The following is a 54,055-nucleotide window of genomic DNA, read 5'->3' as shown; positions in this document are numbered from 1 at the left end:
AATAGTCAGAAAGCTCGTACAATGCCTACATCCCAGACGAGGTCTTACATGTATTTACAGATCGATGCCACTGTCCCAGACAGGGTCTTATACGTAAACACAAGTCGATGCCAACGTCCAGACGTGGTCTTACACGAAAACACATATCGAAAATTCTATGTATTCCTAAAGTTCATACGGGCTTTCAAACATTAATTATCAATCGAATCGAACTCGAAATAAACTCCTTATCCCATCATACACATTCAACCAAGACCATTAACAATCTCATAATTCAATTTATCACCTATATATTATATATTCATGAATTTAACAACATTTAAATGTTCATCGACTTACCCCGGATATCGATGGACGAAATTGACTAATCGATTACTTTCGACTTCCCTCGATCTAATTCTGTTTTCTTTTGTTCTCGAGCTAAACATATTCAAATTTAACCCTTTGATTCATCAAGTCATTCAATTCAATCCAAAAACACATAAATGAGCAAATTACCATTTTGTCCCTAATATTTTACACTTTTTACAATTTAGTCCCTATTGCATAAAACACAAAATACACAAAATCTCAGAACAACATAGTTAGGCCGAATATTTCTTGTATTCATACAAGTCAATGAATTTTATTTATTTCGCATTTTAGTCCCTCAAAAATTTATTTTCTCAATTTAGCCCTAATTACTCAAATTCACCAAAAATTCAAAGACAAAAGATGTTAATCTAACACATATATTTCATATTTCATCAACTAACATCATAAAACTCAAACATTCATCAATGACACATTTCAAAATCATCAACAATTCACAAAATTAAGACATTGGTTTTGAAGTATTCAAAGCAACGATCTCAAAAACATAAAAATTGTCAAAAACCGAGCTAGAACTCACCTTGAATCAAGCTTAACAATGGCCGAACCCTAGTTTTGTTTCTTTATTTTCTTTTGTTTTGTTTCGTGAAGAAGATGAAGTAAAAAAAAATGATAATGGCTTTCTTTTAATGTTTATTATAACATATTAATATATTATACTTATTATAACATTTATATATTATATTAATAATATAAGAAAACTATATATTATACCTAATGCCGTCCACTACCTTGGAAAATGGCTTAATTGCCACATAAAACCTCCAATTTATAAAGACAATAACAATTGAGCACTTTCATATTTAACCCTCAAATTTTCATTTTACGGGATTAAGCCATTTTCTCAAATTAAGCACACAAATAATAAAATTAATTCACGAAACTTTCACACATGCAAATTCACACATAATTAACACAGAAAATGATATTAAAATATTTTTCTGACTCGAATTTGTGGTCCCGAAACCACTATGTCCGATTAGGTCAAAATCGAGCTGTTACACATTCCACCAATGGCCTTGACTTTGTAAGTTATCAATTATACTCCTCATAAATTCTATACATACTGATGGTCACTAAACTAACTATAATTACGACAAAGGCAAGCGCACCTATCGAACAATAGTATAGCTATGGTAAGTAGGGAATATCGTATCCACGAGGACTAAAAGTGCTAGTAATTACCATTTTTCTATTATTTAACCGATAAATTGGGATGATTGATTTTAATTTAAATTTACTAAACTAATTTACTGAGAACACGGCAAAGAATGAAATAGGAAAATAATTGAAGATAACCAAAGAGAAAGACAATACCCAGGAAAAAATTCACCTAGACTTCACCTATTATTCTGAATCTGAATTAAACGATTTATTCACCTATATCTTGATCCGTAGAAATCCCTAAATTATGTTAATATCTCTTTCGAGAATAAGAATAACTAACTCTAGGTTGATTAATTGAAATCTCTTTCTAATTAAAACCCCTATTGTCGCATTAACTAGATCTATGGACTCCCCTGTTAGATTTTACTCTAATCCGGTAGATTTATGTCGTCCTATTTCTAGGATTGCATGAAACTCCACTCAATTATGCTAGATCTACTCTTAAACAGAAACTTTTGCTCCATTGAAATAAGCACATTAAACATGAATTAATATCCTGATAATATTAAAACAGGAATTAAGCATACATAATTGAGAACAAGAATCAAGTATTTATCATGTAATTTATAAATTAAATAATAAGATCATTATAGGTTTCATCTTCCTTAGGTATCTAAGGAATTTAGTTCATAATCTGAAATAAAAATATCTCAAAATCAGAAAAACTACAAGACATAAAGAAATTCAATAAAACTTTGAAAGAAGTTAAAAGGAGATTTTCAATCTTGAAGGAGATCCGCTTCTGAGTTGGCACCGATGGTGTTCTTCGAGTAATTTCTTTAATCTTCTTTGAGTGCTCCCTTAGATCTTTTTCTAATTGATATTTATATACTTTAGAATGCTCAGAAAGCCTAAAAGTTGCGTTTTTCAGCGTGTTTGGGAAATAGGGAGCGATACTGACACGGGTTGAGCCCGTGTGGAAATACCCAGGCCGTGTGGATCCTGGAAACAACTCTATTCATCCGATTTTTGCTTTTTTTGCTCTTTTTGCTCTCAAATGCTCTCCTAAGTATAGAAACATGAATTTAAAGGATTGGGAGTATTAAATTCACTAATTTTCATCATTAATCATCCAAAATGCATTAAGAATGAGATTAAAATATATTACTTTTACACTTATCACATACATACATATATAATTGAAATACACTTATCTTTTCTTTCCCAATAAAAAGTATATAAGGTCAATTGTAGTATAAAATATTGTATGAATTAAGTCATTATTTTATCTATTTGTTAACTTGAACATTAAATATCAACTCAAATATGTAAATAAGGATGCATCTATTGCATAGACAGATTGTATGTGCCATGTTGGAAAAAATAATAATTTTCCTAAATTTTATTAACTCTATATGTTTTTTAACATGTTAAGCCCAAGCGTAATGTCCATGTGTTTTAGATATACTCTATATCAAAAAAAGGGCGACTTAAAATTAAAGGTGCCTCAACATCCTTATCCATGTCAAGCACAAAAAAAAAATCAACAGAGAATATGAATTTATCTAATTTTATAAGGACATCTTCAATAATACCCCTAGAAAATTTAACAGATCTATCAGCTAGTTGAATACTCATCCTAGTGGATTTTGGTTCCCTAAGACCAAATTTCTTGAACATTTTATAAGGCATCAAATTAATGCTAACACCAAAATCAGCTAATGCTTTCTTAATATTCAAACTACCAATAAAACAATGAATAGTAAAACTTCCTGGATCTTTCAACTTAGTTGGTAGTTTATTTTGGAGAATAGTTGAACATTCCTCGTTGAGTTCTACAGTGGATAGCTCTTCAAACTTTCTTTTATTTGTTAATAGCTCCTTCAAAAATTTTGCATATGTGGGCATCTACGAAATAACTTCAACAATGGGTAAGTTAATATGTAACTGTTTGAAAAGTTCAAGAAATTTACCAACTTCTGCATCCATGCGGTCTTTCTTCAACTTTGCCAGATATGGGATCGGTGATTTATATTCTTTAAGCATCGGTGTTTCAATCACTTCAGGATTTACCCCCTCGTCAGTTTCCTTATCAGATTCCTATTGCAACTTCTTTTCAGGTTCAACCAACACTTTCCCATTCCTTAGTGTAACTACTTTCACATGCTCTTTTGGGTTGGGTTCGGTGTTACTAGGTAAACTACATTGTTGTCTTTCTAAAACCAATTTAGAAAATTGTCCAATTTGATTTTTGAGCCCATGAATTTACGCTCACTGGTTTTTCAAAGTTGTCTCGATGTTTTAAAAATGGGTATATGACATCGAAATAAATTTTTCCAACATCTCTTCAAGGTTCGATTTTTTCTCTTACTGGTAAAGTTGTTGTTGAAAGCCTAGAGGGGGTTGTGGTCTTTGGTTTCCTTGACCACCCCATGAGAAATTTGGGTGGTTCCTCCATCCTGCATTATAGTTATTACTATAAGGATTATTTTGAGGTTTAAAATTATTACCCATATAATTTATTTGCTCATTTTCCATGCTAGGACCGAAGGGTAAATATTCTGAATTATTTATTTCACCTCCATTTGCATCGCATTGCATCACCGGATGTACCTGCGTAGAAACACATAAACCATCAATTTTTTATTTAAAAGTTCTACCTGATTCGATAACATGGTGACTGCATCTAAGTTAAAACACCGGCTGCTTTTGTCAACATTGTCCTCATGACTTGCCACTGATAATTATTCAATGACATCTCCTCTATAAACTCATAAGCTGCTTCAGGTGTTTTATTGTTCAGAGTACCACCGGCTGCTGCATCGGTTAACTACCTAGTTGAGGGATTCAAATCGTTGTAGAAGGTTTGAACTTGTAACCATAGAGGTAACCCATGGTGAGGGCACATTCTCAAAAAATCCTTATACCTCTTACATGCATCATATAGCATTTCTAAGTCAATCTGCACGAAGGAAGAGATATCATTCCTCAGCTTAGCTGTCTTAGTCGATGGAAAGTACTTTAGTAGGAATTTCTCGGTCATTTGATCTCATGTAGTGATAGAACCTCGTAGTAAGGAGTTCAACCACTGTTTAAATTTGTTTCTCAATGAGAAAGGGAATAATCGTAGGCGAATAGCATCGTAAGAAACGTCATTTATCTTGAAAGTATCACAAACTTTCAAAAAATTAGCCAAATAAGTATTTGGATCTTCGTCCTACAAACCATCGAACTGAACAAACTGTTGAATCATCTAAATAGTGTTCGGCTTCAGTTTGAAATTATTCGCAGTAATGGTGGGTCTTACAATACTCGGCTCAGCCTCAATTAGAGTGGGCTTGGCATAATCATACATAGTACGAGGAGCAGGATCTAGATTTGTTGGATTTGCAGCAACCACAAGATGTAGCAGATTATTCTGATTATCAGTCATCTCATCAGTAATAATAATAACGTCCTCTTACTCTTCCACTATACCCTGTCGACTCTGCCTTGCTTCTCTACAGTTTCTGCGAGCTGTACTTTCAATTTCACTATCAAATACTAATGGTCCTGACGGATTTCTTCTAGTCATAAAATAAAGGAACCTACCAGAAGTAAATAAAAGAAAAATTAGAAAACAAAAATTAAACTTAAAATAAAAATAAAATGCAGTGAAAATAAATGGCTAAATTAATAAAAATCAAGTGTTCCTAATGTTTTAGTCCCCGACAACGGCGCCAGAAACTTGATGGTCACTAAACTAACTATAATTACAATAAAAGCAAGCGCACCTATCGAACAATGGTATAGCTATAGTGAGTAGGGAATATCGTATCCACGAGGACTAAAAGTGCTAGTAATTACCATTTTTCTATTATTTAACCGATAAATTGGGATGATTGATTTTAATCTAAATTTACTAAACTAATTTACTAAGAACGTAGCAGAGAATGAAATAGGAAAATAATTGAAGATAACCAAAGAGAAAGACAATACCCCAGGAAAAAATTCACTTAGACTTCACCTATTATTCTGAATCTGAATTAAACGATTTATTCACTTGTATCTTGATCCGTAGAAATCCCTAAATTATGTTAATATCTCTTTCGAGAATAAGAACAACTGACTCTAGGTTGATTAATTGAAATCTCTTTCTAATTAAAACAACTATTGTCGCATTATCTAGATTTATGGATTCCCCTATTAGATTTGACTCTAATCCGGTAGATTTATGCCGTCCTGTTTCTAAGATTGCATGCAACTCCACTCAATTATGCTAGATCTACTCTTAAACAGGAACTTTTACTCCATTGAAATAAGCACATTAAATATGAATTAATATCTGATAATATTAAAACATGAATTAAGCATACATAATTGAAAACAAGAATCAAGTATTTATCATGTAATTCAGAAATCAAATAATAAGATTCATCATAGGTTTCATCTTCCTTAGGTATCTAAGGAATTTAGTTCATAATCTGAAATGAAAACATCTCAAAATTAGAAAAACTACAAGATATAAAGAAATTCAATAAAATTTCGAAAGAAGCTAAAAGGAGATTTTCAATCTTGAAGGAGATCCGCTTTTGAGTTGGCTCCGATGTTATTCTTCGAGTAATTTCTTCAATCTACTCTGAGTGCACCCTTAGATTTTCTTCTAATTGATATTTATAGACTTTAGAATGCTTAGAAATCGTAAAAATTAGGTTTTTTCGCCTGGGAAACAGGGAGCGATATGGACAGGGGCTAGCACATGGGCGTGTGGCCAGCCTGTATGGCTCACATGGGTGTGTGGCTAGCCCGTGTGGAAATGCCTAGGCCGTGTGGATCCTGAAAATAGCTCTATTCGTCCAATTTTGGCTCGTTTTTCGCTCCTTTTGCTCCCAAATGCTCTCCTAAGTACAGAAACATTAATTTAAAGGATTAGAAACATTAAGTTCACTAATTTACATCATTAATCATCTAAAAATGCATTAAGAATGAGATTAAAATATGTTACTTTTACAATTTATTACATACATACATATACAATTGAAATACACTTATCTTTTCTTGCCCAATAAAAAGTATATAAGGTTAATTGCAGTATAAAATATTGTATGAATTAAGTCATTATTTTATCTATTTGTTAACTTGGACTTTAAATATCAACTCAAATCTGTAAATAAGGATGCATCTATTGCATAGACAGATTATATGTGCCATGTTGGAAAAAATAATAATAATTTTCCTAAATTGTATTAACTCTATGTTTTTAACATGTTAAGTCCAAGCGTAATGTCCGTGTGTTTTAGATATACTCTATATCAAATTTGAATGGACAGTTAAATTTTGAATTATGATACATTAAAGACTCAGTTAAAATATTTTGAAATTTAATGAACAAAGTAGAATCTAAGCATTGATTTGGAGAAATCCCATGGTCTTTAATTTGTTTTACGTGTTGGGAGGAGGTCTTTAGAATCTAGAAGAAACACACTTTTAAAATACAACACTTTGAGATATCTATAAGTGCTGGGAGAGATATCCAAATCTTGACCCATAAGTCGATCTAACGGAGTATATATATATATATATGCAGACACAAGTGAGTATATTAGCTCTAGTGTTTAACTTTATGAGAAATTGTAGGTGTTTCCGAAGGGTTCAACTATGGCTCATGACATATCAAGGGAAATTGCAAAACGAACAGAAGATGGAAGGCTTCAAATGCTTGAAAATTCATGGATCACAATTCCAACCACTAATTTCGATTCAGGGGATACATCGAACACTATGAACCCACTTATAGGAGGTGACTTTCAAGGCTTGCTCGTTATTAACGGACCATTTCAGCTCTAGCCTTTCTCTTTTTTTTTTCGCTTCTTCGCTTTACAAAAACTTCCGTATTATGAAAAAATAGGGACAACCTGGGTTTGTGAAAGAATACATTTGCATGAACATTTTTAGAAACAGAAGAGAGGCAAACATAATACACCCAGAGTTCGGCAATCTACAAAGTTCATAAAACTATATTGTAAAGTATTTGCTAATTGGTTTTACAAATTATTAATTTGCAACTTGCTGTACCAACAATATAGATTCTTTTTATGATGTTTCCTTATTCCCAGAAATGATTCTTCTAATAATTTAGGTCTAATTATGCTTTCGGCTCCTGTACTTTTGAGGCCTTCAACATTTAGCCTGCTACTTTTAATTCCATAAATTTAGTCCACCTGCTTGTTTAATTTAATAATTAAAGCTTAACTGATAACATTGTTAACTAACTTCTTTTATATATGAATATGTGTTATTAATTTGATTTTAATTTTAAATAACACCTTTGAATTTCTTTTGTAAATAGAAAGGAAGTAAAAGTTTCGATTTAATAAAAGCTTGGATACCAATTTATGATCCAAGTGACATTAGCCATAGGATTTGAATATTAAAATGTCATGCACTCAAATTTAATAACATTGTAAATTGGATTTTAATTTTAAATTCTTACAAAATAAAAGTAAAATAATTAAATTTTAAAAGTATTAGACTGAGAGCAAATTAAACTTAATAATTTATAACTTCGTCAATTCTTATTAATATAATATTGAGAAACAGGAAAGGAGAGAGGATGAATGAATTTGAACTCGTGTCATTTAAGTGACTAACAGAAACTCTAATTACTGCTTCAAACAAGTGTTGGCATGCATATTATATAATTAACAACATGAATCCGTAATTTGTAGAGCTAATTATTTAAATTCTCCACTTTCTAGCATTTATGTATGGTTCAAATCCTACAAATCAAGGGATTTCTAGGGTGACCCCTTTCGAGGTAAGCTTTTGTTTTGAAATGGTAGCAAAAGACTTACATTGAAATCAGATAAAATTTGAATAGAGTTGGTGTTTTTTTAAAGAAAATATTATACATAGTTTAACATATTTTACAATTTTTATGATTTTTTAAATGAAATCTTTTGTTTGGAATTAAACTGCAATTGAAAAAAATAATATTTTTCAAGATATTTGTATATAGTAAATGTTAACTTTATTATAATTTGGACTTATTTAATTGTTTTAATGATATAGAGACTAAATTGATCTATTTAATAATAAAAGAACTATTTTATATCAATCCCTATAATACAAAGACCTTCCAAATACTTTAACACAAAAATACACATTTCTATTAATAATCTTTAGAATCCATATTCAAAAATAAAAAGAATATAATATTTAGATAAGGGTAAACTACACTCAAGGTTACTAAATTATTAGTAATTTCATATTTTGGTCACTCAACTTCAAAAAGTTATAAAATGATTATTGGACTATTCAAAAGTTTTCATTTAAGTCACTAAGTTATTAAAATAGTTGTTGTATAACCTTCTCTGTTTGTACAACATGTACCAACTAAAAGCTCTCTTTTCTATTCTCTTCTACAGTTTAGTTTTTTCATAAAATAGCTTTGAACGTCACGAATCTACGAACCAAAATCCAAACTACTTTCGTTTATGATCTTCGACATTGATCATTAGATCAATTTAGATCTAAAGTATCTTCTTCTACTCGTCAATGTGTATTGATTCACCGTATAGTTGTCAAACCATCTATTGGAGCTTGCTAGCTGAACTTTTTTTAAAAATATAATAGTCCAGTGACGTAAATAAAAACTTTTAAATACTTTAGTGGTCACTTTGTAGTTTTTTAAAGTTGACTGATCAAAACGAAACTTACTAAATAGTTTAGTGACCTTAAGTGTAGTTTATCCTTTAGATAAAAATATCGATGTGATCCGACCAACTTGGGGGCAGTTTAGTAAATCCAGCCAGAGACGAAAAAATGGAATTCAACCTTAAGAGGACAACTTACTTTCAGCCCCCACCGCACTCACCATCACGTGCCCTCACATCCACATTTGACTTCTCACCAATCTCATAAAATGACCCTTTTAACCTCCTTTTCTACCATACGTTTACATCACGCGCTATAAACTCGCGGTAACACAATTCAGTACATTTTATACAACAGCGAAAAGATCTAATTTGGTCTTGTACTTTTTTGTGGTTTTGATCTGCATTAAATCTTATCATTATCATCACAAGTAAATCATGAATCGTACATTTGCACCGATGAGCTACGTGTCAATATCTGGACTGTTGATCAAACACGTTTATCTTGATCCCAGACAAAGATGCGGATTTCCAGAACTGTACCTTCAAAATCATCTAATTATGCAAAAAAAAGAAAAAAATTTATTCGTGCAAGTGCAAGTGGCCAAGTGGGGTGCTTTATGTTTAATCTTCTTTTTTTCTCCATTTTTTCTGGGTTGTATTTGTGCTTTAATATGAAACCTTTTTTTAGGGTTTTTTAATGGTTGATAAATTTGGTTTGGATCTGGGAATTAGGCTTCAAGGTTGTTCTTTTATAAATGTTTTTTTTCTGAACTTTAATGCCCTATTTTTCTATTGAATTTTAATGTTAGGGTTGTTTATTGCTAGTTTTTCTAGCAGATTTAAACTCTTTGTGCTTTCGATTTCAATATACTTGTCTTTTTTGGCTTTGAGTAAGGATAAGCTGAGCTTTATTCTCTTCTAGAAATTTTAGTTCTGTTTGTTTACTGAGAAATATTGAGAAAAAAAATTACAAATCCTGGAAAAATTTTAGTTTATTGAAGCTTGAAACAAACCCTTGATTTCTTCTCTTCTCTAAGCTTTTATTTAGTAAATTCAGCTCTTGAACTAGTGTTAAAATCCAATAAAATTTTCTTATTGACTTTTGAAGTTTTTAGTTAAAAAATATGGAAGATCATAAGGTGTTTGACATTTTGTCTTTAATTCTTAAGGCTTTATAATATGCATGATCATCACATATATATAAGTGCCCCTCTTTCTTCTTACTTGTCCAGCCAGCTAGGAAGATTCCAGAATCTTCGGCGAGTTTTTGGTGAACAATTTGCTTCATTTACAGTGAAATATATATACATATATATTATATTGCCAGGATTGTCTAGGATTGGTGACTTAAATCGAAGTTATCATCTTTCATTACATGTGATATTACTTCACTGTTTAATGCTCACAAAGTTATGTTTTTTTTATCTTTTTGAATGGACATATATATATATGTATGTATATACATGTATATGCTGTCCATAGTACTAATGTTGCTGTTAAGATCATAGTATATTGAATGTTACATACGGTTGCGCTGTTGTGGTTATGAACAGTGTTGTCAAGGGCGCAAGGTGCACTTTGGGCGCCAGCATCCTTATATTGCCTCAGGCGCAAGGCGCTACAAAAAACGTTAGCCTGAGTGAAGTGAAGGGCAATATGCATATGTGTGAGTTTTTGTAAGTGTTTGTGTGTATATATAATATATAAAGCTTAAGATATAAACTCCAAAGTGTGGTCTGCAATTTATTGGTCAATATGCATGATTTCCTTATGGTCAATGTTGTTGAATGCTCAAATATTGAGAAATGTAGAGTTTGATATTATCTTTTTCTTACTAGTAAAGCTATATCTAATGAAAATAAGTGAAAATTAAAAGAAATTAAAGAGAAATTCAATCAGGCAGGGTTTTTTTATGCTTATTGCCTTATAAAAAGTGCGCCTAGGTGCACTGATCAAATGGGCCTCGCCTGGAAGGGTCTGAGGCATTTTTGTTGAATAATGCTAAGGCGCAAGGCGCACACCTTGACAACACTGGTTATGAATTTCTTAGGTTGTGTTTGGGAACTTAATTTTCAAAAGATGATTTTGGATTAAAAAATAGTGCAATTGGAATGTTACATTTGTGATTATGCGAGTGTTTTGCATCATAAACACATGTAGGTGAAACAATATTATATCATGCATAAAACTATTCCTTTTTTAATTTTTATAAAGAAATTGAAACTCATATAAAACCATTACATATTTTAGAATAACACAATGGTTCTAAAATGAATAAATAAATTGTTTTCAAAGAAAATGTGATTTTTGAACAAAAAAGTTCACGACCACGACAGTAGCGACACGTTACCTCCACGAAATCTGCAATTAAATTCTCTACTGCAGTTTAGAGATGTGCATAGAGGATAATGTTCTTTTGAACAGTTTTTTCATGTTATTACATGATTTGTTTTTTTGACATTTATCTTTAATTTTTTCAGGATGGTTGGAATCGCGAGTTATGGATGTATTTCTATTGCATTGGGGTAATGGTAACAGAATTTATCATATTCTATGGTAAGCAATCCATTATGATTAGAGTATTTGTCTACTAAGTATAGCTTCTAGGCAGTATATTCTTATTATTTACTTTTTTCCTGTTTGCAGATCTTAGTTTAGTTAAAGATATGATACATTATCAATTGACAACGAGAGAGAGCACGTTTGTAGCCATTCATACATGGTCATGGATGCATACAAGCGTGCTCTCTATCGGTGTCATGTGATTTGTACATGTCTCTCCTCGGTGTCTATTTGCTGCAATAGCTAGCAGGCGATTCTTTCTTATTCAGCTCCAATTCCTTTAATGAAACATTAAAAAATAGATTGATCGTCATTATCGTGAATACAAGGAGTGGCTACAAGCATGTTACAAGCATGTAACCTCAGAGTCTCAATAGATTTCCATTATTAATGTTTGATCATGAATTTGTGGGGTTGAAGATATTTCCTTCACTAGAAAATAGAAATAGAAAAATTAACACGAATTTTAAACCCAAGTATCTATTCTGTTTATTAACTAAAGTTCTGTTCATAATATCTACTAGAATAAGTAGTATGCATATTGGTCCTTTCCTCATTGCACCGATATTCGCAAACTGCTTGCATCTTAAGATAAATAGGATCAAATTTAGGTATGGTGTCTTGCTTTTGTTCGTGGCGATGAAGTTAAACCGTTTTGCTAGCTTTGAACCATTATGATCATTTGAAGCTCAATGAATGATGTTAAAGGAAGTAAGGAACTTCTATCGTCAGAATCTAAAATCAATGTCCTTATAAGATCCTTAGTGTTTGCTTTTCAGTTTCTTTTCATATTCCAACCTTATAAGATCCATTGTCCGTTTGATTCAATTTTTCTTTGTAAGATGTACATGTATCAGGTTTATATACTGTTGTGTTGTGCAGGAATTTCTTCATTGACATTAAAGAGAAGTTTCATGTAGGTAAATTCTTTGCCCGTGCTTGGTGAATGTGGCTGATATTGCACTGTAACTTTTACTTGGTTTTATTTTGCTTGAAAGAACTAAAATATGAATCTGGACCGTATTTTTTATATGTAATATCATTGGTAGGCAATTATATACTGATACTATAGGGAGAATGAAGAGTCAATGTAACATAGGGTAAATAGATATGGCAACTTATAACAATTCAATATGATATCCATGACCAGTTGGGCAACCCAACTGACCTGCACCATTGTTGTTCGCCGCCCCCCCCCCCCCCTTCCCCTTGTTTGTAGGCATGCATGCTTAGAAGTACCTTTTGCGATTTTTGTTGTTAGGACATTTGGCATATTGTTTTTAGCGCAAAATAGATACAATTTTTTTCCTACATAAAGGCTTATAAGATATTAATTGCATGCATCAATAAATAGCTCATATTTGAGTGAAAGATTTGATATGTTATATAAATTGTGATAATGAAATGCATGCTCTTTGCATAAAAAGATGAATTTCAATTTCTCAAAACATATAGGTATTTCGGTTTACCGTTAAATACCTATCCGATGAATCGAAGGTATAAAAAGAAGCTGTTGAATGTATCAGCTATCAAGGAAGAAATACCTGGATCGGAACCGGGAGCTTGTTCAATTGGTTCATGTACCCATCTTCTAAGAGGTGGTAACTATCACGCTTCAGTCTATTCTGACTCGGAAATGGCTTGAACTCTTTATCACTCCTCTCTCTGAATTTTTGAATGAGGGAAACGAAACCACTGCCCTTATCACTCATAATTATATGCTTTTAGGCTTTTTTTTATATGGCCAAGGTATCATTCATGTCCATTTTACCATCCGTGAAGACTAATTTTTTTGGAGCATCTCATTCTCAAGTCTCATAATGATAAACATAGCGGTAAGTGCCTTCGTTTCAACACTTTAACACTGTTTTCTCTCGGGAAATTTAACTCGGTTTGAAGATATAGGATTCATGGATTTCATACCCGATGAATGTAATCATCTTGAGTTGGTGTTATGCTTGTGACTGATTATAGCTGAAACCTTGTTTTAAAGCATGTATGATTGCTTGAGCATTGGTCTATTGATGTTGAACTTTTTAGGTTTACCAGGCAATGTGTAGAACTGAAGTGAAGATCAATCAGTGAAATGGTGAATAGGTTGATTCTACATTGAATAACATGACCTCCAATCTTGTATCTTCTTGTTTTGAAAGTGTTGACAAGAGATGTTTGGCACCTCGTTTAGTATCGGTCAACCTAAAACCTAAAAATGTGACTGTTTTCCAAGAATGCGCTCGTATCTGATTGGTATTGGAGCTCTATTAGAAAGTTTTTTTCTCATTTCACTTGCAGGGGTTGGCCTGCATGCCGTATCTCTCTTGCATTCGATGTGCATGTTTGTTTTCCCTTCCTAGGGTGATAGCAATATGTATATATTAACCTCTTTTTTATAGCAATATGTATATGTTATCCTTTTTGAGCTCTAAATGTACTATATGCCATGCTTGAACTGTCGATGAGTTGTTTATTTATAGGCCTTCCATATGTTAGAGTTTCTGCATTCGATCGATTTGGTTATTGGTTTTGGCAGTTTTCTTTGTTCTTTTTAAGTTCTTGTATAGCAATGTGCATGCTTGTAACAGAGATGAATGATAATCTAGGACCCCTTCCAAGGTGTCGGGACCACCACTAAATCCCCCATCCAACCCTTTCGGGAATGCATTTTACAGTGTTGGTTCTGGACTGATTCGAGGAGGATTAGGTTGGTAGCTAACCATTCCATCAAATATCTTTCTTGTGCATCATTTTAGTAAATGCATTACAATTCTAGTACTTTACTTTTTTCAGATAGGCAAACACGAGTTTAGCGATTTACAATTTCTTTCTCCTTTTAATCCTAACAATACCATTTTAGCGATTCAGATAGCTCAACAAAATTCTGAGGTAAAACCATTGAAGTAATCTCCCGAGTAGTTGGTCTGCTTCAATTAACAGATAAGCAAGTACTTCTCCGATCCTCAGTATTACATCCAAGTGAACGATCATGCATGCATGCATGTATGTGGATCTTTTTATTGTTTTGTTGCATGTTCAGGGTCTTTGGACAATTACTGAGCCAGTTGGAGGGCAGCACTCCTATAAACCTCCCATTGATGGCATTTGCTACGAACTTGGTCCTTACCGGCATCTCATTAGGTCCATCAGGAAAGTAAGTTCGGATAGTTGTAATGCTTTAAGAGCTTCAAATTTGATCTTTGCATAAACATCAACTCTCTAATTCGCGCCAGGGTCAGTCCAGAGGGGCCGGTTTCTCCAAGTACTGCTGCTGTAAGGTATTATTGGTTTCAGTAGGGGGAGGAGATGCCCCATTGCTTGAGTAATTGCATATGCCGGATCGCATTACTTCATAGTTCTGTGGATTTGTTTGTGCATAGGCACCTTCTAATAGCAGGATTTAACCCCAAATTTAGTTTTTCCTTGTTTCAATCCAATCTGTTATGCTTGGAAATTCTGATTAATTATCTTATTTTAATTGTGTTTTACACTTTGTTTCTTTGTTGTGAAATAAACAATGAACCCTAATTTGCTGCATAATTATTTGTTACTTAAATTAGTGAAAAAGAATGAAGATAACAAGTTTATGCAAATTGCATTTGTTTGAGTAGCTTAGCAAATATTGAGAAAGGAAATGCTTTGATTGCAATTAATAGTATGCAGATATGTGTATCTTTCTAGTGTTTGATTAAAATGTATTTTATTAAACACATTTAACTCAATTGTATGATTTTTATTTTGGTTATGGCTATTTTTAAGGAAAATATTCTATCAGGAATATTTAATGAAGTTAATTATTTGTACTATTATAAAATAGAAAGATTAAATTAAATCCTCTCTTAGGATTAAATTTTAAATTTGAGTAATTATATCTTAAAAAATTTAAATTTAAAGATTAAATTAGAAAAATTGTTAAAAATTAATATAGATAAAAGAAATAGGGCAATTTACCAAAAAAAGTCGGTTCTTTTTTAAATTTATTGAAATGGGCTAATTTTTTGATTATTTACCGGAATAGTCTATTTTTTGGGAAATCGCGTTCACGTCAGCGCGTTGACATGGACGCGATGTCCTGACACATAGCGCATTTTGGGGGACGTGATTTTGATTTTTTTCACGTTTGGTTTTTGGCTTTTAGGATTTAGGGTTTAGGCTTTTTAGGGTTTTTAGGTCCCGGAATAAATTATTTTGAGTTAACGTTTCTGAGCAAATAGTATAAAATCGCTTCTACCAGGATGCTATTTGAGAAGAAAATGTGAAATCGCGCCCTCGTGGACGCGATTTTGCTACAGTAGGTCATGTAAGAAATAATTTTTTTTTGACGTTTCTGAGCAAATAGTATAAAATCGCTCCTACCAGGATGCTATTTTAGAAGAAATTGTGAAATCGTGCCCTCGTGGACGCGATTTTGCTACAGTTGGTCATGTAAGAAATAATTTTTTTTTGACGTTTCTGAGCAAATAGTATAAAATCGCTTCTACCAGGATGCTATTTGAGAAGAAATTGTGAAATCGCACCATCGTGGACGTGATTTTGCTACAGTAGCAAGTTTGGGCTGAGTTTATAAATTAGGCAGAAAATGTTCTTAGAATGCATAAGTCATAGCAGAAACAATTTAGAGATGCTAAGAAAGTTAGAGTTTCAAAATGAGTGAACGTATTAGTGCTGTTATTTACTACGATGGTGAGGTTTGCCACATCGAGAATGGTGTTTTTTTTGTCGGAGAATACGGTGCGACTGTCATTTAACCAGAATATAGATTTGACAGAACTTCGTAAAAAAATTAGGCGTAAAATCTTCGGAACAACGCCAATGAAAGTTTTGTCAATCACATATCGATTTTGTTCTTCTGTTGATCCGGTGACATATGACTCGTTCGACATAAAAGGTGCTCGTAGTTTGGAGGCAATGGTGCAGACTCATCTTGCTAGTGGAGCGTCTTATATTGAGTTATATGTACAATTTACGTAGCCAACTGATGTACTTCCGTTCGGTGTTCGAGATGTATACACGACCCCTGGCTGACACTCGGTTAGCGGGTTACAAAATACGGAACAGCCCATGTTCGGTAGCACATCCCCTGCAAGACACTCTGTCGGTGGATGGGACATGTACGTCTGTGTATCGACGTTTGATGCTGGAAATACGTACTGGAGAACTGCATCAAGTTCTAGTGGATGGCAATCTACATCTAATTGGGGACGTTATCAAATGCCCAGAAGAAGGGATGACGTACTACCTACGACATCAACCAGTGAGGGGACGTCGTACGCTGCAGATGATTGTGGGTTAGAAGATGACTCCGATGTGGATAATTGGAGTGGATCCACCTCGAGAGCCCGGGCCGGATGGTGCAGAAGTGAGATTATTTTCTGAAACGGAGTCTATTCCAACAGAAGGTGAAGATGCTGAAAGGAGTTCAGATGATGAAGAAAATCCACAATTCAGAGCATACTCATCTCTAGCCCACATGCATAATGTCGATCTGTCAGCAAATGATGCGTTAGAGTTTTTAGATCTACCACACCGGTTGCGCGATCGTACAAGTTCGGGGGTAGATTTCGGTGAACTTGAAGTTGGTAATCAGTTTACCAACAAGGATAGTTTTATTGATGCTTTGAAACAGCATAGCATCAAAAACAGTGTTAATTACCATGTCGTTAAATCAAAATTTGATAAGTTTGAGGCGAAGTGTACGGTGTAAGACGGCACATGTTCATGGAAAATTGTCGCCTCATTAAGGAAAAGGACAGGGTTGTGGGAGATAAAAAAAAGTACAAAGGTCCACATACATGTGCTGCAGGTACAGTATTTAATGTATCTGAATAATAATTTTATTTTTCAATGCTGAGTTATTTAATGTACTCCCTCTGTAGGTGTTTCACAAGATCATCCCAAAATGGATTCAGCTATGTTAGCTAGCTTGATACTGCCCACGATAAAAGCAGATCTTAGGACTTCAATGCCGGTGATAATTGCCAATATCCGTAGCCAAATGGGGTACATGCCCTTTTACCGCAAGGCTTGGATAGCTAAGCAAAAGGCGTTGGAGAAGATGCATAGTGGGTGGGACGCCTCATATAATGAAATATGGCAGTGGTGTCAGGTGCTAGAGAGATACGTCTCAGGTGCCATCACAGACCTTGAAACGGAACATGCGTACTACAACGGCCGATTGCTACGTGGATGCCAAGTGTTCAAACGCCTATTTTGGACCTTTAAGCAATGTCGAGACGCATTTCCATATTGCAAGCCGTTGGTACAAATTGACGGTACATTCATGTTCGGTAGGTATACTCATCGGCTATTGGTTGCAGTGGCACAGGACGGCGGTGGGAGAATTCTTCCAATTGTATTTGCAATAACACCGGGGGAGTCGTCTAATGACTGGGATTTCTTTCTCTCTAGGTTAAGGAGGCATGTGTGCCCCCTAACCTGATATCTGTGTTATTTCAGATCGGGGCGCCGGTATACTAGCTGCATTTGATCGAGAGGGAAGCTTGTGGCAGCGCACACACCATAAATATTGCCTAAGACGTTGCTTCGAACTACTATAGGCAATATCCATCTAAGAGCGAACGACGACAAGTGACCAACATGGGTATTTAATCTATAACTGAATTATTTCGTTTATAAATTTGAATTAGTTTTATTGGTAGAAGTGGTATAAAAGATTCTCTATGATCTTATATTGGCAAGGTATGAAATAAATAAAGATCGTTTTTACGAGATGTTTGCAATTTTACGATCCCAAAACGGAGAAGGGGTGGACTACCTTTGTAACATACGTTTCAAACAGTGGGCACAAGCATACGACGAAGGCCTACGATATGGCCATATGACGTCGAACCTGGCAGAATGCATAAATTCTGTTCTTAAAAGAACCCGCCATCTACTACTAACATCGGTTGTGCGAGAGACATTTCCTTTTGGCGGCGCTATTTCCAAAGCGAGCAGCAACTTATGCAGGCCAGATGCAGGGTGGCCATATATGGTGCAGTAAGGTGGTTCAAGAAATTAACAAGGCGAAGGCGAGGGCAAACATCATGCACACAGTGTGTCACGATCGAGACAATTTATGGTTTCGCGTGACTAAGTTTGACAGACCGCACCAAGGTGTTGTTGGCGGGCAATATCGTGTACACTTGCGAAACAGGACTTGTGACTGTGGGAAGTTTGATGCACTTCGTTATCCATGCGCTCATGTTATTGCAGCTTGTCAGAAACTCCGTCTGGATCCGATGAGTTATGTGGACGAAGTGTACAAATTAAAAACATGTACAACGTATGGAGACACATTTTCCCACCGGTCCCAGATGAACGTAAGTGGCCGCCCGTATCTCTTGCTCCTTTAAGCTGTTACCGGATAGAGAATTGCGTCGCAAACCAAAGGGTCGACCTTGCTCCACTAGAATATGGAACAATATGGATATCCGAGAAATAGCCATTCAACAGAAGTTGTGCGGATGGTGTAGGAACCCAGGCCATACAAGTCGATCATGCCCTAATCGCAATAGTTGAATGTAATTTTAGAAAAAAAATTATATTTTATTCAATTATTAATTGATAATTGTATTAATTTTTAGTAAAATTATCAAATTAGTTTAATTTCTTAATTGTTAGTACCAGTCAAAACATTTTACCAAATCTAATATTATGTAAAATTATTAAGTCCAAAAATTGTGTTAATGGTTAGTAAAATTATCAAATTATGTAAAATTAGGTTAGGGTTAGGGTTTTAATTAAATTAGGTTAGGGTTTAGGTTTTTAATTAAATTAGGTTAGGGTTAGGGTTTTAATTAAATTAGGTTAGGGTTAGGGTTTTAATTAAATTAGGATTTTATTACATCAAATAGAACTTCTATTTTATTATATCAAATAATATCAAAATAACTCGAAAAATTTCTATACCTATTATATCAAATAAACTTCTATTTTATTACATCAAATAATATCAAAATAACTCGAAAAAATTTTTATGCGTATTACATCAAATAAACTTCTATTTTATTACATCAAATAATAAATTTAAATACGGCAATCAATGTCTATGCCCGGGGGATTTGGTTTCACATGGCGGCCATCGACGGTTACACGCTGGATTCCTCATTCCTCTAGCTTTCGGTAGCGGTTGTTCTTCCTCCGGTGGTGATTGTGGTTCTTCCAGTTCGACATCTGGTTGTCGGACTTGGGACGATGATCCACCTTCAAAGAATAGTGTATGTGGAGGTGTTTGCATCATGAACGTCGATGGTGTTTGAAAACCATACGTTGGTGGAGATTGGTAAAAAGGAGAGCTCCCCGACGGCCCCCCTTGCGATCCCTCCTGCGCCGCTAGCCTAGATACCGGCGGTCCGCTCGGGATAACAGGAAATGGAGCTGAACCGGGCATTTGGCTCCAACCTGCTATAGGATTCGGAAAAGGATACATGTAAGGGTTAGAGTACATATAAGGGCTAGGAAACACACCTGGCATCATAGGGAAAGGCGGTTGCGTGGGTATCATCTGTTGAATTGTTGCGTCAGGTGACTGTGTCGGTGCTCTCATTGGGGATGGTGATTGCATGGCCGCTGATGATGAGCCGGGTGACTGTCTGGGCCTCGTTGAGGGGCTGCCTTCGTAGTCTTGTCGCCTTGGATTTAAAGGCCCGCTACTTTCCCTTCCGATACGTATTTGCCGCTGCCTCTCCTCTGGCGTAAGTAAATACAGCTTGCCATGGATCCTAAACCATGGCATATATTCTGGAACGCACGCTAACTCCGGAACGATGATTTGTTCCCGAGTAGGTAGATATTCATGCCGATTTTCCCACATTTTCGTGTATTCAGACCAGTATCTAGGCCAATCCGTACCTAATAGCCAAAGGTCGATTTTATGGTAATCGTCAAACACCTCATCGTCAAACACCTCAAGGTCCGCAGGAATCGGTTGTCTACATCCAAACTGTCGTAACACTCTGTCTGTCTGGTGGGGCTCCACGGTTGCATAGTTGATCAACACCACTTTCGCGTGCTAAGCGTTCGGATTTTGTAAAAACTCTTCCGGGATTACTGCCCGAATTGCCGGATCCTCGTATGGTGTCCATTGAAACTATATGAACATGATAGAAATATTAGTTATATACATATTACTAAATACTAAATACTAAATATCAATCGACTAGCAAATGTATGGAAATATCTATTTGCAATAATACTTACTTCTGCTTCCGACCGTTGCTCCAATAGAAGCCGTATATCTTCAAGTTCAAACGGTAATCCACGATAACTTGCCATTAAATAAATTTTTAGCATACTTTTATTTTTTAAAAATCTACATAATAATTCCAAAATGTAATATAAAATTTACCTCGTTACGAGTGGGAATGTATATGGGTGGTTCACTCGAGGACGTAGAAATGGAAAGAGAAACCGTGCCCATGATTGCAGTAGTGATAGGTAACCTCTGATGTTTGCTCTCCTCGGTCGCGTCGCCCCGCACATCTCCCGATATAATGTTACCAAGACAGCAGACCCCCAACTAAATTCACTGGCTCCTCTAAAATCAACGAGTTTTAGCAGCCACCTTAGATGTACACGGCTCCGTGACGTGTCGGGCATCAGATAACCTCCAATTATTTGAAGAATGTATGATTGAGCATATCAGATTCTTTCAATTTCGGTTGAATTTTCATTCGGATCGAGGAAGGTGGCACGTAACTAGCCCATCTCGACCTTACCTCCATCCATTTTATCCGGAATAGCACCCAAAAGCTCGTAGCACACCGCCTTCCAATTGCTAGATTTGGCAGACCCGGTGACTGGGTGCCCGTCCACCGGCAATCCCAATTGCAGATGGACATCTTCTAGAGTGATAGTGCACTCTCCACATGAAAGATGAAATGTGTGCGTCTCGGGTCTCCACCTCTCGATCAACACACTGATCAGTTTCGGGTCCAACTTGCATCCCCGGCCTACCGTCGCCACGTGCCAAAAACTCGCTTCCCGCAGGTAGTTCTCTACTAACGGTGATGAAGCATGCATATTCCGGATATTGCATTCCAATAACCGATCTTCAGACTTTTATAACAAATAATAAATTAATAATTATCTAAAAGTACATAAATAAAAAATCTTAAATAATATTTAAAAATTAAATTTAATACTTACCATTTTCATTTACTCCCCCGATATATGATTCCTATCAAGACGAATCAATGATCCGCCATTGATGAAAATATAAAAATTTAAAATTATTTTAAAAATATAAAAAATTTTAAATTATTTTAAAAATGAAATTGAGGGAAATTGAAATTAAATATGGATTTGAGAGAATTCTGGAAGGAAATTGAGAGGAAATTGAAATTAAATATGGGTTTGAGAGAATTTTAGAAGGAAATTTGGAAGGAAATTGAGAGGATTAGAGAGGAAATATTAGATAGGATTTGGTTGTGAAAAAAAAAAGGGTGGGGGTATTTATAATTTTTTTTTCGACCGTTGGGGGGGCAATGGTCAAATTTTTGACCATTGGGGTACTGTTCACGCGCGGAGGACATCGCGTCCACATCAGCAGGTCGCGCTAACGTGGACGCGATGTCCTGACACGTACCCTGACATCGCGCTGACGTGGATGCAATTTCCCAGAAAATAGACCATTCTGATAAATAATCAAAAAATTAGCCCATTTCGGTAAATTTTGAAAAAAAAGGCTTTTATTGGTAATTTCCCCAAAGAAATATTGTGAAGTTATCGAGTGTTAGTGTTGCTTTATATTTCTTTATAAATTATAACAATAAAATTAAATATATGATTTTTTTAATAATTTTTATAATTTATTCAGAGTTTACAACTTTCTTCCAACAATTTCCCTTAGTCCAAAAGGAATATCCAAAAGCAAATGTAAAGCAAAGCATCTGTCTTTTTCTCACCCAATTTTCTTCCTAAACAAACAGAAAATATATTACATAATCCTGGGGTCTACCTTGGGGCCATCTCTATACCAGCAACCACAAACCCTTCAAACAACACAACCCAAAATCTTCCACGATTGATCAATAATGAACGAGGAGTAAACTTTCCTTTTCATCACCTTTCCTTTTCATTATTTCATCGTAAACTTCCATTTTTTTTAATCCTTTTTAGGAACTTCAACACTGAAAATTCATTTGTTTTCCAGGTCCAACCAGCAGCACCACCAAAGGGTTCACCGAAACGACGGCAACCCCGCGGTCCAGTCCAGAAGGCTAACGTCCACAGCCTCTTCTTCTTCGTCATCATCAAAAACAAGCGTCCACGTTACAGCCTTAGACGGTCTAGTCAACGTCAATTCCCTCTTCACCGTAGCTGTCTTCGTCGGCCTTTCTTTGACAACCCCAGGTCAACACAGTCTCGAGAACCGAGCACCATGCGACGCCGGCGTCGATGTCGCAAAAAAGCTCTTGGTCTTCGAAGTTGTCTCTTTCAGCTTCTTCCTTTTCTCGTCGTTGGTGGCGCAAGGACTGAAACTGGCCATCAATTTGTTGAACAGTAAAGACGTCGACGAAGCGTTCAGGGCGCACATTAACCTTAAAGTTTTGAGGTTCGGGATGATGGGCTCCGCTGTCGGGTCCGTCATGGGGTGTTTGTTTTTGATGCTGTCGATGGTGAATGTGATTGAGATACGGTTGGGGCTGTTGTCTTGTGGGAGCAAATCTTCGGTTCATGCGGCGGCGGCGCTGGTTGTGCTGGTTTCTTTGGCTCTGTTGGTTTATATTTCCACGGCGGTTTACGCTTTCTTGCATTGAAATAATCGAAAAAAGGTGGCCAATATTAAAGGATTAATTTCACAATAAGTCCTTAAACTATGATTGGGATTTTAAATTGAGATTAAACTTTAAAATGTTTTAACTCATTTCTTAAAATAACATAATCATATGAACGATGTCATTTTATATTAAGTATTTGATGGAATAATATTTAAAATATATAAATCTATTTTTCTACCAGAAAAAATTATAGGCTTTAGTCAAGAGAAAACTCTCAACTTTTTCAAAAAAATAATTAAATATTTTTTCACTCAATTGTGTATTTAAACTTTTAAAATACATCAAAAGGCTCTTAAATTTTTAAAAAATAATTAAGCCCTTGCTTTTATTTCACTTAATTGAGTACTTGAACGGTTAAAATGCATCAAAAGGTCATTTTTGCAATTCTCCTTTTATCATTGTAAGCAAATGTTTAAACTTTAAAATAATTTACAAATTTCTCAAAATTCATAATCATATAAACTAAATTTAAACTGCGTAAAAAATCATGCTTTCAAATTTGTTCTGCTAATACAATTGAATTAGGACCCTAAGTTAAAACTTTAGTATTGTTATTAAGAGATTATAATTAATTTTAATTACATCTATATAAAATTTTAAGTATTTATTAGAAAGTCCTTCCAACTTTTTAATATTTTGCTCATTAATAAGATTTATTCACTGGTAGTGCATCAAATATTATCCAAATTAATGTATCATTGGTAATACTTTTAAATTAAAATTAAAAAATCAATTTAGAATAAGTATGCAATTAATCCTATTATATAAATGGAAGGTTACTTTTTATTTTACATTTTTAATATTAATGGGTCTAATAATGAATTTAGTATTATTTATTATTTTAAAATTTAACCTCTCTAGCTTTTTATATTATTATTAGTAAAGTGATAGCTTGAAGTTTAAAACAAATTAAGACACGGCACAAAAACAATATAAAAACTTGATAATTGATTTTTGTAAATATATTTTGTATTAAAAGTGTATAAATATAAATATAACACATTTTGACATGATAAAATAAGCAATTTTTTCATTCTAAATTTCAAAATGTTGATGTGACATTAAATTATTGAAAAAGCTATATAATTCGAATTTTCATTTTGACATACTTTTAAGTGTACAATTTCCTTTACAGTCAAATTACTCTTAAAAAATTACTTTTACAATGGTACAAGATTTTCAGGGCAACAACATTGTATCTTACTTTCCTGCCCATAAAATTTTCTTGCCAACCAAACAAAATCTCTGATCTACCATTTGCCATTGATGGTTGATTCACCAAATTTTATGGAGTTTGCTGGTTACCTAAATGAATGTCCAATTAAAGCAATGATTAACATAATGAATACCATTTTACTCGAACCGGAAATCGATGTTGCACCGGAAAAATTAACTCTCTGTGCCTGATCCCTGCAGAACATAGAAAAGTAGAGAGATTAACAGCAATCAAGGAAATATATATATATAGCTGCATTGCTTTGATATCTTACTTCTGTAATGACGACAGGATACCGCAGTATATAGAATTTTCCGGCAACAGAACCTCAGATTGGTCAACCTCGGGATTTACGACGCTTACATAGGTTTCTTGTCCTAGATACCATGAATCGAGATTTTGCGCTCGGAGATTCCAAATGCCTGCATTGTCAAGAGAAACTAGAATTGCCGCCCAGGCTCCGGGAAAGACCTGCAACCGGGTATCATGTTAGAAGCCATTGTTCATACATGAGATTTTGAAGTAACAGTACCACAGTGGCCCTTGTACTAGGGGTCAGATTATATTTTGTGCCCTCTACTTAAAAAATAAATAAATTAGTCCTTGTATGTCAAATTAAAAAGCACACTATTCCTACTGTAAAAAAATTCATCCATTTCTACTATCAAAACCTAGTCATTGTACATCAGGATAAAATCGTGTAACTGTCTGGTTATTCCGTCAATCACGCCAATTTTTAGCCATAAAAATGAATAAAATTTTTAACAAGAAAAAATCGATTTGCTCTCAATCTGATATACAGAGATTAGTTTGCCTTTTTCTTAGTAAAAAGGACAAAATACAATCTGACTTCTAGTACAGGAGACTTCATAGTACTTTTACCGAGATTTTAAACATATGAGTTCCATCAAGTTTGGAACAGCTTCGTACGAAAGCATTTGCGAATGAGATCACGAGGCAGGGATATATACCTGTGTGGTAGAACGTGCAACGCCATCCCATTTGTTGTACGTGCTTCGGCTGTTCTCCGTCCACACTCCAAAATCCATACTAAAATGAGGGAAAATTGTCAAGTTCGTGTATCCTGGCATCCATTGATAAAGAAAGTAAGATATCGAAAGCTAAAAGCTTACCCGACAACAAAGAATGCGTAGCCATCCAGATGGTAGCTTTGAACTGTGGTGTCATTATTCTGAAAGATTATTTCCATAAAACCTTTAAAAGTGCCATTAATCACAGATGTATCAAGTTTCGGCGGTCTGTTCATCAGTTTATTTGGAAAATCAAGTTTGTAGACCCCGGGAATCTTGAACTGCTGAGCAAGCTTTAAAGGTGTTGAAGGTGGTAAATACGAAATACCATTAAGGGTCGTACGCTGTTTTCCATCTACAAGCTCCACAGGCCTGTTGAGGATCACGTACACATCTGTCACGGTAATATCACCGTACTTGAAAGATCCTTGTGGGTTCGGACGAGCAGCACCAGCCGAGACGTTCCACCTATAAATGCACTGAACGGTTTAAATGAAAACCGTTCAATCCTTATAGCAGCTAAAATAAAAAGATACAGAAACGAACTATAACCTTATTGATCGTGCTTGATTCATTGAGAAATATGCATCATAATCATTAAGACTAGGAAGAGGACCCGAAGCAGGTCCCTGAGAGTTAGAGTAGTGCAAGATAGCGACTCCATTAACTTTGGACCAGTCGGATGAATTAACAAACCGAGGACTGGCTACGATGTAATAATCAGTGCTAGCGTTCTGATCCATGGTAACCAAGAACGAGTACGACTGGCCCACATGAATATCCATATTTGAGTAGTTTTGCTGAACTGTGTACGATCCTTCAGTCTCGACGAGAAGTAGGTTATGGTTTTGAATTCTGAAATTTAAGCTAGTTGAAATTCCGACGTTGTGAACCCTAAAGCGATACGTTTTTCCTGTTTCAGATTAAATATAAAAGATCTAGCTATTACAGTAGGCACCAGGAAAAGAAAACCGATGGTCTAACGGCAAAAAACTGAGCATTTATGTACCTGGTTCGACATTTATGATCTGGTAAACAATCCCGTTTTTAACAAGCGTCGGATCATAGCGATATGGACCATATCCATTAATAAGAATACCATCCGGAACACCAAGGTCAACTCCATTCTCGACATCTTTCCTTAATCCCTGTTTTTTCACACAAGAAACAATTTAGTACCCGATTAGCTGACAGACACTACAAGCATTGAGAAAAGAATAAATAAATTATTTGCCGACCTTATGACTCTTAGTATACCAGTCACTAATAAAGATAGTAATATCACCATCGGGCATCCCAAAGGGTAACGGAATGACTGCTCGGTTGTTTATGATGATTCCTCCATAGCCGCCTGCAGCTCTTTGGAAGTTTAAAGAGGGGAAGTAAAAGAAACTCCCTATCTGATCTTTGACTTGAAACTCATACGTCCAGTTCCAACCAGCAGGAATCGGACAATTAGTCCCAGAAACACCATCTTGCCAAGAATTTTTCCTATGTTGTATACCATTCCTGCATTACAATAAGCAATTTACAAATATTAAGACAGATATTACCCTTTTCGATATTGATCTCTTTTATTCAATCCTTCATACCATGTAAACAGAAGTGGCTCGTCAAGATCGTTCTTCACATTGACAACTACGTTCCAATTTGTAGTGACGTTGAGGATCGGTCCAGGAAACTGTCCATTGATCCCAATCACCTGGAATAATGGCATTATATATATATAGGTCATAACTCGTGACATGATTCGAGGTCCTGAACAGGCAAGACTCAGAAGACTAACATGCCGGTTCTGACAATAACTATCGAAAACTGAGATTTCTTTCACCATATAGGACCGGTTATATCAAAGATTAGAAGCAGAAAAGTGTTAACAAGTTCAAATGTATAACTATCGAAAAATGCCATGCATTTTTTTTTTTTGATGAAAGCAAAATGCCATGCATTTGAAAACCAAAGTATTAGAAACAAAAAGGTGAAATACACAATATCAACCTCCATATTTACTTGGTAAAGTATCATAGAGCCCCTTGTATTAAGAGCTAGAGTGCATTTTGCCCCCTCAACTAAAAAAATGAGCAATTTAATCCATGTACATTAAATTAAAGAGCAAACTGATCCCTCTGTTAAAATTTTCATCCATTTCTATTGTTAAAAATTGGTCCATGTATGTCAGAATGAGGCATACGTGTAACTGTTTGGTTATTTTGTCCAATTTTTAAAAGTGAAAATAGATGAAATTTTTAACAAAAATGACCAGTTAGCTTTTTAATCTAATGCACAGGGACTAATTTATCCATTTTTTAAGTAAATGGGGCAAAATGCAACCTGACTCTTGGTACATGGGCCTCGATGGTACTTTTACCTATTTACTACTATCAATTTGGGAGATAAAAATTAGAATCAACATACTAAACATTCTTAAAAAATGATTTTTTTTCTTTAGAATTGCATATAAAGTCCAGCAACTCTTACCAAAATTAAATAACTGGATAGCAATAAGTTGTAAGAACTCCACTAAGGGGTAAATTTACCATGGAGGCCCTTGTACTAGGAGTTAGATTACATTTTGCCCCCTCTAATACAAAAATGGACAAATTAATCCCTATATATTATATCAAAGAGCAAACTAATCCTTTCAAATAAAATTTTTATCCATTTCTAATGTTAAAAACTAGGGTGACTAATGAAATAACCAGAAAGTTACACATGTCATGCTCTGTGTACCCCATGTTGATGTACAAGGACTAGTTATTAATAGTGAAAATAGATGAAAATTTTCATAGAATGGTGAGTTTGTTTTTTTGATCTATCGTATAGAAATTAATTTACTATTTTTTTAGTACAAAGAGCAAAATATAATCCGACTTCTAGTACAAGGCATCCATGTTACTTTTACCTATGCTAAAGCCACTAATGATATTTATTTATCTAATGTCAGTAAATTGGCATAATTGGTGTAGACAAAAGCTACAATTAATGGAATCCGATTGCCTTTTAAAAGACTTCCAAAACAATTATTTGGCATTATCTAAAATATGATTCTAGAGATGATTTTCTTGCTATAATTTAACCATATACCCAATAATTTCACTCCTAAAAATTAACACTAAATCAAAAACTAATTAAAGAAAAAAAATCACACTGTAACTTATTCATTAAGCAGAGAAAAACTGGAATCTGCAGACAATTCAACATACATTTTTTTCATCCAAAATCTTAAACGCCCATTAAGCTAAACATAATTCCCACAAAGGCCAATTGTTTTAAACAAGTACCCAAATTCAATTCAAAAAGCAAAATCAAAGCTGCAAAAGAAGAGAAAAAGAACCTGTTGTTTATCACCAAGAGGAGAAGCTGTGATATAAGAAACAGTCCAATCATAGAACACATAAGGGTCACCTGCAAAAGAACTCACCACAAACAAGAAGAAGAAGAAGAAGAAAGAAACCTGTAAATCTGGTGACCCAGATACCATTAGATCTCTCTATTTGCACCCCCGAAAAAAGAGCTTTTTAGGGTATATCTTATCTTCTTTGCTATAAAGACAAAGAAAAAACAATGGGTTTTTTTTTCTAGGAAACGGTGAGCTGTAGTAAGGGTTAACCGAGTTATTCAGTGAGTTCGAGGGTGCTGATTTTGAGCACATGGGAAAGTGGCACTGGCAAAGAGGCCATCTTTAAGGCGCCAATTTGTTTTATTTTTCTGGCTTTGGGTCCCATTGTTTTTTCTTCTTTTTGCCTTTACAAACTGACCCACCATGAATTTAAGCAATGCAGTGTATAATGTTTCAATTATGGAGTAATAAAGTGACAAAAATAAAAGGGGTTTTAATGCTAAATTCTTTTTACCGACAATTTTGGAGCTTTCTTTTCAATGGCAACTTAAATTTTGCATGGGTAAAATTTTATTACTAGTCACATAAATTTTTATAAAAATTATAAAATATCACTCAATTATTTAATTTTATTTTTTATCATCAGCTAGCTAATTGTGATAATATTCAAAATTAACATAATAACAATTTTAATGCTCGACATTTATAAATTTAGTCTTGACTTTAAAAATTTAACCTTCAGATTTACACATTGTGTAATTTAAAATTTTTTATTTTTACAATTTTTCTTTTAGGTGATAAATTTAAATTTTAATTTTTTAGGTGTTAGGGTGAAATAGAACTACAAAAGATTGAATTACACAATGTGTAAATATTAAGGGTTAAAATTGTTATTATATTAATTTTAGAAACGATAAAAAACAAAATTAAATAATTAAATTATAATTTTATAATTTTTTAGAGTAATCAAGAAGTAAATTGAATCACTATTAGCGTAATCTATCTTTTTGTGTTCACATGAAAGAGATAGGCGAATCTGGATTTCACTTGCCAACAGTAATTCAAAGTATCTTGTCATCTTCTCTATAGTTTTGAATCTATTGGTATTAAGTTATTCACCAAGTAGCGTTGTTTGTACAATTGAGTGCTTTTTTTCAGAGTTTCTACTTTTTTCTAACACCATGGTTGATTGATCCCAATGGGATTCTTCCTTCTTCTTTTTTTTCTTTTGATTCTGGTGGTAAAAAGCTTCTCTTTTTTAGTCCAAAATTCATTGAATTTTTTGGGTAAATTATTAGTAAGTTAACGTTTTGATTACTGAATAATTCGAAAGTTTTCATTTAAATTACTGAACTATCCAAAAACTTTTATTTAAGTTACTAAATTATTAAGGCTTTTTCAAAAAAAAAAATTGGCTAGCAAGCTCTAAATGACAATTCGACAATTAATACAGTGAATCAATACCTGTCGACAAGTAGAAGAAAATGTCTTAGATCCAAGTCGATCTGATAACTAGCGTTGGAGACCGAAGAAGAAAGTTATTTGAATTTTGGTTCACAGATTTGTGATGTTTAAAGTTGTTTCATGAAAAAATTGAATTGTATAAGAAAAAGGGAAGAAGAGTTTTTGATTGGTGCAGACAGTGCAAACAGAATAGTAGCGATTTTAACATCCCAATGACTTAAACCAAAACTTTTGAATAGTTCAGTGATCATTTTGTAACTTTTTGAAATTGAGTGGCCAAAACGTAAACTTACTAATAAATTAATGACTTGAGTATAATTTACCCATTTTTGGGTTAATTTCATCAAATGTCTTTACAAATAATTTTCAAATTTTAAAGTAATCTCTAACCTTAAATGCACATATTATTAAATTAAGTTTCAATATGATTATACATAAATTATTAAAATAAATTCCTAGGAATAACTTATATTAGGATCATCCTAAAAGTATAAGTTTTAGGCACTAATAAAAGTTCACCACATCATTCAATGTAAAGACATGAAATTATTATTATACTTCCATCCATAATCAATCTACTCTACAGCTCTATTTTAAAAATAAAAAAAACATAAGTAATTAAAATTAAAAAATCAAATAACATAGAAACTTTAAAATTTACACAATTGTTGTTACTGAAGATTCAATGCAATATTTTTTTTTACTTTAAAAAAATGTATAATATGAAATAGAAAAAATTGAAATGAAAAAGGAAAAATCTAGTGTCTAGAAACTACTTTTTTTTAATTTAGTTGCACAAAAATAAAAAATATTAAAAAACAAAATGATTAAAAACTATAAAAGAAGAAAAGATATTTGTTTATAGTTTAAAAATTAATTACTTCAAGTAATTTAATTAAAGTTAAATTAAGTTGAAGAAGATAATAAATATAGATAGGCGTATAATAATAATTTCAAATGATACGGTGAAATTTCATTAACGTCTAAAATCTGTACTTTTAGGGTAACCTTTCGATTGAAATGCATGTATTCTATTAAAATTCATTGAAATTTCAATTCTAAATTTATTGTACATAAAATCTGGTAATTTGGGCAGGGTCTAAAACTATTCCTAATTTAATAATATATATATTAAGTCAAGGCTTGTTTTTAATTAACTCAACTTGGGCATCAATCTGTTTCACTGTTTAAAATTTAATTTATTAGAAATATATTTTATAAATAAATTTAAATTTTAAAAATATTTTTCTATTAAATTGGATTTCAATCGAATTTATTTGAAACATAAATTTCTTTTAATTCAAATTCCGCAGGAATCGAATTGACCCCATCTGTAGGCATATCTAGTAAGATCTTTAGTGAGGCCTACTCAAATGGCATTTTCAACTAAGCCAATGGACCATCATTATTTCGCCCCTACATTACCCCCCCGCTTTCTATCAGTATTATGTAGATTCTATCTTTGCTAATTGACCCACACTTTGAAATGGACACCACCAAAATGTTTGGCTTGCTTTTCATTTCTTGTAAAAAATAATTATTCTGCAGATTTAATAAATCAATTTTCTTAACACGGGTTATAACGGTAGTTAGAATGAAAATAAACAGCGTAAAAAATAAAATAAAAAAATAATTGATACAACCAATCTTTATTAATGCAGTTTAGACACAACAGTCTTATGTCTATAGAGTCTCGCCCAATGAATGATATTGTTCAACAATCATCTAGATCACTTATTAGTTTAAGCCCAATCTACTCTTACACAAAGAAGTAATTGCAGCCCCAATACCGATCCCAATTATTACAAATCACTCACCTAAATACCTTACAATACAACAATAAACTCTCCAAAAAATATCTAAAAAAGTATCACAAAATAACCACAATAAAACACAAAAAAACTGTAGACAAAGACACTCTAAAACTTCTCTTGATGTGTGGCACAAAACATAGGCCTCTTCAAGTGGTCAAGCAATAGTGTTTTGATAGGCTTTAAACTCTTATTTAAAATATGAAATTATCATGAATATTTATCACATAAAAGTCTTCATAAATCAGTCTTCCAACTACTCCAAAATTCTGTTGAATAAATATGATATTTATCTCTAAAAATTAGCATTTTAATAATAAAACTTTCATGTTTATCCAATCAACTCAAGCAATTCGGTTGGGAGTCTTAGTGCCCTAGTCAACCCATGCTTCTAGTTTTGTCAAATATGTCACATTCAAGTGGATTGAACTCAACACAAACGAAACCTATTCAAGGCCCAAGTCGCTGACCCAAGTAGAGAGACATTTTTATTATAACATGACATAAAACAAGCAACAACAACTTTTCCAACAATCTCCCATTGGCATTTTTGACAAAACCATACGGCAAATGATTAGCCCACAATCCAAACAAGTCACATAGCAAGGGAATTAAAATATGTCTCTCCTTAAGAGGTAGAACCACGCTTGATCACACACTCCCCTTATCATTATGCTTGTTCATCTCATCATCAATTAAGCATGCACCAAGGTCATAAATATTCAGTAAAATCTTCATATTTTTTTAAAAAAAATCAACATCATCTCTCCCATTGACAAAGTGAAATGTAGCAACCATAACCAAGAACAAAGCATTTCATTTATTGTTACTACATTCTCTCCCTTTTTGGAAAATATGCCAAAAGTGTAACGAAAAGTGAAATCAAAATAGACAAAATCCCCAAATCAGCATCATTACTCCCCATTTACTTTATTCATCCCCTATCAACTTTCATCATGTTGTTTAGAGGGGATGAGATCGAATGCTACCTTATCAACAAGAGAAATGGTGGCTTATAGAACAACAATAGTTTTTTCCACGAAACTTAGATGGCGTTTCTTCAATCCTTGATAAATATTTAACATCGTCATCATGAGTTGGAACCTCATGTTTCATACGAGCATCAATCAAATATTGATCTTCATTACTCAAATGTGCTCTTAAGGGTGATACGGGGGTTGCGCGCGGACCAAGATCGAGTTGCCAAGTCACGGGAAACTCCTACGAAAATTCTAAACAATCAGATCTGAAACGAAACAGAAAATTAAAAAGATTAGAATTTTGAATTTCCAGATCTGAAATAAAATCCCCAAAACAGCAAAGAATCAAATTGAGAATATAAATAAGTGTTAATAAGGGCTCTTGAAACCCTAAAGGAGATTGCGATTCTGCCCAATTGAACACCAAGATAGTTTTCCCCAAATTTCGACAATCTAATTTCACCCAAAAAGAGTATGGAAGAACCCTAGAAATTGGGGATTTTGGGTTGATTCATTAAGATAGAAAAAGTGAAAACACAATAAGAACAGAAAATAAATTAGATAAAGATTCAAAGACAAGCGAAATAAAGAAAGAATTGACAAGAAGAAATTAAAAGATAAGTCCTAAGAAGCCTTGAAATCCCGAAAGATCTCACAACTCCTTCAAACGGCTTTAATCTCCCTCCAAAGAATATCAATGGCAAGAAGAAGGTGAAGATGGCTCCCACAATCAAAAGATTGTTAAAACAACTTCTAAAGAAAACTCAAGAGAGAATTCTTGGAGAAAACTCAAAGAGAATTCTACACTTAAACAAATCGATATTTTGATATAATTGAGAAGTTCTTTACAAGGTGGCCACCATGCCTTTAAATAGGCCTTATAACTAGTCCTAATCTAATTAGAAAACTAAAATAAAAAAAACTCCTAATTATTTTAATATGGAAATTCGGTCAAAGGTCTTTATTTGGGACTCTTGGACTGAATATTTACATAAAAATTTAAACTAAGTAAATAAATAAATAAATAAAAATAAAACTTTACAACTTGGGCCACTTTGACAATTTGGCCTGATTTTCAACTAAGTATGTATGGATTTCTTGATTGGGCTGGGAATTTGCTTATTGGGCCTCGCCTTCAAGAATTTGGGCTTTTGTGACTCGTATCAGAGGGTTTCGATGTCGTGAGACCCATCCTTGGTGTCGCGATATCACTAGAGTTGACCTCAATTTTCTTCACTTAAACACCTTTAGGGATATCATGACTTCTATGGCCCCGTGTCACAATACCCACTTTGAATGATGATTTCCTTGAGCTCAAGCCATTATTGACTTCCTACACCAACTCAATCATATCATTAGGTCCCCATTACGCCATTTGGCCAATTTGGGTTTCAAAATGGCATAAAACTAATAAAAACCATTTATTAATAGCAAAAGATAAAAATAAAAAAAAGTAAAGAAAAGAAACTTAAATTGCTCAAGAATAAGCTCTTTTAGTTTTATGAGGAGCCTAGTTTGATGTATCAAATTACGGGAAATCACAGAGCAACTACAATTAAATTATATTCAATTTAAATTTATTAAACATTCAAATATAAGTAAAACATGTATATAATACAATACATAATCATTTTCGGGTTTTATACGAGCTTACGAAAGCTCTATTGTTAACCCAAGGTTGAATTAGGACCAAATTGTAAATATTACAAAACTTGAGTTGACATCGCGACTTCGAGATTTCCTTGTCGCAACATGACACTCTAACTAGAGTTCGTCGTGATGTCGAGGTTGTATTGTCACCGCGAGAGCCTTAAGCTTATTCTCGTTACAACGTTGGGGATACGTCATCGCGACATATGGCCTTTGTTATCCACAACCTTCAACTTTGTACCTGAATGAACCTTACCAAAAGCTTTATCAACCTTATAACCATTAATCCTAGGTCCCAATTTAGCCATTCACCATAAAAGCAAAGCTAATATATAACGTTTAACCATTAACACATATTATAAGCATGAACATTAATAGATTCATTTGATCACAAAATATATATATACAACCTTGACTACTTGAGACATTTAACAAATGTTTCTAGGTACATGCCACAAACTAAAATGAAAACAAACTATACACATTTTGCTAAGTCGAAATTGGCGGTATGGATGTTGACTTCAATTCTCGAGGCTTTAAGGGATACCTGAACCTGTACAAAAATAAATAAATCATATGCTAACTATAACGCCTCTCGCCTGACCCTATCACTGCATCCGAGCTACAGGATACTACATTCATTACTAGAGCAACTACAGTCAAATCACAACAAAATAATCATTTGCACATGCAATTAAATGTCAAACACATTCATTTCAAGTTAAATAATCAATTTCAAGTCTTAATCGGGCTTACAAAAGCCCTTTTGTCAACCCGAGCACGGAATAGGACCAATTTGAAAAGTTACTAAAGTTTAGGACCGATGTCGTGACATCATCTATTCCACGTCATGAGGTCACTTGTAACACCCCGTTAACTAACTCGATCGTCGAGTCAAACTTACAAGGTGCCACATTCGTTGCTGAAGTAATTACGGTCAAATTTCATTCGTTTATAATCATTTTAGGTGGTGTTTGGATGGGCGGTTGGGTGCGGTGCGGTGTGTTTAATTTACTTTTTGTCTCACGCTAAAGTATCTAATCTCACCGCCAACGCTATTTTTACACTAACCGCAAGTAAATGCACTGTCCATCCAAACTATGCCTTAAACAATCAAATGTACTACTGCAAGTGTATAAAATGATTCATAATCATTTTCAGGTCTTGTATGAATTTACGTAAGCTCTTTTACTAACTCGAAATTTAAATAAAACCAAATTTGAAAATTTTGGGTTGACGTCACAATGCCAGGTATTCCTTATCATAAAGCAACTCACTATCTTGTCACGTTCCAACAACGAAGTCCATCATTGCAACGTGACTCTCTGTTTAGTGCTCGTCATGACCTTGAGCAATGGCATCACCTCCTAGAATTTTGTTTAATGTTCGTTGTAACGACAGTTACAATGAAAATGAGCAGCGTGAAAAATAAGAGCAAAAAAGAATTGACACAACCAATCTTTGTTAGCACAGTTCAGACACAACAATCCTACGTCTGTAAAACCTCACCAAATGAATGACTTTATTCAACAATCGTCTGGATCACCTATTGGCTTAAGTCTAATCTACCATTACACAAATAATAATAATAATTGCAACCCCAATATTGACCCCAATTGTTACAAATCACTCACATAAATACCTCACAATACAACCAATAAACTCTCTGAATAATACTTAAAAGAGTGGAAAAAAAAAACCCACAAGATAACACAACAAAGTTGTCGACAAAGGCACTCCAAAATTTCTCTCAATGTGTGGCACAAAATAGCCTATTTATAGGCCTCTTCAAGTGGCCAATCAACAATGTTTTGATAAGCTTTAAACTCCTATTTAAAAGCTGAAATTATCTCATTAATTATCTTGAGTATTTATCACATAAAAGTCTTCATAAAGTAGTCTTTCAACAGTTCAAAAACTCTCTTGAATAAATCTGATATTTATCTCTAAAAAGTAGCATATTAATAATAAGACTTTCATGTTTATCCAATCACCTCAAACAATTTGATAGGGAGTCTTAGCACCATAATCGACTCATGCTTTTAGTTTTGTCAAATATGCTACATTCAAGTGGATCGAACTCAGTACAAATGGAACTTATTTAAGATCCAAATTGATAATCAAGTAGAGAAATAATTTCGTTATAACAAAACATGAAACCAACTAACAACTTTTCCAACAATAAGGACATAGGATCATAAATTATGACTACAACAGGACATACTTCAGTTCAATAAATTTTTTACTCATATTTAATTAAAAAATTTATCAATAGATTTATTCACTTGAAAAAAAGAACTTTGTCATTGAAATAATTCCCACACAAACAATCATGAATCCAAGTAAACAGAATTTAGTGTCTCGATGTCGGACATAAATTTTGTGTTGCCGGCCTAAATCCTTGAGCATAGTCGAGAATTAAGCATTTTGGAGCGGAGAAAGAGAGGAAGGTTCATTGTTTGAAACCATTTATTTATATTGATTAAATGATTAAAAGTCAAATTTATTTATTTGCAAAAATTGTTGAATTCCTTATTATCATTATTATTTGTGTTAACCCAAAGTATCCAATTTATCATTTCACTCTTATAACTGTAATTTATAGTTGAGGATATAAATGAAATATTAGTACTCGTAAATTATTTAAGTTTAAATTGAAAAAGAAAAAATTGAACTCGATTTGATAATTATCTAGTTGAGTTCGAGCAGCTTGAGCTATTGATCGAATCAAATTTAAGTTTAGTAATACTTAACTCGAATAGTTCACAAACTTTATAAAACTTTTCATATTTTTATATTATTAAATTGATTATTATCTTTAATATATATTATTAATCTTAAATTTAATTATTGAGTTGGGTTGAAATAGTAATTTAATAAAATTGATAAATTCCGAATTTCGAATAGAGGTTATAAATATTCATTCTCGAATATACCCTACTCGTAACAATGGTACAGCTCAGTAACACATAACAAAACAATGGACAAAATGGGAACCGCAAAACATTAAAAATCTAGTCTTAGCCGCTTAATTGCTTCTATAAATACACCTCGAAAACTCACTCATGTCATTCATCATTGCTATTTTCGTTCCAATTTTCTGTCATTTTCATTTGGGATTTTCTCTGTTAGATTTTCTTTTTCTTTAAATTTTCATCGATGGCACAGCAGCAGGCTCAGGTGAAGTTCACGGCGGTGAAGCCACAGTTGATGGTGAAGACGCCAAAGGCAGTTGATGCAGTTAATTTCTACAAGTCCGCTTTTGGCGCCGTCGAAGCAGGCCGATCTGCTTGCTGCCCCCCGCCAACGGCCGAACAGAACCTCCCTAACATCCTCTGCGCTCAGCTTGAGCTCGCCGGCTGTTCCTTTGTCGTATATAACGACGGCTCCGCTCCGTACGATCTTCATCTCTTCCTCTCCCTTTTAAGTATTTTTATTGATGAGTATTCAATTTCATCGACGATTTATCTTAATAAAATTCTTTATTATTATTTGTGAGTTGTTTTGGTTTTTGCGGTTATTAAAATCAAACAGACAGAAAATTGAAGGGATCGGAAATCAACTCTGCCTGGAAACTGATGACGTGGAAGCCGCCATTTCCAAGGCCGTTAGCGCGGGAGCGGTTGTAGAGGGTGAGGTAACCGAAGGAGGCGGCGCGTGCTGCGGCGGTCGCGTAGGTAAGGTTAAGGATCCATACGGATATGTTTGGCTCATCTGCTCCCCCTCCAACAAATGCGCCCCAGTGGAAGCTTAAAACTGCCACGGCTCTTTTGATGTAATACTGCTGTTTGTGTGTGTTGTATGGAAATGGTTTTTGTCGTTTTCTTTTGACAGCAGTGGTTAATCGTTGGTGGCTGATGTTAAATGATAAGTCTACTTGTAATTTCTTTTCTTAAAGAACTACTTGGGTTTACTAATTTAGCATTACATCAAAGATTTAATCAAACTTGACTGCACTTATCCTGAAGTGATTAAGATATTAGTTCGGAGAAAAGTTTGAATAAATTGATTTAGAAATCAGTATACAGTAATTGATATAGATAAGAAAACAGTGAAATTGAATGATTGAATTACTTTTTTTTATTTTTTAATTATTTTAATAATTTATTTAATTGAATTCTATCCTCAGTTCTAAAAAACTTACTTTGTAATAATTTTAATTGATTTATATATTTGAAAAAGGTTTTAATACATCTGTATTAGATTTAAATCAATATTTAACACTAATATAATATTAATATGGAAGCAAGTAGATTTGTGGGTTGAGTCTTGCCAAAATTTTAGTCTTGTTTGCTAGGCCTGGGTTTAATTTGACACGAAAAAAAAGCCTACAATTTTACTCAATCCCAGTTTGAATAAAAATGTTAAAACTTAGGCTCGACTTGACCTGCTCGAATTAATTTTTTATATAAAAAATTAAAAAATATAATACATAAAAAATACTAAAAATATTAAAATAAATATTTTCCAACAAATTGAAAATAAATTTTAAAAAATATTTATACTTAAATAACACTAAGATAGGTGTAACTTAACAAACAAATGGCTCTAAAATAGTAACACAATTAACACTAAAACAAGAGTTATACAATATCCAAATAATAACAACAAAATAATAGTAACATAGTGAAATTGTAGCAAAATAGTAAGAAAACAACAAGAAAATAGCAGTTTTTTTTTGTCTTTTTGCTAATTTGGGCCGAATTGAGCTAGGGCCAAAAAAGCCTTACCCGAGGTAAAAACGGTCTTATTTTTTGTCCAAGTCCTTTTTTCGGGCTTATATTCTTATTCAAATCCTCCCACCTTTCGGATGGACTTTCAAGTCAGGTTGGATGACTTGTCCCATGAATAGATCTAGTCGAAACTAAAATATTTTGTATATGCATTGTATAATTTATAAAAATTAATATTCTTGAGATCTATAGATATCTTTTTTTAATGCCATCATTTCAATATTAAGTCTAGAAGCTTCTTTTATATTGGTTTTATAATTTATAAAAATTATTTTTTAAAATTCATAATTATTCTTCTTTATAAAGTCTTTTGAGTACTCCAATTTAAGTCTAAAACCTGATTATTTTGGTGGAGGAAAAATTTTGTGTGATAGAACATGGATGAAAGAGAAAGTGGTAGGGAATGGATTTGATAATATGGAAATATTTATTTTGATTATATTTGTGGCGACTGACGAGTCATGTAGTTTTATAAATAATAGTATAATCCCACTCATTATATCATCCATTTTGAATTCATCATCCACCGATTGGTGTTCAATTATTTATAAATTAATTTAATTTTTTTATTTTAATTCGACATTATAAGTTTTTTATGAATTACAATAACAAGGTAAAACTCAAACAATAAAAGCGACTAATGCGATTCGAACTCATACTAGTGAACATCTTTCACCATCACAATATTACATAAAATTCTGACATTATAATTTTTTTAATCTACAAATCAATTTGGAATGAGATTCATAATGTAAGAATTCCAAGACGTCCATCATGTAACAATCGACAGTAACATAGCACACATAAATGTGTGAGGGTGAAATGGTGACCAAATCTTCACGCTATTTCCACTAATTAATAGACGTTTCTCTAAACATATCACCCTCATGTTTATGCTAGATTTTTTTTTTCATTTCTATTAAAAAATTAAAAATATTTTTTATATTAAATCAAAAAGTAAATTAATTTTTTTAAAATTAATCTTTATTCATTAATAATTTGAGGTACACATGGTAGATCATGTATGATTTAACTATTCGACAATCACATCAATTCTTAATCGTAAAAATAAATAAAATTTTAATAGATATAATGTAAATAGAATTTATCTTAAAAATTCTCCAGATGCAGGTTGTTATTGTTCAAAATTTAAAACTTTTGGATCATTAGGGGTAATACAAGTTTAAGGTTGAAGTTTTTTTTTTTTTGCGTCAAAGCATTACCGAGTTTGGGTTTTAATGACTTAAAATCAAATTGTTCTAGATGACGTGATTTCAGATTAAATTTATTTCAAATTGGGATCAATTTCAGATTTGATGAGCTGGAATTGTTGCCATGTATGATTGAATCTGATTCTTCTTAGAATTGCCATGGAACTGATGAAACTAATGGCTAGTTCTAAATTCCCATCACAAAAACCAAAATATACTTTCTTTTCTCAAGCTTGAATTCAACAAAAAGGACACTTATAATGCATTCCTCCATAAAAATTCATCCATACACAACAACAAAAAATACAGAGCATTCTAATAAAACAACCATGAAAGAATCTAATAACAAAAAACTTTTAATAAGCAAAAAAAAAAAATAGAAAGCAAACAATAAAGCTCGGATTAAAATCTCTTACTCACTTTCCTTGTGGCATGAGCAAAATTTCAATCAATACATTCCTCTACTGTTATTAAGAATCGATCCAAGGGTACCCAACACAGCAAAAGCCAGCAATGGACTAACATCCAGAGTATCAAAAATGGGTGGAATTATATTCCTAAACAGATTCAAATAAGGATCACAAAGATCCCTAATAGCCGAAAGTGGTTGCCGATCCCAAGGTATATTAGGGAACCAACTAAGCAAAACCCGAACCATCAAAACCCCACTGTAAATATCGAGCCATTTAGATAAACCAGCCGCCACCACCGTCAACGGCGTGTTGAGGTATCCGCTTGGGCGGTCTTTTAAGGAAGCGAAGAAGAGAGTGCCCGTGGTGGATAGTGCGGTGGGGGTTCGGTGGATTGTTGCCACGGCGAGATTTTGGATCGTTTTGGTCAAGAGAATGGTGGCGGCGAGGGTTAGGGAGAAAAGGGTTTTGAGGGTTCGAGTTGAATCGTTGAGTGGGGACTGAGTTTGAGTTTGGGGGTTGTTGTTGCAGGGTACTGTAATGGAAGCTAATGGGGTGAATTTGGGGGTTTTGGTATTGGGGTTTGAGGGTTTAATGGGGAGAGAAAAGGGAGGTGAACTGGGTTTTGAGGTGAAGATTGGGGCATTAACGTTTCGTGGAGGAAGGTTTATTGAAGCTCGAAGAAGAAGGGTTTGGCTGAGTATCATGTTTGGGAAACTTCTTTTTTCTCGAGAAACAAACAGGAAAAAAATTTTGAAGAGAAGGTTTTAAGGTTGAGGAAGGAAAAGACTGGTTGAAAGATTGTACAGTGTTATACTGTTATCCATTTTATTATCCATGTAAAACTAAGATCAAAATTTTGTTTTGGTCCTTATACTATACTAAAAATTTTAATTTAGTCCTTCTACCGAATTATTAACACTTTTTAACTATTTTTATTAAATTTATTAGATTAAATTTCTTGACAATTATTTTTAAGAAAATAATATGCAACTTATCTGCAATTTAATAAGAATAGTTAATAGTGTTCACAATATGAACCAACTAATGGCATTATAGAATAAAAATAAATTAAATCATATCGAATTAAAATATATAAAGATTAAATGCTAAATTTAGCATGGTAGAAGGATCAAAAGCAGAATTTGATCTAAATTAACAATTTGAAGTCTTTGAGTGATTTTTTAAAATTTTTATTTTATTATTATGATATCATTTTAATTGAAATCATGTACACTTAAGTACATCATCTAACAATAAAAAGAAATATCAACATTATATCAACACAATGGAAACAATTGAAGCCTTAAGAAAGGTAAGTACATATAATAAGCTTCAATCAAATTTCCCTTTGGTCTAATTTCCATGATCATCCTCTTCAGCAATCTTAAAGGAGCAACCATCATCATCCCCAACCGAATCACCGGTCGCAATCCCATATTAAACCCTCGTCGCTTATTCCCTAGTCGTACAGTACTTCCCCTCCTTCGTCGTAGCTGCCTCCGTCCTCGGCACCACCCCATCAACATTGATGAATTTGGGAAAATTGATAGCTATGGAACCTTTCTTCATCATCCTTTATTTTTGAAAACAACAAAAAAGCTCTACCAAGTGTTTGTTAATTTGCTTCTTTGAATTCTTATATAGTGAGTGTAAAGATGGAGGAAGGTCTTGCTAATCATGATGGTCATAATGGAAGCAATTATAACATGATGTTAATGTTATTAAAGGGAGGATGGCAATAGAAAAGCTTAATAATATATGGGTGTTTTTTTTTAGCTTTATAGGGTTGTGGTGGTAATGATTAGAAGAAATGGGGTTTCCTCAAATGGGTTCAATGAAAATTAGTAGGTAAGAGGTATCAATCATCATGGAATCCAATACTTTCACTTTAAATGATTACATCTTAGCTAAATTTAAATTTAAAGTCTAATTAGATTAATTTTTAAACTGGAATAAACGTTGTTTTATTTATTTACAAAACTTAAACATAAAATTTTATTTAAAAGCTTAATATCATTTCTTATCATTAGATTTAATAGCATAAAACCTAATACTATATTCTTAATCTATGAAATTTGAACCGAAACTTTACTTAAAAACTCGATTATTTAAAATCTCTCTCAATCTTATCAACTATTATAATTAGACTTTCTCATATTCATTTCCTTTATAGTATACTAGTTTATGGCCCAATACCTTAGGTCTTAATAGCCTAAAGCCAACAAGTACTGAAAGAAAGGCCAATCTTTTATGAAATATATATTAAGCCCACAGCAGCAAATATAGAAGAGGAAACTTAGTTAATTCCGAAATTTAGACTTATTCATGAGATAAATCGCTCATTTGACTCGAATCAAGTTTGGATAAAACTTTTAATGAATTGACTTAAATTAAATTTAAATAATAAAAATATTTTATTTAAATTTAATTATAATAATATATAAACACAATATACAAGTTTGGACAACTTTAAGTCTAACCTTGAAAAATATTTTAAATTCGTGATTAGACCTGTTCATGGGTCAAGCTATCTGTTCAGCCCGAAGGCCCGCCTGAAATTTGGAAAGGTTTGGGTAAAAATATTAGGCTCGAAAAATGAGTTTGGGCAAAAAAAAATAAGCCCATTTAAAATATGGATTGGGCTCGAACTTGAACATTCAAGACCTGAGCCTGACCTGACCCGTTTTAAGTTTATAATACTTTATATTATGTTATTTTTATATATTATGTAATTTAGAACACATTAAAAAAATAAACCTATACTAAATATATAATTCTACTATAATGTAAACATTAAAATAATGTTAAGATGCAATCCTCCCTAGAGAGGTGGTTGACAGAATACAAGCTTGCAACCCTCCTGTAAGGGAGTCGGGAGTGGATCATCTCTCTTGGAAGTGGATGGCTACCGGGAAATTTTCTATGCGTGAGTCATACAAACATCTTTGTTGTCCCATCTCATCTAATCAGCTCAGGGATGATGAAGTCATTTGGAAAATAAAAATCCCTTAAAGAGTAAGAACTTTCTTATGGATGCTTGTTTGGAATAAGATTTTGACAAATGAGGAGCGCACACGAAGAGGTATGTCTTCTTTTCCTTTTTGTGAACAATGTAGTAAGTCGATTGAATCAACGATCCATGCTATGAGAGATTGTGATTTCGCTCATTTGGTGTAGAAGTCCTTATTACCTTGAAATGCTTGGAATGTTTTTTTTAACTTTCATATTGGGGAGGTGGTGAATGGTTGACCCTTTTTTCAATGGTGACTTGGTTCATTTGGAAAAATTGCAAAGCTTTCATTTTTAAAAATGCTAGAAGTAGCAGTCATGAACTCATTGCATCGGCTCTTGCTTGGACAAAGTCTTGCGGGTATAGTGCCAAGATGGATCATGTAACACCCGTAACCCTTATTCGTCGCCAGAACAAGGTTATGAAGCATTACCAAACTTTACAGAATAAATACGAATGAGGAGTAGAAGAGGTATGTCTTCTTTTCCTTTTTGTGAACAATGTGGTAAGTCGATTGAATCAACGATCCATGCTATGAGAGATTGTGATTTCGCCCATTTGGTGTAGAAGTCCTTATTACCTAGGAATGCTTGGAATGTTTTTTTCAATTTTCATATTGGGGAGGTGGTGAATGGTCGACCCTTTTTTCAATAGTGACTTAGTTCATTTGGAAAAATCGCAATGCTTTCATTTTTAAAAATGGTAGAAGTAGCAGTCATGAACTCATTGCATCGGCTCTTGTTTGGACAAAGTCTTGCGGGTATAGTGCCAAGATGGATCATGTAACACCCATAACCCTTATCCGTCGCCAAAACAGGGTTATGAAGCATTACCAGACTTTACAAAATAAATACGATCATTTTATAACATTTAATAAACATATCAGAAACCAATCATAAAGTACCCATATTGTCCTTTGAATGAGCCATCGAGGCCCAATATACACCTTAGAAGTGAACCGGGACTAAACCAGATACTCAAGAAATTTTTCCCAAAATCTCAAAAAAAAAATTTAGGAGCAGGGGACACATGTCCGTGTGTCTGGCCATGAGACACGCCCTTGTCTTAAGCCGTGTGGGCATTCGATGTGAGGCACACGGCTGTGTCCCAGCCCGTGTCCATACCTATGTAACTCATTGACTTGGGTCACACGGCCAACCACACGCCCGTGTGCTAGGCTGTGTGAAAGGTGCAAGGGTCACACGGCTAAGCCACACGCCTGTGTGCTAGGCCGTGTGTAAAAACCTGGGCATTCTGTTTCGAAATTTTAAGATGCAAGGGACACACGGCCAGACAACATGCCCATGTGCTAGGCCGTGTGTCACAGACGGCTGAGACACACGCCTGTTTCTTTGCCTGTATGGACGCAAATAGGTCATTTTATGGCCTCTTTTCTCACCCATGCTTGATTTCAACCTACACACCTCAAATTTCATACATATAGGCCATAACAAGATCTCTAAAGAAACCAATTCCTATCTTTAATATGATCATATTATCACATACATTCTAACATTCTAATTAGAACATAAAACAATTCACACATGCAACTACTTATATCAACATGTTTTACCAATTTATTCATCACTAAGCCTAGGAACTAACCATTCATTAACCACACTAATACTATACCAAACATGATAAAACCATACATATATAAGTTAACTTGAAACATAAACAAAATGTAATTCTTGACGTTTACTCAATCATTTCAATCCTTATACATGCCATATAAACCATAATATGTATTGCAAAATCTAACGGGACAAGTTGGACAGTGTGGCTCGATGTGTTGATCCGACCTCCTGACTTCTCGAAAATCTACAAAGAACATTAAACAACACAAGTAAGCTTAATGAAGCTTAGTAAGTTCGTTGGCTTTTAAACATAAATCTTACTGAATATATTATAACAATTCATTTAAGTAAATCATTCAATATACTATTCCTGCCAAATACAACTTTAATCAATGAATTCACTTATTTCAAATCGATATCAATAATAACTATAAATCTTCAGACATTAATTCCATATGTCACTTACCAACCCTTGTCAAACAGGAGAACGTCTTACGGACATGAGCACATCGTATATAGAAGCCCGAAAGTTGCACAGAAGCACATAAGTGCTAAACAGAAACCCATAAGGGTTGAACGAAAACCCATAAGGGTTAAGCTGAAGCTCAAAAGAGCTGAACGGAAACCCAATAGGGTTAAACTGAAACTCATATGAGTTAATTGAAGCTCGTGAGAGCTAAACGGAAAGTAAACACGAAAGTTGGCAACAAATGCCGAACCTCGGTTTACTTGGGTAATTTACCGTCAATTCCTCATTTGCACTAAATGACTGTACTCAATCTCGCATTCCGTTCGTTTTGAGCATTCAATTCAATTTCATAACTTTAACAATAATTTTATTTTCAACAAATGATATGAATAAATACATAATACCATTCATCAATTTAACATATAAAATTAAATTTTAACCATAATACTTACATTGGTTAAATTGTGGAATTTGTAATAGTTCAGGGACTATTTTGCTAATTTTCCCTTTTCACGAGTATCTACGGGCTCTTGATCTAAAATATAAAATTATTCATTCATTAGCATATATTTCAATTCTAATTCACTTCACAATTAATTCCCTTTAATTTTTGAAATTACACAATTACCCCAACTTTTACAGTTTTTGCAATTTAGTCCCTCGCCAATTAGCCTATCAAATGAGCTAATTTTTCTCAATTTAAAATTTATCTAAATGTTCTAAACTATTATACAACCTTTGATCAATAGAATTTTAGTATCAAACCCTAATATTTAATCTTTCACAATTTGGTCCTAAAATCAATTTCTATTGAAATCACTTGATAAAATCATCATATAATAAAATTAGAGCTCTAAATCCATGTTAATTCATCACAAACATCCAGAAATTATCAATGGTAACTTTCAAAATTACCCATAAAATCAAAAACTAATGAAATAGATAATTGGATCTAATCGTAAAAGTCTCAAAATCATAAAAATTTCAAGAAAAAGGCAAGAATTGAACTCACATGAAGTAGAAATATGAAAAACCAGCTTTAAGAGCTCTCTATGGTTGTTTTTGGCTGAAGATTGATGAAGAAATGTCTAGAAATTCAATTTGGTCTTTGTTTTAATTTTTACCTTAATTTCCCAAATGACTATTTTGCCCCTAAATTACCTAATTTCAAGATTTTTCTCTGCTTATTCCACCCAAGCCTTCTAATAGGTGTCTAATTGCCTTTTTGGTCCTCCCTTATTTACCACTTAAGCTATTTAATCATTATTTCTTTAATTAGCAAGTTTACCTTTTTCAATTTAGTCCTTTTTACTTAATTAACTATCAAAACGTTAAAATTTTCTAAAAAAACTTTAATACTAACTTAATGACACTCTGTAAATATTTATAAAAATATTTACTGTTCGGTTTATTGAAATCGAGGTCTCAATACCTCATTTTCGAAACCACTTAACTTAATACTTTCTTCTAAAACACAAATCATTATTTCAAAAGTCTTCCTAAAATCACGTTTAACTTGTAAATACTAAATAATAAAACTTTCAGATTCACTCGTCGGATTTAGTGGTCTCGAACCACTGTTTCCGACACCACTGAAATTTGAGTTGTTACAGATCATTTGGCTTGCTCTTCTAAAACTGAACAAAGATGGCAGCATCCCGATTCAGGTTGGTTCAAGATTAACGTTGATGGTTCTGTATAAAAAAAAACACCAAAGCAGCGATTGGAGGAGCTGTGCAAAACTCAGATAGGGAGTGGTTGATGGGTTTTAACATGGTAACAGAGATGGATGAGATATTCAAGATTGAAGCACAAACAATTGTTGAAGGGATGAAACTGGCTTGGTTGAAGGGTTATAAACAGGTTGAGATTAATTGTGATAATGTAATGCTTATAGATACTATCCATAATGGGTTCGCATCAATTAGTAACATTGTAGAAGTCTGGTTAATTCATGAAATGTGTAATAAGGATTGAAAAGTGAAGTTTAGGCATGTCTTGCGAGGAAGCAACAAGGAAGTTGATTGTTTGGCAAAGGCGGCAATAGGAAAGCTAAACCAAGTAATTTTTTTTCCAGTTCCACCACAGTAGCTACTAGAAGAGGATACTCATGATTCCTTATTTCCTTATATAAAGGAACCATTGTTTCTATTCATTCCTAGCTAATAGGAGTGTTATTTTTCTCTACAATAAAAAAATTGTTAAGATAACTATATAAAAATTTTCAATAAATAAAAAATGTATAAAATTATTAATATTAAAATAATATAATATAAATACTTTTTTAGAAAAATTAAAAAATAATATGGGCAGACCTAAAATGAGCTTCGGTTAGTCTTTTGTAAATATGGATGGGTTTAGGTAAAATTTTATGCCTAGATTTCGAGTTGAGTAAGTATAAAGTATGTTAATATCATACTTAGACCCAACCCGAACCTAATCCAACCCGGCCCATGAGTACCTTTAATCACAACCCAATACAGTGGGTAAATCAATGTATTCCAAGCAAACTTCATAATAAAGATTATCAATATTTTGCCCTATAGAAGATTCATTGCTGGTTTCAATTCTTTGACCAAATCTATCACTATTTACAACTTTAAGCATCCGGTTAACATATAAATTTATCATTAATCGAATATATTTGTACGTTACCCTGTGTAACCAAGAAACAGTCTACTTTAATCGTTTCTTATAAATTATCTCTCACAAGGATTGGATTCGAAAACAGTGACAAAAGAAATCAATATAGGAATAAATACCAAACATGCCTACCCACACTACTACCAGTCCCCCATGCAAAAGTAACCCCAAAACCCTGAAGAATCAACCAACAAAGTAAACATCACAAACATATTATTAAAACCATGGGTGTTTCACCATCATCAACCACACATCTCCGCAGTGCTGTCGTCGTTGGTGCCGTAGTTCTTCGAGGCCCGATACTTGATAGCATTAAGTTCAACTTTACGCAAAGCAGCTTTCCCCAAATCAATGCCACAAATATCAGATAGCCTAACGAGGTAAAGTAGCACATCGGAAAGCTCTTCACCGAGGTGAACTTTTTCATCTTCTTTCCAATCGGGCAACCCTTTAGGAACCTCACCTTTCCATTGAAATATCTCAGAGAGTTCCCCTACTTCACCTACCTATATCAATATATAATCAATATTTCAAATATTCAATAATAATAGAAAAAAAAAAGACATAAAAAGCTATATATATTCATTAACATCATCTGTTTGAGGTATCATCTGCTGAACTAGCCCTTGAAGGGTGGAAGTATTGTGCCTGGGATGCTTATATGTTCAGTTTTAGCCTCGGGTAAAAGGATTCACAGAGTTTGACAAGAGCACCTAGTCCACCAAGTAAATGTTTAGCATTTGACTTTGGTGGGGTTCGAATCCATGCCCTTAACACATGTCTTAGTAGGTAAGAACACTACCACTTGATTAAAGAAGTTTGCCAAACTCCATGAACCCTTTTTTGTTCTCCTCAAAGTAGGGAGACAAAAATCTAAGGCTAAATACTCCGAAAACAATACTTTCGTTGAAGGTACAAGACTGACCAGAGAGCGACCTCCCCCAACAGATTTCAATAAAGGAGAATCATGTGTTAGCGTAAGTTACCATGGCCAAAAGGAGGTTTCTGGGGCTATGGAACTGATCCCAGTTCCTTTCTTTGGCAAAATCAGCCATTTTTTGCTTAAGGAGATGGAGGCTCACACTTTGATCATCACCTTCTTGTTGAACACCAGTCATCTTTAGAAGAACACTGAAAGCTGGATTTAGATTAAGAGAAATTTTGTTTACACACATATGTATATGTGTGTATATATATATGTAAAGAGAGGGAGGGGGAGGCTAAGAATGAATTACTCGATGCTGCTTATGTTTGGCCAAATTAATAGATAAAATAGAAAATGTAGACATACCATAAGATTCCATCCCATTTAGGTATGTAATCCAAATAATTAAATTCCTTTCCTAATCTATGATTCTTTAGAAGGTAATTACAGATGAGTGACAGGTGAAATTAGGCTATAGGGTGTAATTTAGTCGAGCTGAATTCGAATACTGTTAAGCTGTATATTCAATTTAAATTAGATCGGACAATTATTTTTAAGTTCGAACTCAACTCGAGAAATATTCAAGTTATACAAGCTTAAGGTTGATTAAATTTGTTTATCAATTTTTATACTCAAGCTTGAATTCGAGCTTGATAATTTAACTTAAGGTTAATAAAATGAATTAAGGGTAATAATGAAATTTAATAATATAAAATGATGAAAAGTTCGAAAAGGCTTGCGGATTGTTCGAGTCGAGTATTATTAAGCTTGAATTTGGCTTGACCGATAGCTCAATCTCAAGCTCAGCTCGATAATGACCAAATAGAATTCAAAATTTCTTCGGATTGAACTCAAGTAGCTTACAAGCACTAGTGTCTCATTTGCACCCTTACTTTTGCATTGTTGATGAAGGTTTTGGGACTTTAAGTGCCTAAGATCGAGTTCTACCATTCAAAAAATATGTGTGAATTAATGAGTTAAAGATTGATTTTGATTATTATTGTTATGACTTGTAACTAAAAATCATATTTTATTATAAATTTTAAGAGATAGAATAAATAAGAAAAAGAAAAGATGATTTTTTTTCAAAGTTAGAATCACAACTATATTAATGCAAGAATGAGGGTATAATTATTGCCAAAATCAAGCAGTTAAAATAATTTTGGTGACTTTCTCGATTGTATTAAATGTTGAATTGGAGATACAATTTTAAGATGTTTTGTATTATCTGAACTAATATTTAACACGACAAATTGAAAAGGAGAACATAAATAGTTGCGTAGTTAAACAGGTAAAATTATTGTGAAAGTTTTATATTAAGAATTAGATTTTATTTTATTTTAGTTACTTAATATATTAAAGAGCAAATCGATCATTTTATTAAAATTTTCATTCATTTCTACTATTAAAAATTGATGTAGTGACGGACTAATCAAAGAGATACATGTGGCGTGCCACATATACCTCATTATGATGTATATAGACCAGTTTTTATAGTAAAATGAATGAAATTTTAATAAAAATATCTGGACTAATTCGTCTATTTTTAGTAAAAAAGCTAAAATACAGTTTGACTCCTAATATCAAGACTTGTATAATACTTTTACCTACAACATATATATATAAAAGAATACATAACAACACCCTAAATCTGGTAGTAACTTTTTTTTACTTCACTACCAATATATAGGATAATTATTATATACTCTAAGGGTGAGTTTGGATGGGCGGTGCGTTTACCTGCGGTTAGTGTAAAAACAGCTGTGGAGGTGAGATTAGATACTGCAGCGATACTGTAGCGTGAGACAAAAAGCAAGCTAAACGCACCGCACCTAACCGCCCATCCAAACCCACCCTAAAGCAATTAACCCGAAATTTGAATGTATTTGATTTGGTCCTACTGGATTGAATTTGATTTCACATTTATTTTTATGCATTTCAACACATGAGCTTCAAGGAAAGTCACCAAAATCAGATTCGGTAGCACACTACCATCAAATTATATATAAGACCGAAAGTGGATGTACTAACAAATGATATCAAACACCGTCCTAGGAAATTCCAAACCTCCTTTATTCGTGTCCCTAATTTTATTAAAACTGTCCTAATCTCCAAAATTTCAATACTAAACTCAATTTATTTTAAAAAAAATAGGTATAATAATAAACTTTATTATTAATATTTATCATTTTAAAGGATAAATTGTGTTAGTAGTCAACTAACTATGTTTTTTTTGTCATCTAATTATGAAAAGTTACAAAAGGTTCCTCAATTATTTAATTTTGTCTTTTTAGTCATTCAACTATTTTAAATTTTGGGTGTTTTCATTTTTATATTAGCTAATTGGTGGCTAGAAAAGACAAAATTAAATAGTTGAGTGATCACTGTGTAACTTTTCATAACTACTAATGCGGTTCACCCTTTTTTTTGTCAATTTGGTCATAATTTTTTATTATCTTGATCTTAACTATCAAATTTTAGTTAAATTATTTTTTTCGGATAAGTTGATTGAATTATTAAAATATTGATGAGAATGACATTACAACTATGGGCGCAAGCGGTAGGCTAAACCCCCTAAAATGGAAAAAAATTATATTTTAACCCTTTAAGATCTATAAAGATATATATATCAAAATGGGATGGATTTATTTATTTTTTCAATAATATTATAATATTATTATGCATGCAACATGTTGACAATTTTAAATATGAAGATAGTGATCCCTACAGTCTTGGTCGATTTTGATGATGGTGAAGCAAGGTAAGTAAAGGTCAGGGTCAAATACGGCTCCTTTTGTAAAAGACAAAAGATTTAGGTTAAGAAGAAGTTATAGTGCTTTGCGTTGCGTTCAGGGAATTTGTTGAAAACAAATCAAAGTTTAATTGGTGGGTAATTAAGAGGTTTGCTTGATTTAGTCACGGACTGGATGCCATGTGAACTGTCATTATCCATTCTTATGTCCACACAGTGGAGGTTTAGACTTTGCACAATTAAGACTTGAGTTATTGATACAACACTTCTATCTTTTCTTTTACATATAATTTGATTTTATTTAATGTGTAATTGCTTAATTTGGTGTAATTTTATACGTGAAATACTAATTGTGATTCAAATATATACCTGAAACTTTAATTTTGATTTAATCATACATATTTAAAGAAAAATAAATATAATTATTTATGCATGCAATATTATATTATAAAATGATGTTATATCAACAATTGTGCTAATAATTTATAAGAATTGGATCAAATCAAAATTTCATGTATACAATTACACATTAAATCATAGTTCATGTATTATTTTGATATTTATCCTTTTTTCTTTTAAATACCAATTTGGGTCGGTCCATTTAAGACATTTCACATCAATATTTCATTCTTTTTATGTGTATCGAGACATGATGAGTTTTGAAATTATTGTTATGTATAATTACTTTAATTTTTTTACCATTAATTTCACTTACGGACAGCTTTTAAAAGATTAGTGTGTATAATAGAGATGAATTTTACATTTTCTATTTTAATAAGCTATATGTTTGTAATTACAGTTGTTGCTTATTTTTCTTTTAAAATTATATGATCCTTTTAGGATTTACATTTACTCTACATCTACTTCTCCTGTTTCTTCTATTCAATAAAATTTTCTCAAAAACACAAACCACTACTTCATAGGTGAAATTTTCTTGTGTTTTCTAATATTTGAGTTTATTCTTAATTATTATTCTTTTAGATTTATAATATTATATATTAATAGCTAGTAAAATTTATTTCAATTATTTCATATTTATATTTAAATTCATTTAAAGTATGACTTTATTTAATATAATTTGAAATGTTCAAAAAATTAGAATAAAATTGTAAAATAAAACTTACATAATTTAAATTTATCAAATAGTCTAATAATATCTCGTACTTAATTTTAATTAATATATACCAAATAAATTTTATAATTCAATTTCAGTACTAATTTAACTCGCAGTTTTAAAAAGATATATTATTTTGTAATTAATCTTTTCTTGAAAGTTAATTTGTAATTTATAAATATAGATATAATATAAATAATTAAACAAATTAATTTTTGCATTGTGTTGAAATCGGCATTATTTAAGTCAAATCAGACTAGT

General features: G+C 33.1%; 5 protein-coding genes, 1 long non-coding RNA gene and 1 other non-coding gene across 23 annotated transcripts; 4 read left to right on the top strand and 3 right to left on the bottom strand.

The window, feature by feature from the left end:
* The first annotated feature begins 4,367 nt into the window (after positions 1 to 4,367).
* Positions 4,368 to 4,474, top strand: LOC128042791 (small nucleolar RNA R71). The gene has a single exon (XR_008198302.1). It is a non-coding gene; the product is annotated as a small nucleolar RNA R71 (small nucleolar RNA).
* Positions 4,475 to 9,665: 5,191 nt separating this feature from the next.
* On the top strand, positions 9,666 to 18,386 carry LOC105790478 (hypothetical protein). 17 transcript variants are annotated; one of them, XR_008197523.1, is made up of 5 exons: positions 9,684 to 10,782; positions 11,597 to 11,672; positions 12,561 to 12,598; positions 13,134 to 14,826; positions 14,906 to 15,212. It is a non-coding gene; the product is annotated as a hypothetical protein (long non-coding RNA). The 17 variants fall into 17 exon arrangements; XR_008197521.1 differs by having other exon boundaries at positions 9,684 to 10,792; XR_008197508.1 differs by adding an exon at positions 18,372 to 18,386 and having other exon boundaries at positions 9,666 to 10,792; positions 11,597 to 14,826; positions 14,906 to 18,273.
* Positions 18,387 to 22,565: 4,179 nt separating this feature from the next.
* Positions 22,566 to 23,482, top strand: LOC128031875 (uncharacterized). The gene is made up of 2 exons (XM_012618128.2): positions 22,566 to 22,719; positions 22,828 to 23,482. The coding sequence occupies exons 1-2, from the start codon at positions 22,709 to 22,711 to the stop codon at positions 23,432 to 23,434; spliced, it is 618 nt and encodes a 205-aa protein (XP_012473582.1). The 5' UTR covers positions 22,566 to 22,708; the 3' UTR covers positions 23,435 to 23,482.
* A 1,039-nt stretch (positions 23,483 to 24,521) lies between these two features.
* On the bottom strand, positions 24,522 to 29,372 carry LOC105790525 (monocopper oxidase-like protein SKU5). Its single transcript, XM_012618175.2, has 9 exons — positions 29,037 to 29,372; positions 27,295 to 27,404; positions 26,941 to 27,211; positions 26,712 to 26,850; positions 26,255 to 26,615; positions 25,805 to 26,170; positions 25,643 to 25,721; positions 24,946 to 25,142; positions 24,522 to 24,865 (listed from the first exon to the last, which is right to left on the bottom strand). Exons 1-9 carry the CDS (start codon positions 29,181 to 29,183, stop codon positions 24,757 to 24,759), a joined length of 1,779 nt encoding a protein of 592 aa, XP_012473629.1. The 5' UTR covers positions 29,184 to 29,372; the 3' UTR covers positions 24,522 to 24,756.
* An 8,643-nt stretch (positions 29,373 to 38,015) lies between these two features.
* On the top strand, positions 38,016 to 38,864 carry LOC105790533 (uncharacterized protein At5g48480). Its single transcript, XM_012618187.2, has 2 exons — positions 38,016 to 38,342; positions 38,482 to 38,864. The coding sequence occupies exons 1-2, from the start codon at positions 38,107 to 38,109 to the stop codon at positions 38,699 to 38,701; spliced, it is 456 nt and encodes a 151-aa protein (XP_012473641.1). The 5' UTR covers positions 38,016 to 38,106; the 3' UTR covers positions 38,702 to 38,864.
* A 2,265-nt stretch (positions 38,865 to 41,129) lies between these two features.
* On the bottom strand, positions 41,130 to 42,101 carry LOC105790571 (ylmG homolog protein 1-2, chloroplastic). Its single transcript, XM_012618245.2, has one exon. The coding sequence runs from the start codon at positions 42,006 to 42,008 to the stop codon at positions 41,340 to 41,342; it is 669 nt and encodes a 222-aa protein (XP_012473699.1). The 5' UTR covers positions 42,009 to 42,101; the 3' UTR covers positions 41,130 to 41,339.
* Positions 42,102 to 48,822: 6,721 nt separating this feature from the next.
* LOC105790578 (uncharacterized) lies at positions 48,823 to 50,241 on the bottom strand. Its single transcript, XM_012618253.2, has 2 exons — positions 49,990 to 50,241; positions 48,823 to 49,509 (listed from the first exon to the last, which is right to left on the bottom strand). The coding sequence occupies exons 1-2, from the start codon at positions 50,176 to 50,178 to the stop codon at positions 49,246 to 49,248; spliced, it is 453 nt and encodes a 150-aa protein (XP_012473707.1). The 5' UTR covers positions 50,179 to 50,241; the 3' UTR covers positions 48,823 to 49,245.
* Positions 50,242 to 54,055: the final 3,814 nt, after the last annotated feature.

Source organism: Gossypium raimondii, chromosome 7 (assembly GCF_025698545.1).
Source record: "Gossypium raimondii isolate GPD5lz chromosome 7, ASM2569854v1, whole genome shotgun sequence".
Lineage (NCBI taxonomy): Eukaryota > Viridiplantae > Streptophyta > Magnoliopsida > Malvales > Malvaceae > Gossypium > Gossypium raimondii.
The sequence above is the reverse complement of the archived record's forward strand: the minus strand, read 5'-3'. Positions and strand labels throughout refer to the sequence as shown.

Coding starts and splice junctions, on each gene's coding strand:
- LOC105790525 (XM_012618175.2), bottom strand. CDS start 29,183: ATGGTATCTGGGTCACCAGATTTACAGGTTTCTTTCTTCTTCTTCTTC. Junction 27,212..27,294: donor GAGCCACTTCTGTTTACATG/GTATGAAGGATT, acceptor ATTGTAATGCAG/GAATGGTATACAACATAGGA. Junction 25,722..25,804: donor TACGCATTCTTTGTTGTCGG/GTAAGCTTTTAG, acceptor CCCTCATTTTAG/TATGGATTTTGGAGTGTGGA.
- LOC105790533 (XM_012618187.2), top strand. CDS start 38,107: ATGGCACAGCAGCAGGCTCAGGTGAAGTTCACGGCGGTGAAGCCACAG. Junction 38,343..38,481: donor TATAACGACGGCTCCGCTCC/GTACGATCTTCA, acceptor AAAATCAAACAG/ACAGAAAATTGAAGGGATCG.
- LOC105790571 (XM_012618245.2), bottom strand. CDS start 42,008: ATGATACTCAGCCAAACCCTTCTTCTTCGAGCTTCAATAAACCTTCCT.
- LOC105790578 (XM_012618253.2), bottom strand. CDS start 50,178: ATGTGTGTAAACAAAATTTCTCTTAATCTAAATCCAGCTTTCAGTGTT. Junction 49,510..49,989: donor GAAACCTCCTTTTGGCCATG/GTAACTTACGCT, acceptor ATATTGATATAG/GTAGGTGAAGTAGGGGAACT.